General features: G+C 37.6%; 3 protein-coding genes across 4 annotated transcripts; 2 read left to right on the forward strand and 1 right to left on the reverse strand.

Moving 5' to 3' along the window:
• Positions 1-9,964: 9,964 nt before the first annotated feature.
• LOC134819309 (tetratricopeptide repeat protein 41-like) lies at positions 9,965-42,617 on the forward strand. 2 transcript variants are annotated; one of them, XM_063829202.1, is made up of 25 exons: positions 9,965-10,099; positions 10,307-10,432; positions 10,642-10,733; positions 15,243-15,392; positions 17,623-17,791; positions 24,512-24,594; positions 27,657-27,782; positions 30,045-30,188; positions 30,589-30,693; positions 31,061-31,282; positions 31,447-31,608; positions 31,847-31,921; positions 33,701-33,827; positions 33,976-34,142; positions 34,328-34,453; positions 34,722-34,796; positions 35,037-35,201; positions 35,364-35,438; positions 37,593-37,757; positions 37,972-38,197; positions 38,386-38,488; positions 38,632-38,794; positions 38,899-39,078; positions 40,330-40,439; positions 40,792-42,617. In XM_063829202.1, exons 1-25 carry the CDS (start codon positions 9,973-9,975, stop codon positions 41,060-41,062), a joined length of 3,534 nt encoding a protein of 1,177 aa, XP_063685272.1. In that variant the 5' UTR covers positions 9,965-9,972; the 3' UTR covers positions 41,063-42,617. The 2 variants fall into 2 exon arrangements, with proteins under 2 accessions (XP_063685272.1, XP_063685273.1); XM_063829203.1 differs by lacking the exon at positions 40,792-42,617 and adding an exon at positions 39,409-39,530 and having other exon boundaries at positions 40,330-40,421.
• Positions 32,267-33,233, reverse strand: LOC134819310 (uncharacterized). Its single transcript, XM_063829204.1, has 3 exons — positions 33,006-33,233; positions 32,601-32,722; positions 32,267-32,492 (listed from the first exon to the last, which is right to left on the reverse strand). The coding sequence occupies exons 1-3, from the start codon at positions 33,135-33,137 to the stop codon at positions 32,348-32,350; spliced, it is 399 nt and encodes a 132-aa protein (XP_063685274.1). The 5' UTR covers positions 33,138-33,233; the 3' UTR covers positions 32,267-32,347.
• Positions 42,618-62,879: 20,262 nt separating the features above from the next.
• LOC134819455 (uncharacterized) lies at positions 62,880-68,416 on the forward strand. The gene is made up of 4 exons (XM_063829411.1): positions 62,880-62,994; positions 65,048-65,533; positions 65,754-66,254; positions 67,330-68,416. The coding sequence occupies exons 1-4, from the start codon at positions 62,937-62,939 to the stop codon at positions 67,503-67,505; spliced, it is 1,221 nt and encodes a 406-aa protein (XP_063685481.1). The 5' UTR covers positions 62,880-62,936; the 3' UTR covers positions 67,506-68,416.
• Positions 68,417-72,089: the final 3,673 nt, after the last annotated feature.

Below are 72,089 nucleotides of genomic sequence, written 5' to 3' on the forward strand. Positions count from 1 at the left end.
AATTTAACACAATGACTATATAGGGATTTGTTCGTGTATTTGCGCTTAAATTGTTAATTATCAATAGCAACTGACAAACCTTTACAAAAAGTTCCGTTCTCATCTGAACCATCTATACAGTCTTCTTCACCGTTACATATGTACTTATCCTCGATACATTGTAGACCGCCCGGACATTTTACCATATATTCCATTTCCATACAGGTGAAATCTGTTTGGGTAATAGTTAATATAGTGATACTAATTTAACATTAAATGAAGGAATTAATTCGTGTATTGGCGCTTAAATTTTTAGCAGCTGATACTGTTAATAGCAACTGACAAACCTTTACAAAAAGCTCCGTTCTCATCTGAACCATCTATACAGTCTTCTTCACCGTTACATATGTAATTCTCCCAGATACATTGTAGACCGCCCGGACATTTTACTTGTCCTCCTTTACAGGTGTAGTCTGTTTGGATAATATAGTACAAGAAAAGAAGTTAAGAGACAGCACGTGTGCTGGGTACGTGTGTTCTTAGCACTATTATGTGGCAGGTGGCTGTGTTAGAATCATGAAACTCTGTCAGAATTGCTTCTGTGAATCAGTTCCAAAGTTTAAAACTGAAAAGGGTGTTTTTGCAAAAGTGGGGGTCTCGGCTTATACTTTGAGTTTACTTTCCGTTCACCTAAACGACTTCTCTAAGACGGTTTATATAATCGATGGTTTGTGACAATTCCTTGTGTTCCAAATGGACTACTGGTTTTGTTTCATGATCACGTTCCCTTTATGGAAAGCGCCTTAATGAACGAGATGGCAGTCTCTCTACTTGTTTTCCCAACCATAGCTATCTATATTATAGAGTGGTACTAATTTAACATTAAATAAGGGAATTTGTTCGTGTATTGGCGCTTAAATTGTTAGCAGCTGATACTTTTAATAGCAACTTACAAACCTTTACAAAAAGTTCCGTTCTCATCTGAACCATCTATACAGTCTTCTTTACCATTACAATAAATGTATTCCTCGTTGATACATCGTATAGCGCCCGGACATTTTACTTTTCCTCCTTCACAGGTGTAGTCTATTGGGGTAATAACTATCTATATTATAGTGGTATTAATTTAACACTACAAAGGAATTTGTTCGTGTATTGGCGCTTGAATTTGTAGCAACTGATTATGTTGATAGCTAATAACTGACAAACCTTTACAGAAAGATTCGTTCTCATCTGAACCATCGAAACAGTCTGCCTTACTGTTACACATTTTTCTCTCCTTGATACATTGTGGAATGCCCGGACATTTTCCATTCCCTCTCTACAGGTGTAGTCTGTTTGGGTAATAGTTATCAATATATTATAGTGGTCATAATTTAACACTATGACTATGAAGACATTTTTCGTGTATACTGTATTGGCGCTTAAATTTTAAGCAGCTGATACCATAAATAGTAAATGACAAACCTTTACAGAAAGATCCGTTTTCATCTGAACCATCTCGGCAGTCTTCTTCGCCATTACAGTACATGTAATCCTCCTTGATGCATTGTAGACCACCCGGACATTTTACTTTTCCTAATCTACATGTGTAGTCTGCAGTTTGGGTAATAGTTATCAATATATAGTGGTACTAATTTAACACTATGACTATGAAGAAATTTGTTCGTGTATTGGCGCTTAAATTGTTAACAGCTGATACTGTTAATAGAAACTTACAAACCTTTACAGAAAGCTCCGTTCTCATCTGAACCATCTCGGCAGTCTTCTTCACCGTTACATATGTAATTCTCCCAGATACATTGTAGACCACCCGGACATTTTACTTGTCCTCCTTTACAGGTGTAGTCTGTTTGGATAATATAGTAAGAAAAGAAGTTAAGAGACAGCACGTGTGCTGGGTACGTGTGTTCTTAGCACTATTATGTGGCAGGTGGCTGTGTTAGAATCATGAAACTCTGTCCAGAATTGCTTCTGTGAATCAGTTCCAAAGTTGTCCTTCTTCACAGGTGTAATCTTTTTAGGTAATAATTATCAGTATATACTATATAGTGGTACTAATTTAACAGAAGGAAGGAATTACTCAGTGGCGTTATTACGTTGCCTGCCCCCCCCCCCCCCCCCCCGCACAGCAGGGTCAGCGGGGCCCTTCGTTACGCTACTGCTGATACTGTTAATAGTAACTGAAAAACCTTTACAGAGAGCTCCGTTCTCATCTGAACCATCTGAACAGTCTTCTTTACCGTCACACATTATAGAATATTCGTTGAAATCCCACACACATTGTAGACCACCCGGACATTTTACTTTTCCTCCTTTACAGGTGTAGTCTGTTTGGGTAATAGTTATCAATATATAGTGGTACTAATTTAACACAAGGAAGGAATTACTCAGTGGCGTAATTACGTTGCCTGCTGCCCCCCCCCCCCCCCCCCCCCCCCCCGCTGAAAAAGTGCCCCCTGTAGCCCTGTTGGCGCCCTCCCCTTTTGGCGCCCCTCCCTATAATTGAACAAATTAGATGATCTTAGAGGATACGCCGATAAAATCTCTAAAAAAATGTGTTTCTAGATCAAAACGGGCAGTTTTGCTAGTACCGTAGTTAAGTTTTTCTAAATTGTCCCACATACAAACGACCATTTGGCGCCCCCCCCCCCCCCCCCCCCGCACAGCAGGGTGCGGGGGGGGGGGGGGGCGCCAACAGTTACGCCACTGCTGATACTGTTAATACTGCTGATACTGTTAATAATTTAATAATAATAGTAACTGAAAAACCTTTACAGAGAGCTCCGTTCTCATCTGAACCATCTCGGCAGTCTTCTTTACCGTCACACATTATAGAATATTTGTTGAAATCCCACATACATTGTAGACCACCCGGACATTTTACTTGTCCTTCTTTACAGGTGTAATCTTTTTGGATGATAGTTATCAATATATTATAGTGGTACTAATTTAACACTATGAAGGAATTTGTTTGTGTATTGGCGCTTAAAATGTTAGCAGCTGATACTGTTAATAGCAACTGACAAACCTTTACAGAAGGCTCCGTTCTCATCTGAACCATCTCGGCAGTCTTCTTCGCCGTTACACAACATGTATTCCTGGTCGATACATTGTAGACCGCTCGGACATTTTCCTCTTCCTCCTCTACATGTGTAGTCTGTTTGGGTAATAGTTATCAATATATTATAGTGGTACTAATTTAACACTATGACTATGAAGAAATTTGTTCGTGAATTGGCGCTTAAATTGTTAGCAGCTGATACTGTTAATAGAAACTTACAAACCTTTACAGAAAGCTCCGTTCTCATCTGAACCATCTCGGCAGTCTTCTTCGCCATTACAATACATGTAATCCTCCTTGATGCATTGAAGACCGCTCGGACATTTTACTTTTCCTAATCTACATGCGTAGTCTGTTTGGATGATAGTTATCAATATATAGTGGTACTAATTTAACACTTTGACTATGAAGAAATTTGTTCGTGTATTGGCGCTTAAATTGTTAACAGCTGATACTGTTAATAGAAACTTACAAACCTTTACAAAAAGCTCCGTTCTCATCTGAACCATCTCGGCAGTCTTCTTCGCCGTTACACAACATGTATTCCTGGTCGATACATTGTAGACCGCTCGGACATTTTCCTCTTCCTCCTCTACAGGTGCCTGTTTGGGTAATAGCTATCTATATAATCGTAATAATTTAACGATTCTGGGACAAAATTTGTAGTGTTCCCGTTTGTTGCGACAAGGAAACGGCTTTTACATACGTTTCAATGTAAAATTATTTATTGTATAGAAGAGTTGAAAGTATTAAAATATCTTCTTATGCTGATAAGAGCCTTTTCCTTGTCACAACAAACGGGATCACTACTTATATTGCCCCAAAATCATTACAACAATGCGACTAATAAATAATGTTCCGTTCCGGATATTACAGTTACACTAATTTAAAAACTTAATGAAGTAAGTTTCGGCTCTTTTCGAAGAAATCCGAAACTTTTCTAGTCTAAGTTTTATTTGGTCCGGAGTTTACAGGTGGCTCTTTTCGTAGAAATCCGAAACTTTTCTAATCTAAGTTTTATTTGGTCCGGAGTTTACAGGTGGCTCTTTTCGTAGAAATCCGAAACTTTTCTAATCTAAGTTTTATTTGGTCCGGAGTTTACAGGTCCGAAATTTATAAAAGCTGCACTTTCAAATTAACACAATCTAACATTTTACCTGGTTGCTGTAAAGATAGCTGGCAGATATTCAATAGAACCAGTAGAAGATGAATTATCATTATCATGACTGAATATGAATGTGTACAGATCAGCTGAGAGTCTCAAAGTATTGCATTATTTTTTTAATTCATTTTTTGATCTCGGTACTTCATTTCGTAAATCCGTCGATAAACGGATTAAACGGATTAAACGGATTAAACGATTCAAAAGTCAAATTACAATGGTAATGTCTGACCAGATATAAAAAATTAAATTTACCCAAAAGTCATAAAGAATACATATACAATGAACCCCGTAAATCTTAAGAGTGAGATTTAAAAATACTTAATAATTTAAATGAACTCATCTGAAAGTGTTCCGAGTCATAGATTATAATTTGGCAATATTGTTAGTGTTAGGAATTTGTTTGGAGGACGCTTTAGGGAATCTTCGTTCATGAGCTTTGGTAAGGAACCCTCCTAGGTCTCCGATGGTTGTAGGGTGTGCGAAGATCTGTCCAATGTCAGAGAAGAGTAATGTTTTACTTTGTTGGGACAAACAGTGGCGGAGATCTTCATAGAGAGGGCAAGTACGCAATACATGAAGTTCATCTTCGATGATTGGATCAGGGAAAGGAAGCTCTAGAAGAAGATCGAGTGACTCCACATCTGTAGTAGAACAGTGTTTGCATGCCCTATTCGAAAGTTTATGTCGATGCATGCCGTGTCTTTCAGTTTCGATGTTGTATTGATGCGAGCTTGTTCTGAGTTGCGCAAGTCTCCTAGTCGATAATGAAATTAACAATTCAGTGACACTGACTTGAAATCCAACTATTTTTGTATTTTTCGAAGTTGCTAAAAAAACTATTCTTACTTGATGAATTAAACTTCTGTTACTTACCAAAGTAAGTAACAGAAGTTTATTGTTTTTTATTATTGGCATATAGAAGGGCTCAAGTTAAATGCTCCCACTACACTACCACATACCAGTCCCACTATAAAAAAATCGCTCGCCCAAATCTTTAAAAATTCTTGTGAAAAGACCCTGAGGGTATGAAAGTAATCTGATCAGTGTATTTTTGGACGCTGATTCAAATCACCCCCCATAAAGTAGGATAAAAATGCTTCCCTGGAGAGTTATGGGCAAAAAACTTTGGTCACATGACGGGCTAGTGATACAATATTCTTTTTTGTTCTATTTTTAGGACATCAGAAAAAATGTAGGTGGGCATCAAAGAAATTAGCGACAGTGACAGTCATATGAGAGATAGAGGGTTGTCCCCCTTTCCCGCTTCCTACAATTACACTCACGAGCAGCCACATAAATTGATGGACGATTTGCACCCTTAACGGGTGATACTCGTCAAACATTTGTCCAAGACCGTCGACGAGTCCAACTCGGCGCGCGTCTTGGTAGGTTACAAACCTACAATTTGCACCCCAGAGAGCTTGTGTTATGGTACTAGTACTACTTCGAGATGGAGCAAGCACGATAGTATATTTCTGGGAAACTCTGTATATATATATACAAACGATAACCCACTATATTGTATATATATTAATAGTTTGATACTTATAGAGGTAAAACTAAATATAGCTCCTACCTTACAACTCGACGACAATAGTAAATAGCCCAGTATCTGAACGAATTGTCATCGACAACAAGAGCTGAGTAGTATGTGAGTGAATTGTGCAACATATCATTTGTGCAACAGATTGTGCAACATTTTATGGAGATATTTGCAATACTGCAATAGTATAACGTGCCGAACTAGAGTGCGTATCAAACTAAGGTACGTGTACCGTTTTAGTTATCCACTATAACAGAAGTTTATAAAGAGTTAAAAGGGCCGGGGGGTTATGTTGCAGTTTAGTCAATACAATTAAACATGATGATCATTATATATAAGTTGGTTATAAACTTAACAACCTCGATTGTCCAGACCAAATATCACAGCTTTGACACACTGTCACTAGTACTACTAAGCTAGTAGTAGTAGTGATATTATAGTAGTAGTACACAAAATCTTACATCACGTGGCCTTTTTAGTCCCTCGCCTGTTAAATGTCGCAATGGCAACAGAACTAGAAGATTATTGCATAAAAGCATGTCATAAATCTGGGCAAAATTCTGATCGCAAAAAACAATTAAGATCAAAAGACTATATAATAATAATTAATTATTAGTAAAGAAATTAGACGGAGCTGGTGTGGTAAATTAAGCTTATCGCTATAAGCATAACTATAAATATAATTTGTTATCATATCGTCATATCGCGATCGTGTGTTATGAACATCAAAATGAAAGTTGGTCAAGGCGTAAAATAAAATATCAATATCGCATATCAATAATCTGACCATCAGCTTATAGATATAGAAATGTTATTTTAATCAGGGCTATTTTTACCTGGGGACCCCAGGCTATAGCTATTAATATTATATTTATGTTCACAGTTCATAATCATTGTATCACGTTGCGACCCCCACGGTCGTTTCACTATGGTGAAACGTCCTGACGATACAGGGGGAGCCGCGCACTTCGTGCGCGGCGGGTCATACAACGTATGACAACATAATCATATGTCATAGAAATTAGGCGGAATGACATGTGACAGGCTGAGCGCCGCCCATGCAGTAATTGGTTATTTTCCTTAGTCAAACATATTTGTCATACGTTGTAAAGTATGACCCGCCGCGCACGATCGAGTGCGCGGCTCCCCCTGTATAGTATCGTAGAAACTCTACAGTGAAACGATAATAACACAATGGAATAAAAATCTAATAATAATAATAATAATAACAAAGTATTTATATCCCGCTCATATTAGCAACTAGTAACCAAAAATGGTACTAGCTACTAATGTCAGAGCGGCTGTCCAAAACAAAGATAAAACTTTAATGATTTAGAATTCTCAAACAAAAAATTCTCAATTTCCTTTAAACTGCTTATTAGTAACACTAACGTCTAAAAACTATATTATACGACAGACATCTAACATAAAATTAATTAAATTGTACTGAAGCATTTAATTTACCTGCACCTAGGGGGATCTTGTATCACGTGGTGACCCCCACGGTCGTTTCACTAATGTATCGTCTTCGACGATACAGGGGCGCCGCGCACTTCGTGCGGCACTTCGCGCGGCGGGTCATACAACGTATGACAACGTTTTGGTAGGTTATATTTACAATTTATAAACGTGCCTACAACGTAATAGGTTTTATTCGAAATCAGCGTAAAAATACATTGATACAGTTTACTTTCACAATCTCATAGCTTAATTTACGATGTCAATTCATAGCAGCTCGGCGCGGCACAGTAGCGCATTTCGCCGATCTAGCTGTGAGAAGCCTCATTGAGTGCGCGGCACGGCACAGTAACGCATCGCGCTACAATCTCATAGCTTACTCATATAATAATTAAAAAGTATACATGTATACTTGACCATTGTTAATGGTTTGGCCCGGCGCGCGCTACTTCGTAGCACTTTCCATCAAGAAGAAAGCGGCGCGCGCTACTTCGAAGAAATTTAGACGAGTAACATCCGTCAAATGTATACAGAACGGTCAAAATCTAATCGCGACCATGGTGGAACAAAATAGCAACGTGTGTCAAGTCGAAATCTAATCTCGACCTCATAAACTATGCATAAACATTTATTTAACTTTAGTGTTTGGAATTTTTGGCTGAATATTTAACAAATGAAAATGGTATAGTAAATAAAATAGGCTATAACATATAAATAAAAAATGAATCTGATTATTATTGTTTCTCAATTTTTGTAAGACATGGTTTAAAATTTAAGCGTATATGTTGTATGTCCGCTAAGATCTTAAAAATATATGTAATGTATTAGTGTTCATAGTTGATAGTGTTTTACAGTTTTATTTCAGCATCATACCACTAGTCTTGAGTGATTTTTGATCTTAACTACTGCGACCCTTTATACGTTTCCCATTTTATTGGCATTTTATTGTTAAGTGAAATATTGTTTCATATTTCTCATTTCTACCTTAAAATACAGTCACTGTAGTTTCAAATTCCGCACACTTATAAAACAATGTGCTTTTTTTTGCTGAGCTTAGATCTTAAGTTTACCATCATGTTTAAAATCAAAGGTAGCGATGGTCTGTTCTGTCTAACATACATAAACATTGCTCCCTTATCTAGATAATTGTGCACTCCCACATGGGACTTCTGAACTTTTGTGTGCTTGGATTTTGAAGCTGTGAGTATAGCTGTATAGTGAGGTCAGTTTTACACTGTTTCTCGGCCGTTGTAGCTCCATTGTCTATCAAAGTCTTTTAGACAAGTCTTCTTGAATCCTCAGCATTTTTTTCTTTCGAAATGGCGATTCATAGGAGTACATTTGATTTGTTAAAAGTCTGTGCTGCGCTTCATCCATGCCTAAGTTAGACACTGCCTGTTCGTTCATTTCATGACTTTTGCTTGTTGGCAACATTTTGTTTGTGGATGCGATGTAGTGAGATATGTTTATCATCTAAGAGGGGATAACGGCTTCCCTGGGATCTAACACATTCTGAAGCAGCCCAACACTATGTCCCAACACACTGGTGTCGGGACATGTCTGTTTAGATCTGTTTCTGGTGAAAGACCGAAACAGATCTAAAGAGACAATTAGCAGAATCGGAAAAATAGACTTGAATTTGTAGATATAATTTATGACGGGTGGCTCAGTTGGTAAATCGGCCTGGCATTTCTCGAGGTACCAGGTTCGAATTTCGACTCTGTCACTAGCCGTGGGGTGAGCTTCATCGACGCTCAGCTAAGGATCCTGAGTGGTCTATGCAGCCCCCGGTCCACTCAGCCGAATACCTGAGAAATCGGGTGTGACGGTTAAATGAGGAGCTGCCTATTGAGCTATTGCATCAAAGTCTCGGGCGAAGAAAGTATGGTACACACTACCTTAACCGTCACTGGCCTAATGTAATTGGCTGGTTGGAATGTCTGAGGTAAAATAAGTGTTAAGATAAAGCGTATGTTATTGCCCACTTAAAGGGGCCTGTTAATGATTAGTTAAATTATTAGTTTTTTTAGATTAAATAATAATCTTGGAAGCAACCGCTGGTTATAAACCATAAACGGCAAGGCTTTGCATTTACCCAAATTGCAGTGCACGCCGCCCGCACAGCAGGGTCAGCAGGGCCCTTCATTAGGCCACTGCCTCCCTTGCTAAAATTTTTGGTGCCCTCCTAATTTTACTGTGATGTTTTTGCTGTTGGACTCCTTTTTTGGTACCTTTTTGATGTTGCTGTTACCAAACAATGTTTGAACCACTAAATATTTTATTGCATCAAAATTTCTGCTAGATATGTAGTGAGCACTTTTTTCCACGTTTCATGTCACCCTGATCATTATGAGCCGAAAATATTTTATTCATGTTTTCATGTTTTCTATCCCGATTTCAAAGTCCCAACCTCACCCTCGATATATGATCTTGGAGTCGAGGCTCCCCTTTGTAATTTGATCTCAGAGGGCAGGCCTCCCCTATGCTTTGCAATACGAGTTCGGAAGCGGGGAGACTGCCTTTCCATGTACATATTGAGAATGCAGAATGACTCTGGCCAAAAACTTTTTGAGTCAAAAATTTTCCTGGAAACTACTTTTCTCCATAGTGCATGTCACCCTGATCATTATTAGCTGAAAACATTTTTCAGGACCTAGCCCTCGAGAATTTTTCCTGGAAATTAATGAAATTTCTGATTGATATTTTAGCTTCAATAATCAGCTTAATGAATTATTTGAACACTCCCCACAGTAGTTAAATGAAATGAACAGTCAGATTAAAGCCCCATGTTGCCCGTTTATCAGTTCCACATTCAGAGATTTCCAGGAAGAACGGGACTACCTTGTCAAACATATATTCCCTGAATTACAACAGATTTGCAAAGACAAATGTAAGTAGGACTGTTATCTTTATTACGGAATATTAAATGAGCTAAGTTTAACCTTCACTTTTTATTTTCAATTTATGCTTTGTCCTTAACAATATCCGAAACAAATTGCAAATGTCTTAGTTGTTAATTGTTTTGATTCAGAATTAACATTTATCATCAAATCGTTTTTCATCAATATTCAGTATGTTACGGATAATTTCCTTTCAGGTACATATTTTGCACCAATAGATTTACGATGGGGTATTAATAAAAATCAGTCACAAGAGGGCAGGGTGATATCTCTCTGCCTGGACTATATTCATGATGGTGCTCCTTATTTTATTTGTTTATTGGGTAAGCATTTTTATATTTTATTTCCAAATTCTGTTTTTCACGGAATTTGTGACATGTTGAATTACTTTTGTGCCTAAGTCAATTTCTCAAAGTCAAACGCCCATCTTCTATTCATAATTCTGGATATCTTTTTAAATTTAAATTAATTATCTATTAATGATTATAATTGAATTTGACTTGCTTCCTTAATATAACAATTGAATGTTCAGGGGACAGATACGGATATCACTATGATGAAGAGAGTTGCGATCCAGCCAGTAAAGAATGGTTCAATAAAAATCTCTTCGTTGCATCCAAAGAGGTGAGTTGCATATTTCCCACGAAATCACAACGTTTTTGAGAGCGATGGCTATTGCTTTGATACAATGCAATTTAAAATCACTATCATTGTGTTTTGTATAGGAGTTTAGTTGTATAATAACCTGCATTTACGTATCGTAATAAACAATCGATACTTTTAGACAATCCATGCGTGCGACAAAGACTGATGCGAGGTTCAATAGAAATTCAACTTTATGACGTAGTTTAAACAATTCATCAAATTAAAAGATGTGACGTTTACATTCCTCATAAATGCGCACAAGCTAACGTCATTACTTTTTGTTTCGTTCAGAAATGAGCCTCGGCTAGAGCTGTATTGTTTTCCCTTTCTATGGTTGCTAACCTTTATGTCAAAGACTGTTGATAGAGCTACAAAAATATGTCGTTTGATAAAAAGAGGATTTTAAGTCTATTTTTAGTGACAGCAGCCACAGAAATGCTGGTTTCTTATACAATGCAAGGATATAGCTGAATAAATGTTATACATAAAACGTTAATGTATGATAAGAATTTAAAATTTATGTTACCGTATTACAAGTAACAATATTATATGGGGATGTGGGAATATGGAAACATTATTACAAAAAAACACCAGAAATCTGAACTCTCTACATTCTTCACTGTCTTGATGGATAAATTACCATCAAGTTGTGATCTTGCTAAGTGATACTCACATTTACAACTGAACGATTAGATCCACTCTTGAAATACAAATAGTTTAAGTTCTTAACATTCCATGATGTCACAACCCAGGTAGACATTTAGGGTCTAAATCTACCGGCAGACCCTCAAGAGGCGTGTTCTCATAATACTTAACAATATGTACGGTTATTAATTAGACAGCCATATCCTGAATCGTATTGTCACTTTCAGCCTGCTGCTGGCGTCACAAAATTTTATTGTTTCCAGTGACGTAACTTTTATAGGAAGATCAGAGGCGGTTTACGTTCGAGGGTGCGGCTTGTTGTAAGTTCATCGGGAAAATTTGTTTTTCACGGCTGGAATGAAAGGTGAATATAGCTCGGTGGCCGACAGAATGGACGGCTAGTAATTTGAAATTATTACTTGATATCGGCTTATATATGTGTGAAGCCTTAAAAAGTACATACCATAAATTTAACTAAAGGTATTCTAAAATTCCACGAATCTTCACTGGCTTGGAAAAAAGAGGAGTTTTAAATATCTTGTACGACTTCGATGAGAGTTGATTTTTTCAGCTCCTCGCTCCTTAGGGTGATATATGATTTTTTAAAACCACTCAGCCGGCCGTTCATTTGAATCTCCTTTTTACACTGAAGCCCCTCTCAGGCCCTATGCAAAGTGCAAACATTATTAACAAATAATCATGATCTGTGTAGCTGTGCAGCTCTGCAATGTGCATTACCATTGTCCGACTCAGATCATTATTTCTCAGAGCTAAGGCGTGGTTTTTCGTTAGCCTTCTATTTTGTTGAGAGAAGGAAGGTAGCAAGACGTGAACGCAGGGCTATTATAGCTCATATCTCAAACGTGTCATGTGTGTGTCTGTGTACTGCTGTGTCCGGAATTTAAGTCCTGTTTTTCAACCTGGGCGTGGTTTTCCTCATAGAAAATTTACTGGAAGTAAACTTGTGCGTTGAAAAATATCACATTACATATATCAATATGGAGATCTACACGAGGGTTGACGTCAGTTCAGTGCAATAAGTTATTTACAGAATAAGACAGGTTTGAGCTGACATGTTCCAGGGTAAATATGATACTGAGTTTTTACTAAAAAATAACTTAAACCACGTACTTTTTAAATTTAATGAAATATTGTGCTGCAGCAGTACAAGTAAACTCTATTGAATTCTACAGAATTTCTATTAATTACAGCTAACTTGTATGATGTGGATAATGGATATCAGCAGTAAATGAACTTGATAGTAATAATAACATTTATTATATAATATAGTTGGCGAGCCTTTGACATATCTCTCTTTATGTCGGTCGGTCAAGGGCACTGCAGCCGCCTGACCAATGTTGTAAATTTGTCTATCATAATATGTATTAACCGTCCTTTATATCGAATTTTCTTTAAATTGTAAGATCGCCCTTCGTTTTGAGTTGTTCGGAATTTGGACACTGTGATATATTTATGAATTGGGTAACCTCTTTGGATAATTTTTTTAGTTTTGAAAAAGTATTCGTTACAAATTTTCCTATGGAAACTTAGTTGCCGGTAATAAAATATTATATAGCGAAATGAGCTTAATTTAAAAATGAAGTATTCAAGTCAAATGAAAACGTGACCTTTGACAAAATAAGGTAGTATAAAGGTGTTCTGAACCTGGTCGAACATCATCTGTAGATCAAGGCTATAGTTATACCACATTGTATTGAAATATGAAAGTTGCGTACGCTGATTTAAAATAAATTCCTAAAGGCAATCTTAAGTGCAACCAGCACCTCCCAAATATCCAATATCCAGGTCATAATAAATAATCCACATTACTCGATGATGACCTCTGACGACTGACATAGCAACAGTTTTGTGTTCGAGAAGATACGTGCACAGTGTAGACGTATCTTCTCGAACATTGCTTCTTTTTATGATCTTCTAAATATTGATATTTCGTCACGAGCAATTAACACTGCGAGTAAAACCAATAAGTCAGATACAACAGATTTAATTATTAATTAATAACAGATTTAATTATTCACTGAATTACACATTATATCCCTCCTTCCAGCTAATTAACCGTGTAATTTCGTCATCAAATTTGTAATTGCTTCCCACCGCTGGTTTACCAATTACCATTGCAACTGCTGACCATGACTAGTGTTTACCTGGCGCGGCGCGTGAACATTACAAATTGGGCTTGTTACTTAATGATAATATGAGGGAAGGTAGACAGTGAGACTGGGGTGGTCTAAAATCACACATTGTCACATTTTGTCCACCCTAAAGTCACCACCCTCAGGTGAATATGTGACAATTTCTGACACGTGACGTCACGTGACCAGCTTCACGGTTACTAATAGCACGTGAGATGACTGTGAATATTGTTAGGGTTAATTCGGTTATATAATAGAATTGTAGAAATGGAAAGCAAAAGTTGCAGACGAATATGCCCAGATTTGCCTCTCTCTGTTGTTTGACGCAATTATGTTGACCTAATTATGAATCTAACGAGTAAAAGTGTATCTCCTTCAGACTGACAAATTATGTGGCGAAACTTTTCAAGCCAGGACGGAAAATAAACCGGATTTATGCATCCATGTACAGTTGATGGCTGATGTCCAATACTGTAATTGAATTGTGTACAGTTAGGAGAATGCATCTGACATTTACTGCCTCCAAATTTTACACGCTTAAATGGCTGAAAATATATGAAAATGCGGCACCGAATATATAATTTTGCAGTAAATTCTACATTCTAATTAAGAGGAACATTCAAGAGAATTATGTTAGGATCATTGGCGACAAATGATTGGAGCCAAGGCAGTAAAAATCAGCTCAACATAATTACATACAGCCGACTTGTGGCCATTAGAAATGAGGTGCAGGCGCACGGCTAACTGAAACTGGACACTGGGTCAGGAGATAAGACTGTTTTCAAATTGTCCGGCCTGGCTGTCTGCTGTCTCTCACTTCCTGGAAACTTCCCAGTGCTACTCCACACTTCTTCACCCCTCATTATACACTAGATCTGACCCAAATCCAATGGGGTTCATACTATGGTCCCCTGATTACTGATAATGGTTGCGCCTTGTGCCCCTATCTGGGTGTGGTACTTTACTGACTTGTCTTGTGTAGGGGTGCACTAAATGTTATGTTCCCTCCCCCACCCCCTGTCCCTTACTAACCTCCCACTAAATGTTATGTTCCCTCCCCCACCCCCTGTCCCTTACTAACCTCCCACTAAATGTTATGTTCCCTCCCCCACCCCCTGTCCCTTACTAACCTCCCACTAAATGTTATGTTCCCTCCCCCACCACCTGTCCCTTACTAACCTCCCACTAAATGTTATGTTCCCTCCCCCACCCCCTGTCCCTTACTAACCTCCCACTAAATGTTATGTTCCCTCCCCCGCCCACCCCCTGTCCCTTACTAACCTCCCACTAAATGTTATGTTCCCTCCCCCACCCCCTGTCCCTTACTAACCTCCCACTAAATGTTATGTTCCCTCCCCCACCCCCTGTCCCTTACTAACCTCCCACTAAATGTTATGTTCCCTCCCCCACCCCCTGTCCCTTACTAACCTCCCACTAAATGTTATGTTCCCTCCCCCACCCCCTGTCCCTTACTAACCTCCCCCACCCCCTGTCCCTTACTAACCTCCCCCACCCCCTGTCCCTTACTAACCTCCCACACAAGCTGCTCCTTGACAACCCTCTTATCAGCTCATGGTTCGGGTCCCACGATCACACACTACTCCAATACTCTAGAATAATCTAAAATACTCCCACAAATACTAAAAATACTGCTAAAATCTCCAGCCACTAACCACATCACCTCCCTCAGGGTCACCCCTGGGTAACTGAGCACAAAGATAAGAGCATAACAGAGATGGAGATAATCGCCGCTCTCAAGTACGCCAATTGTACGCGAGCTTTTTTCTACTTCCGAGACACTAACTACATCAACAAGAAGTTCCCTGATGGCCCCACTGAGGTTCGTTTTTTTTGTTTTAAAAAAAATTAAAAACTGAGGTTCGTTTTACCAACACTTTGGCCTCTGTAAACTTTATTTTTAAACATTAGTCTTTCTACCAAGTCTCTGTAAACTCTATTTGTAAATTTTAGTTTTCTTTCACTAAATGTTGTTAATTTCATTCAATTATTTTGAAGTGTTTTATTAATGCTGCAGTTTTTGATTAGTGATGTTGTTTTTGTTCTTATGATTTGTTGGTGGGTGTATCTTTATTTATTAGTGCAGTGTGGAATAATATATCAATAAACCTTCCTATGATTCCTATATGATACTTTTGAAGTGTTTTCTGGCGGTTTCTTGTTAATCGTAGTGTTTTATATATACGTATATATATCAATAAATATATCAATATATCAATAAATCTTCCTATGATTACTATATAGTTATAATTAAAGTTTTTATTTTTTTTGAATAGATTTGTTTTTGAGATGAGTTAGTTGTTTGTTGCTGGATATTTTCACCTCACCCTTTAGAACCGCTCTGACATGGTTAGTACCTGACACTTGTGTCAGTCGCTAACCATATGGGCGGTATACAAGCACACTATTTCATTTCATTTAAAGCTTACTCTGGATATATAAATGTAGAGTTTAACAAGAGTACGCTAAACCTTGTTTTCGTATAAACAGCACACTAAAGATTACAATATTAGATTTCATTTCTAATTCCATAGCACAGAAATGCATTTATACTCAAGCCCGAAATAAAACATTCCGCTATCTACACAGTACATAACATAAGACTTGAATTATTTTTAGACATAGTCTTGAGACTTAATGATACGATGAGACGGCCTTTAGTCCTGGATATCCCCAAAAATTGGTCTTCCAAGGTCATTATAACAAAATCTAGCTTCCTTTCTATAATAATGGCCGGTATACTAGAATAATAAGGCTGCTAGACTGGCTCTACTATTCATATCCAGTTATTCATTACACCGACCTGACGAGAGCTACTGCGAGCTGCTGAGATGCTGAGAAACACGAACGGGTAGATCTCCGTAAAATGCTGTGTCCGTGTACCTCCCTCTATACTGCCTGTAAAATGCTGTGTCAGGATCCACGTTAGAGTCCGGCTGGCTCCACAGTTGTTCATCTACATAATATCTCTGTGTAACCATAATCTAAATTACGATGATTATTCAAATTTCAATAGCTGAATTTTGCAATTCACCATTGCCAATTTGCCTGCATAATTTAACTTTTACTGAATTAGCTTATGCTATCCTTAAGCCAGCACTTGGACAACCCTACAAGTTCCGTTTTCATAATAATATGTTGACAAGTGTTGAGCAGCCAGTTGACGGTAAGTCAGGCCAGTGTCACGCCGTCATGACAACACCGCCTAGTTACCAGTAGCGACACCAGGAAGTAGATGTCCGTGTACCTCCCTCTATACTGCCTGTATAACTCGCCCAGTACTTACTAACCTAGTTTTACAGGACCACCTCACAGACTGCTCATACCCATATAAGGGCATACATTTTCATGTTCTCATGAAAAGGGTGTTTGCCCTAATAATGCCGTGTTTTCCTGGGCAAGTGTGATTTGATACCACTTGTTTCTTGTAATTAACAGGGTTTGCCTGATCATGCTCCGTGGTTTAATGTGATGACCTAACACGGAAACTGTTTCTCCCTGGCACTTCCAAGATCGGGCCCGGGACAGTATGTACTTCCTAGTAGCGGGACCCATGTAATCCTAGCCGATCAATATTATTCTCTGTGATATGTTACTATTTTTAGAGGTTTGCAGATTGCACAGAGAGGGCTCTCACAGGAACACAAAATTGTTCAGATTATTGACATAAATTGTCCAACTGGTTTATATCGAATTAACTCGTACTTCAATCCAATTGGATCTTAATAAGAGTCTGTAGTCGATTATCGATATATCGATTAATCACATTATTGAACCCCCACTCCCTTGTAGTCCAAATGTGAAATCGGATTATAATGATAAGGGTAGTCAGAGGCTGAAGACCATGGGTCGTGTATTTTATCCAATATATTCAGAAGTTTAGAAGTATTTCCCTTTCTTCCCCTGCCACTGCCACTGCTGCTAATATAAAATAACTTAATTACACATATTATAAAAAAACTTAAATACACATATTATAACCATCGGTTATTAGATTATAATCCAATCACTTGAAAAACCCCCTGTCATTTATCTTTTATTGTTTACCTCAGGAACAACGACGGATTTACGGCACAGAAAATGAGAAATGTGCCCGAAAACTGAAACACTTGAAAGACCAGATAACCGCGTCAGAGCGGGTCGCCAACTTTGCATCCCCAAAAGAGTTGGGAGATCTTATCTTACAAGACATGAAGGCAGCTATCGAGGAGGATTATCGAGGTAGGGAATCTGCAAATTCTTTATTTACTTGGTTAAGAAAATTTTAGTAAAAGAGCTGAAACCAAGAACTTTCAAAGTATTTCAAGAATATTTTAGAATGTTCATTTTTTAAACATTTGCACGTACTGAACATGGCAGTGTGCAGTACTGCGAAGTATGTGCCACATATTTCCTAATACTAGGAAAATCATATCAATTAAATCACGAGGCTTTTCACCGACTAATTCTTGGAATTTTTCTACTTCACTGTTTACCTTCAAAATCAGGATATATAAAATGGCGGTATGATAATTTTCAACGATAATTTTTAATCACCTATTTTTAAGTTACAATACTGTACTGTGTTCACGGTTCACCTATAAACTGCCTCCCTGCCCGTAGCTAATGAAGCATAACAAAATAAGATCCTTTTAGGATACCGCTGCCGTACTCCACATATATATTATATCAAGTTTGATTCCAACAACTCTCATGTTGAATGCCAAAGAATTTGATACCCAAATATTTTAAGAAGGACGGAAATAAAATTCCCGATAAACAATGTAAAGAATGTTTGAGTTTTAGCTGTGGTCCCTCCCCGGGAAAGTGTATATACAAAGTACACATTGTACTGTTCCTACAGAATGTTGCACACACACCTAGCTGTAGTACATGCTGTAGTGCGTTCCTAGCTGTTTATTTGTTTTGAAAGTGCCTGGCTTACACGTTGAAAGTACACACCTATATATCTAGATTAAAACGGTCTTCTCTGCCAAAATTGACGAGTTATGAGTTTATAAATAGCGTTTTGTACGGACCTTCAAAGAGGGCAGTTAATTGTGAACCAGATGTGACGAGGTCTATGTACCATATTATTCAGGACCATTCATTAATAAGTATGAATAAACTCACATGTAATGGAGTTTTGTTATGGATCAGTGTTCAAGAGACCTGCAATTCTAACCAAACCACCACGTGACCGAGTTTTAGAATGTTGATCAGTAAACTGACATGTTATTTGCAGCACCTGCTAAAAATAGCTCTGGTACAGTTTACTAAACCACATTTAGGAGACTATTTTAAGTATAATCTAATTGTGGAATTCGGTAATTGGAGACCTCCGTCACATACTGAGCCATGAAATTAGTATAGATTGAAAGACAGACACATTTACCGCACCAGTCAAGTTTGCAACACGCACCAAAAGGGTAACTGAGGGCCCGAGGGGTGAGGGGTTGGATCAAACCTGGAGGGTGATCTAATGTACTGATTGTTCTGGATCAGCGTCACTGGGGTCTGGGGCCGGGGTCGGGTGTTGTCTCTCTTTGTCATCTAGGGGCCCTTTATGACTACTTCTTCTACTCCCCAAACCGGTATAATAACCGGTCTGGTCTCACAGAAGGAAGTAATGAAATAAAATAAAATGAAATACAGATAAGGAATACGGCCGACGGAGTACATTGTAACTACATTCCACATATTCCTGTAGTACGTGATTGTACTGTGCACTGTTGTGTACATAGTCTAATTGAACTACATCTGCGTTCTGAAATTTGATGGCTACAAATGATTAAGATGAGATGTTCGTTTAAATTTCATGATCAGCTTTTTTGAAACATGCTCTGCTGAAAGACATGCTCTGTCAGTAGAAAATGAAGTGCATTCCACTATGTTACCTGATGAAAGTACGTGCTCCATGGTTATCTTAGTTCCAAAAATTAGTGTGCCAAAAATTTGGGTGGGAGATTTGGACTTGATTATTTGCCATTTATCTAATTTGCCATATTAATTTAATTTATTTGCCATTAATTCGAATGCGAAAAATTTGGGCGAGAGGGCCAACCAAATCTTTGGTCGCTCTGAGTCTACCAACGTCCAACATGTGCAGTTTTGTGGGTCTACCAATATCTTCTGTAGTTTTATAAATTTACCAACAGTCTTTCTGCTGTTAAAAATTCGTCTTTGACTTAGTTAGTTGACTAAGTTATAACATGACTTGGGGTACAAAAATAGCCACAAAATTGTCAACATGTTTTTGACAAGGAAACGTCTCAAAGACATACATAAAGACATGTAACACATTTAGTTATCACAATATCTCATACTATTTTAAACATTAAAAACACACCGGTCTGGCAAATTTCAAGGGCGTCAGAGGATTCTGTCGGTCTGAAACAAATCGTTCTGGAAAAAACTTTGAATCGGATAAATTCCTAGCCAACATCAGACGGTTAAAATGTAATATATCCGGGACGGTTCTTTATACAGAACACATAATATTATTAGTGTTTTACATAATATTACTCTGTGCCCGTCGCGTGTATCACGTACAGCATTGGAGAGGAACACTCAGGCCATGCTGTTATCATTTTTGATTCAATCTCACCTCAACACGTCTATTCTTAGAGTTTTCTTGCACAAAATAATCACAACAAATAATGATCTGTGTAGTGTCCCTACACTAGCGCTGATGATGAACACTGACCTCTGTTATTATTACTTACTACAGTCTCGTGTAAAATACCGGCCTGTACGCGTTATTATAAACAGTTGTCTGGCTTCAGCGTGTAGACTTCCGCCGTGATTCATGCACGGATTGGACCCTTGTTGAACTGAAATACACTCTTTGCCCGTTTTACGACCAAGGGGACTACACTTTCTGGCAAATTTTAAACAAAATTAGGACCGAACCAAATGATGATTTAACTGTCCCCCACCCTTGGTACCTCCGAACCCTCGCACGAGGTCTGTTTGTCGGTAGACGCGTGCCTACTCGAGCCGGGCTGAACTTGCTCGTCAAGTTTGTTGTTTAGGATCTTGTGAGAAATGTTTGGATCGTGCGGAATGTGTCGGCTGGTGGTTGTTCAGGAACTTTGCACCGTTTTAAACGTCACATTCCCCGTTCGTTCCCACCACATATTATTACCAATTATCGCTTTCGGCTGTCAACAGTGAAAAAATACCTTTAAAAATGCGGTCATTCCGGAAGTTTTAGCGCTGATCTCCGTACATTTTGTGAAAGTTATAATTAGCTTAAGGACCCTCTATCTCTCCTCTCTCTTTCTCTCTTTCTCTAGCAAATACTAATTTTACAAGAAACATTACATCATGTGCTAGTGCAGATCTCCACTGAGGGGGTCCCTCGCTAGCAGCGCTGCGCTCGATTTATTGTGCATTACGTCAGATTTAAATCTGTTTTTCTCTCTTATATAGAGAGAGGGAGAAGGGCTGGCTGTTCAAATTAGTGGGATGTCTGGAGATTGTGGTGGTATGACCTAGTTGGTGGAGGGTTAAGACCTGTGGAGCTGATCCTCCCAGACAGCTAGCTCCACAAGGGTAATGAGCATTTTGGAGAGGTCAGGGCTGTTAGTTCTGATTGTAATCGAGAGAGGGCTGTATTGTGGTGGTGGAGCTGGAGTATTCTGACAAATGGTAATTGGGGACTGCTGACATGTGCTGCCATCTTGACGACCAACTTTCGTATTTTGTAATCTTATTCAGATTTCAGAGAGTATGGTCAGAGCGCACCATTGGTCATGGTGGAAGCACCGCATTGAAAATTCTAACCTAATCATGAAAATTACTATAATTTTGTTGCGCAGAGTAAAGTTTTCTAGTACCGTAAAATTAAGGGTGAGTGCAGTTCATTGCTCGTTCTCGGGCATGATGACACCCGTTCTTAATTTGCTCCAAATCTCGTCAGTTGGTACACCTGTACTTTCAGCCAATGACAAGCTCAGAACTAATGTCACGTGGGCGTGTTATCGTCACGTGACCCTAAGAACCAGTGTAATAGGGGACCTTGTTATACACTAACCGGAGCTGGGCGGGGGTCTTCTATCAATTGACAAATTGTAACTGAGTGACTTGTAGCGTCAGGATATTGCAGTGATTTAAACTTCTAGAAATTACTTTGGATAAGTGTAAATCTTATTATGGGTGTTAGTAAGTGTCGATAAGGGCGGAGTGTGTTACTTCTTGGATATTGACTCCTTCGTAAATTATTGTGCCTGGAGAATGAGAGCTGGAGGGTTGATAGAGTACAGGCAGCTGTCCTTCATTAGGTGTTTTATAGCGATTAATATGCTCGTGTATTTATAAAAGTGGAGTATGTGCCGTTTAGTTAGGCTCCTCCTCCAGTTACTAAACATTAAACAATAACGACAAACCCTGAAGCAGCGTTATTTTAGCGCCGAATCCTGACTATACTTCGTGTTTTATTCATATTGTGAATCCTTAGGTTGGAATTATCTAATTTGGTTGGTTTCTGTGCACCTCTTATTATTCAAAGAGTTGAGTCGAGAGCATTATGGGAAAGTTCTGCGTAAAAGCGCAACTTGGGTACAATTTGTCTTGGAAAGTAACATTTTTTAAATTAAATTTATATAGATTATTGCAACAGTTTCTTAGATGTCGTCTCGCATTAAAGTTATAAATAAACCCGTCGAATAATAAAGAAACTTCTAGAACATAGAAATTCTTAAAAACACTGTCAGTAGGTATGGAAACGCAAAAACAAAAACAAAAGTCAGATCATGATTAGTTTTGAAATTTCTATGTAGTGGTTCAGAAACATATGATCTCAGAGAACATCTTTTGTTCTCATATTATTAATATGTTCTACATCAAGGCCAAGGCTCATTTACTAACCCTACGCCTTGGTACAATAATTTGTCTTCCCGTTCTCCTTCGTAAAATGAAAGAGATCCTGTAAAATGTCTAAATTAGGACATCCTAGGTCATCTTTACCTCCTCGGAGTATTCTGACGGCTAATGAACTAAAGTCATTATATTTTAACCTATCTAATGAGGCTAATTTTTCTCGAATATGCAGTTTGCATCATAATTGAAAAGTGACTTTTTTCTCATGACTAAAAAGACTTTCTCCTCAAGTGATGATCTAACAGCATTTCCGAGATTAAGCCCTCCCACGCTGCAAAACATATCGCAGCTCTCAATCCACGAATTAGGCTCCAGCAACACTTCTTTTATTATGTACAGTATATTCTGTAACTGTAGTGCTGGAGCGATGACTTGTCTCACCACCGTAATGTGTTATTCTTTATTGATTGGCAAGCAAGCTGATCAAGAGTTAAAACTGTGGCGTTATTGTCACTCAAAATCTAGCTTGTATACGATGCAATATGATCACAGGAGGCATGGATTCGATAAGAAAGGATGCTTTTTAGCCGAAGGATCGTACATGTAAATGTGGATGAGTTTTATTGGCAACTAAACCCTGCAAAAAGTTCACTCGATTCCTTGAGGTCTCCTTGGATTGACTGGATCCGAGATTTAGACATTAAGTCTTGATTTTTGGCGAACAAATTTTTCGGGAACTAACTTCACGGCTGCAAATAATTACTTTCATTGAAAAACTCTGGGATAAACATTATGACTTAATCCAGGAACTGAGGAACTGGTCGACAACCCCCAGTTACAGTTACAAAAACCCTTTTCATTTGTCCAAAATGTAAATTGTAATGAGTTTTACTATGAAATCATCCGGGAATAAGTTCACTTGATTACTAAAGGTCTGTTTCGACAGGCTGGTGCTACGTCTTAGACTTAAAGTCTTTTAGATTACAGCCCTCCAGACTGTTGTAATGCCAAATATAAATTAAACGCCAAACAGCTACTGAAATACATGTCTGTTGAAGATAAGTCGTAAATCCAAGATTGTGTCAAATTCGAAAATTCTTAAAATCTATCAAAACTCATTCAATCAGTATTAAATCATAATGAGTTAAATTGTGAGGTAACCCTGTCACAACCCTGGAATAAGTTCACTTGATTCCCGAAGGTCTGTTTCGAGTGACTGGTTCTACGACTTAGACTTAAACTCATGTTTTTAGACTATAGTAACACTTTAAAATACAAATTTAACGCCTTGAACACTTGAACAGCAACTGCTTTTCCTGTCTATGAAATTATGACGACACTTGCCAGAATCTTTCTTACGGCTTTCGACTAGACGCCATGTCTATTTCAAATAGACACAATGTCTACAAAAATAACAAATATTGGTGATCATAGTAACATGTTGTGTTCCCCTCCCTGGCTTGGGTTGAGAAGAAATCTTGCTTACTGAATTATCCGCTCGATTCTCACCTCTCAGAAATACTGCTAAAATTTACTTTAAAGTATTGACGTACCCGGAGAACAAGGTCCCAAGTGAAAACAATAATTAATACAATTTATTACGTGGGTTAACCCAATGACGTAGAATCACTACGTAAATGGACATAATAATAGAAGTATTATCATCGAACTTTCGTCTGAGTGGAGAATGAAATTTATTGTTAGGGTCAGTCACTGATTAAATTTCTCAATTTCGATGTGATGACTTGATCCCCACATAGCTTACTCTACTGTAACCCGGGTCTGTATTTTTTGGTAACATCTGCGGACGAACTGTGGTTACCTCCAACTTTCGCTAAGTAATATCAGCTAAATTTGCTAAATTCTTATGTACATGTAAGTTCTTATGTACATGTCCATTGTTCATGAGTCGCTTTAGATGGCTTGAACTGAATCTTTAGATTTTGAGTTCTCTTTGGCTATAAACATGTAAAGCGATGTATAAATTTCTAGTTATATTATTATTAAATAATGCAACTACACGATTACAAATAAAATAATATCACCACCCCATCTTCAATCTCTCAATGCTAAATCCCTCCTCACTCCTATCTAACAAACTTATTAAATTACCATGCTAACTTCACACTCTTATTACAGACAGCGACGTGATGGTGCACCTGCCTCATCTACCACAAGCCCTGACCGAGCGAATACACAACCTCAAACCTGAGAAGAGAGAGGTGATAAGTGATAACTAGCTGTTATTCTCACCAACTTTTACATTTTTAAAGTTATTTATCTTTACCCCTTGCTACTTTTTGAGAAAAATATTTCTCTTTGATTATTATAAGTTATATTATGTAAAATATACACTGTGAAGGGAGTATAATATTATATTTATAATTTATATTGGGTAAAACTTGTAAGGATTCTTGTAAGGATTGCTTGTCTTAATACGGACTTGTGGTCGTCTTCACATTGTAAATATAGCACAATTCCGTTCTACTTCACAAAATACTAAGTTTCATGGTCCATCCGTCATTGGTGAAATATACTAAAAATAGACCTGCAAAAACTTAGGTCACTCGCCATAATAAGAAGAAGTTCCTTCACTGTCCCATCTTTCAAGAAAATTACAGATATGACACATATCCATGTAGAGTATCTTGGAGGATTCTAAAGATAGCTACATGTGTCGGTTGTGACGTGAAAAACACACGTTATCAAGACGTCTTTGAACGTAATAAACCGCTGATAATTAAGCTGATTAACGATTTAATCTCTAGTCTAGTTAGTATGATGTGCGTGACGTGAGTTGTTTGCTACTCAGCTTGCAAACTTTGTGGGACGATAATAATTGTGCTGACGAAACAGTAAACAGTAAGCAGAATAGTAAACAGTAAGCAGAATAGTAAACTTACGTGAACGTTTTTCACGGTGTTCACTTAAACTGCATGTGATGTGACGTGAGCTGATTAAACAGTTTATTTCCATAATATGGTGCTGCTATAAAGGGGGCTGTGACTCACATTTGTCTTGGCACATTGGCAAGTTGGAGCGAGTTATTCTTGTGTGAGATGTCAAAACAAATGGGCAATTCCACGGTAAGGTTCCACTTGGTGAAAATGAAAAATGTTAAGATAGGCACCTAAATTTGGTTAAAATATGTTCATTAGACTCTTAACCTTACAGGTCAACAAAAGTTTTTTGTTTCATATTGCATTAACTTTTGATTTTTCTCATTCAAAGGAACACTACTCGGAAATGAAAAAAATCATTCAAATTTTCAAAGGGCCATAGTTTGGGTATGCAGCAATATTTCTCTATGAAATTCCATACACTTAAGCATAGGCATAAGAATGAGAGCCATGCAAAGTTTCAAAACCGTTACTCAAATACTTTTTCTAAAAAATTTCCACAAAGATGGTGTCGCGTCTGTCACAAAATTAAGCAAAAAAGTTTTTTCAGAGCCACATAGTGCTATTTATATTCAAAAAACCACTGTAACCTATCTCTTCTGAAGGTAAGGGAGTACCGTAGAAATTATCAGGCTTGTATCTTTTAAGAAAAAAATTTTGGAAGGGGGGTCCCAACTTGTCGCGTCCGTCACATTTTTTTGAAAATGCTCCAAAAAATCTTTTAACAGACTTTAAATGCATTTTTGTTAAAGCTGAGACCGTTCTTAACAAAACGATGTTGTCAAATCGAAAATTGGACAGAAAATGACTGAGTTATGTATAATTTTGTATATATGCCCATATATGGGCGTACGGCTCACTTTTAGCCATTATTATCCATATTTCCATTATTTTGACTAAAACCAAGACAAATTGAAGTCAAATAAGGTTTGACTATGTTGACTAGACTATCAAATAACATCATATACAATTCAATAATTAAATTTACTGAGTTTTGCCATTTTATTTGCCTTAACCTTTTTCAGGGGTAAAAGGCACAAAAAATGGACTTTACCCTATTTTCGCATATTTTTGAAGTAAAAATTCAATATCTTCCACATTTTAAACACTAAAGTAATGAAACTTTTGGGAGATGGTCTCAACAGTGTGATGTGTTGAACAGAAATGAATGTTTTACCAGAGTTATAAATTTGTTCAAGTAGAGAAATAATTGCTGCCCCTAGATTGATACCCTCGCGTATGCCCAAAATGGACGATTTTGGCTATTGCAGACCTCGTGGAAGTACCAGCGGCCTAAAAATTTGCATAAATATAGAATGAAGGTCACTGAACAAGATAAAAGTGTCAAATAGAAGATTTGGAGAAATTGAAAAAAAAACGTGTGTCCGTCACAGTCACGTCTGTCACAATTTGAAAATGGCGCCACGCAAACAAAAATTGAGCAATCTCCAAAACAATGGTATCTCAGAAATCCCTAAACCTTTTTCTATCACTGCATGTCCAAATTAGAGATAATAGATAACGTTTTGAGATAGATTTGGGTACCTTCTGAGTAGACACCCACAAAAAGTGTCATATTTAAGTCGCGTCCGTCACAGGGGTGCTATCTCAGAAAGTAATAATGGTAGGGGTCTGAAATTTTCACACAACCTATAGAAAGGTTAAATGTGGACTAATAAATAGTTTAAGCTGATATAGAAGCAACATCCTGAGCACAACATTCGTTTGAACTTTTAAAAATGGCATAATCGTGGTGTCCGTCACGGTGGAATTGCCCAAATATCACATACGGATCGGTTTGGCAGGAATGTAAGTCCGATATATTTGTCGTGCAGTACTAATTATAGAGCCATCGGAATATAGCATATATTATCATGAACCCCCTCCAACAATCACACATTTATGTTTAAATATATTGAGCTGACATTTTCTTTGATTATTATTTATTATTGTACTGAAAATAAAGTAAACCGCACTATGAAATACATGGCAAATTAATCAGACTGATCACTATTGCATGGGATCTACAGATTATGTGAATTTATCCTGCATATTTAATGATAAACTAATTATAGCACTTTAAGTGTTCGGGAATTTTCTTAAGAACATGAACTGTTAAAATTGTGACCGTCCTAAGACGGTTTTGATTTAAGAAACCATGGGTTTAACTCATCTATAATAATAACCATCATTTTGATCATTACGCCATCTAGCACCCAATCTGTTAAAAGTGTTTTCTCTAGAATGTGTATTATTTAAATTATCTCCGGATATAATCTTATATAATGTGAACATCATTAGTGGGGTTAATTAATTAATTAGTGGGGTTAATTATATGAGAAACCGTGGGTATTATACAAGTCATTTAATAACCATTATTTCAGATGATTTTAGCGCACCATCTGTTCGAAGCCAGGAACGGAGATACAAGTCGGTTAGCTAACTTTGGGTCCGATCTGATCGTGGGTTTAAATCAGCACGCTGCGTCCATTGGTCAACCTAAACATAAGGTACGTTCAGTTGAAAACTCTTCTTAACGTTTTTAACTATTTTTATAGCTGTTGTACGTTTTTTGTATTTATTTACCATTTTACATGTATTTTTAGCTGTATTATTCTCCGTGAGTCGTGGCATAGATCAAAGTACTTGTATTATGACCAATAAATCAATTTTGTAAACATTGAAAGATGTTACGTACGATATTGGTTGCAGAGAGCTTGCGTGCTGTATATTATTATATAGTAATAATATGATATTTTTTTACTTTAACACTTTTTTACTTTTAATACTTTCAACACTACTAGTGGTATAGATATAACAAATAATTTGAGGAAACGATGTAACAGAGTCGATATATTTTAATGTTGCCATGGGGTCATCGTGGTCCGGTAGTTTCATTGCGTCCTAATATAGTGAATGAAAAGAGCTGCAGGAATCACTCTGTGTGTGTGTCACTTACTGTGTTATTTGTACCAATTGTAGTGTTTGGGGTTGCAGGATCCCGACTCCAATTGTCTTATTGTTTTGACTCCTTCTGCAGCGAAAAATATGAGATCATCTCGAGTACCCGCTCTTTGTACAAAATACCCCTAGAAACCACTCGTAGAACTAGACATCTACATTAAGGAGCATCAAACGAAACTTAAGGGATTAGGGATATCCCTTATATATAATATACTCCCTTATATATTTACTCTAGACTAATACTAATACTTGATGAATTTATTCAGTGAAACTCCATTTTCGGGTATGAAAGAAATGTAGCATCTCAATCAATTGTTATATCGTTATAATGTGTCGTGTCCCAGCTATCTCCCTTACTCCCTTATAATAGAATGTCGCAAAAAGATTGTTGAATCGGAGATAATATGTGCGATATTGTTTTCATCCCGCGTACTGATTTGCCAAATCTTCACCATCACTGCAGCTGCATTACTCAAAATCTGAAAATCAATTTCCAAGAAACAGAAGGTTAATCGATTTAAAATCTAAGTACATATCATATTATTATTATCTCAGATTATAGTACAGTGCGGGCGAAGATTATACCAGCATGGAAAAGTTAGCAACATTTAACGTTAACATGACATTTGTTTACATTTTTCATCGAGTAATCTCATCAGACCGCCATACCCTTCCTTTTAAAACACAATCATGTACTCGGTATTGTAATTTTACATAAATCTAATGGAAACCCTACAAAGGGTCATGTAATAACTCTGCACAACATTCTTTTCATACCAAAGCTACCAATCACGTAGCCGAACCAGTGGCACGGGTCACCGATCCACCTATCAGCTCTCAGTTTAGTACCTAGGCTGTGAAAAGGAAAACCGTGTCTATCATCTTACTTCGACCAAGGTGTATCGGAACTAGCTCTGCTCGGGCGTCAGTAAATTCTTTTAGTTGTGCTCTGGAATTTAATACGTTCTACTGTTACATGTTGAAGTTTGTGTATAATTTTATGCACATAGTGAATAATATGTGAGTGTATAGTTTACATATCGTATATTATATATACTTACAATATTATATACCAGTAGTTGCGTGGAACACAACTTTTCTTAAGCTAATGTAATGTTAATCATCCAACTTTACTAACAAATTCTGGGATGTATAGTAAGATGCACTGCATATTTCATGACATGAAAACTTGTTCAAAACACATTTGTATGCAGTGTACAGTATGATAAAGAAAATAGTCTGCAATATCAATTTTGTGTATTATACTACTATGTCAAAGTCTAATTGGAAGGCTTGGTTGCCGTCTATTACCTCTTGCACTTCACATACGGCATGGTCCGGGATGATAATGTCCACGTTTTGCCATTTCAAAAATAAAAGGGTCATTGTGTTATCTTGTCAATTCAATTAAAGGAGAACTTTCACTATGACCATTCAAATTTCTTCTTTCTTGTTCAGCTTTAATTAATTTCAGTGCCTGCCGAACTCCCACTTTTTAGAACGGGCGTGTGTTAAAAGATATATTGTTCTTCTGTTCTTTAGAACACTGTCTAGGTAGCAACTTACATGGATCAATTTTTGGGCGGAATTCAATTAATTATTTCTTTATCTGCTGCTTCTTAAGAATTTCTACTTTGCGTAACGCGCTAAAGCATAATCATACACCACCAACCACTACTAACAAAGCGCGCGCATTTTGTAAATCGTGCGCGCGCGCGTGGTTACGCCCGTTCGTTCGTACCGACAAAACATAAATAAACAAACGTGATCCCTTTGATCGAAACACTTTATTTACTCTTTATTTTCAGCCTATAATGCTGATAAGTGGTGAACAAGGGTGCGGCAAGTCGACCCTCCTGTCCAGATGGGCTCTGCAGTACGGCAACAATTCGGATATTCCTCTGATAACACACTACATCGGATGCAGCAACTACAGTCGTGATCTTTCTCATGTGCGTATCCAATGTGTCGCTTAGCAAATATTGTAAACAAACTCCTTTTCACCATCACGTAATTCTTTTATCAGCAGGAATGCATTTTCCTTGTTTTGGGTGTTTTACTTTAGGATAAGACAAATACGTAACACCAAGCTTTTGCGTCATCAAGTTTATACGTAATTTTTTTATTTACCGTTTCATTTGCATATGATTCCTTCCGCACAATGGTCATATATCACCAATTATCGCACAATCCATGATGCACGCACATCATACAAACAGAGTCCTGCTCCACGCTAGTGAACTAGTGATCTCTAGGATCTAATCGCTGCTGCACCTTAAACGTTTTATCAGATCATGACACAACATCTGTTGTTGGTCACTAATGACTTTCTATAACTGGTAATTTCTTCAGATGCTGGAGAACGTGCTACAAATTCTAGGCGTGGATATTGATGAGAGCGGTGGAGAAGATCAGCTGATGACCGAATGTACCAGGAAACAGTGGAGCTCGCTTCAGGTTTGCAGGATTGTGCCAATCATTAACTCAATTAAAGCCTTATGTTGCGTGCACGTATTTCAATTATAGCCATTTTGCGTCAGCCGTGACATTTTGTCATTAGTGTTTATGTAATTGCAGTGTCAGACACTTAGACAGGCCTTTTTTCGGCTGACATAGGAAGGAGTAAAGAACTTGTAGCGACATATCGTCATTGTACAGAACCTTTATCCTAATCACTTCCGTTAAAAAATCATTAACAAATGAAAAATGTCATCAGCTGTCATAGTTCATTCGTTAATGATTTGTTAACGGAAGTGCTACCAGACTATCATTCAAATTGGTAAAATGAAAACCTGCCACAAATTAATTCAAACCTCGTCACCAGGACAACATCGAGCTGTTTAACCGGGTAGTACAGGCCAAGGAACAGAAGTTCGTCCTGGCTATAGACTGTCTGGAGAGCCTGTCAGCTGACAGTGACCACGCCCACGTGTTGGAGGACTTCACGTGGTTACCAAACAACATTCCAGACACGTGCAGAATCATCATCACGTGTACAACTAACTCGCCGCAGTATCAGAACTTTACTGAGAACTACAACAGTAAGGTAAGGGTCTGAGACGGAATATTCCTTTGAACTGTGTTATTTTTTTAAAGAAATTCAAAAAATTCCCGTAGAAAACATTAGAAGATCAAAAAATCCACCTTGACATGACACAGACATTTTATTAACCTTCTCGACCCATTTCATTACGTCTTATTATAAACTAGGGAGAAAATAACCATGTCGAGTATCACATGGGCGGAATATCAGACGTGGAACAGAGGAAAATAGTGGTACAGAAACACCTGGAAACATATTGCAAACATCTGGATCCTCAACAGCTCAATACCATTTGTAACACCAGTCTCAGTCACAACCCTATGTATCTGGTACGAGAATATATTATTATAGCGCCAATTTTAAATGTTTTGTTGTATTCCCAATTCCAGACAGGTGGAATAATATTTGATTTTAGGAAATATTCTCCATCTTTATCTACCAAAATAATCAGCCCATCTGCTATCTAAAACGTGAATTTATAACAATTTCAATTTAATTTAAGTTGGATATATTTACGACACACCACATGTTTAAAAACAGGTGTGGTTATTTTATGTGGTATCCCAGGTCGCTGTGGCAAACGAACTCAGGGTATTCGGTATCTACGAAAAGGTAGATGCTCAGATAGAATCCATTGTGGAGGTAAGATATATTAATTTGTTGATAAAATCAAAATATTTACAATATTTACATGAATTCACACTATTTACATTATAAGTCTTTGGAATTGATACCATTATATTAATAGAATAGCTCGTATAGGACTCACGAAATTGTAAAAATTAGAGCCGACATTTTTCTCAGCTATTAATAGCATCTGTTGAGAGGTAACAAATTAGTAACACAACTAAAGAAAATCACATAAACACTAATAATTCTAAGCCATCTAATAGCGATTCGGGACGGCGACTTGCCTAAAAATAAAACGGAGTAAACTAACTGTTCAGAATGTGTCACTTTATGGCCGACTAACAATTATATCTATTTATAACTGTATATTATACATATATTAGGTCTATAATATATGTTAGGCCTAACTAAATATATATTAGGCCTAACCACGACCTGCTAATTGGTCCGGTCCATGTCTATGAAGATCATGAAAAGGAAGAAGTAAATAACGAAAGGTAGAGTAATGGTCAGGACTGTTAGACTGAGAATACTCTGAGATTTTGAGCTGTGACAATCCCTTATCTCTTTTATCCTTTGGAATCTGAAATATTTACTCGATAAAACATTAATATTCCTCGTATAATTTATGATCGCACCTTCCAACTAGCGGTTAAAGTTTGCCTCCCTACCGACAAAAAGAGTTCCTAACCTGAACTCGAGCTCCTTGATTCGTCTCGCAATCTTGTCGTTTCCATTTTCCAGTGTGAACTCCATGTCCTTGTACTCATCTTCTTCTTTCATTTCGTGGTGAACTATTTGTGCTAGGATCTTCTGTAGGAAATGAAACAACTTTAAGGAAACGTCCAAAACGAGAAAACAAGTGAGCTAGAATATTCTGAAAAAGCAAGAATTTTAATATTGGTTACTTCGCGATTATTCTGATAAGAAAGGTCTAACTAAGCGTATGATTGCCGATCTGTGATGACGTAATAGTCCGGCAGTCTCTCGGCACCACTAAGACGGGAAGCTAAAGATGGATTCTGACGCGGACTACCCATACCAAATGAAGCGGTCTATGACTGACCCTGAACAACAGTGACTTAGTGTGACTAACCTGCCTATCGGGCTCTAGAGAGTAGTACTGAGGCTGTTTCCTGATGTTGCGGTGAGTAATCAGGTTCATCATGGGAGCGGGAGGCGGTGCACCTCTCAACCGCATCGGAGCAGAACTGTGACTGCCCGGCATCGCTAAAGTTCCTGGTTTTAACTTGCCGTGTTTTAAGTTCCTGGTTGTGGTGATCTAAGTCTGTGTGACGTTTATAGAACAGAGAACAAAAGGATAGTGTTAGTAGTAAGTAGAGTCTTGTGAGCTAGCGGAAAAAGAGCAGACAAAGTGTGGAGTAGACAAAGTGTGGAGTAGACAAAGTGTGGAGCAGGCGGAGATCCAGTGTGCTCACTGCAGCTCCTGATACTAGAGAGCGGGAGGCAGTGTAACAATGCAGCGTCTTATTATTATTCATGCTCCGGTATAGTGCCCCGGTTTATATTCCTACATTATGAAGATGAGGCTGAAATTGGCCAGGATCCAAGTGCTAAAACTTCACAAACGTACAAATTGTCAAACTAAGGTTTATTAACATGACAAATGGAATAAATTATAGATCCTTCCTGTCACATTGATTGTAGGCACGAGATAAAACAAAATCTCTGTTTAAAACGAAACTTAAAAAATTAGCAAAACGATTCGCCTTAGTATTTAACTCTACATTTAATCTACATGAATCCCTTTCTCAATCCAACCCCTTTCAGGCTCCAACGCAAGAAACTCTGTGGTACAACATCTTCATCAGATGGTGCAGGGACTATGGTTGGGCTGACAACGTAAACAACAACTGGGTCCAGGATGCGCTCTGTTTCATCGCCATGAGTAGACGAGGTAAAGGCATAATATGTATTGAATCCATATGATAATCTCCAGACAATATAATTAACCTTACTGCACTGCACCCACTGCATGATACTTGAATTCAAAGTAGCAATATTGTCAAATATCATTAATCAATTAACTCACTCTTGTCTTGTAGGGTTGACGGAGCAGGAAATTCTGGGTGCTTTACAGATGAGTGGGTACAGGGATACAACTGAAGTGAAGACTGCCGACTGGGCTTCATTTTACAGAGCTGCTCAAGATTCTCTTATCAAGGAGCACACCGGAATATTTTCACTTGCTCACGGTTGTGTTCAAAAAGCGGTACGTTCACTTTGCAAGTATCTCAAATATTTTGGCTACTTCATGAAAGTGGCGTAGAACTGGCTTACAGTAGTAGCTTTGGCGATAGGAAATCAAATCAACAACCGATTAATAATTACTCGATTAACTGTCGGCAAGTTTCCAATTACTTATCAATAAGCAGGTGTTAAACATATTTTTCACAGGTGCTATGCTCCGTAATGGGCGGAACCCCCGAGGTTAAACTGGACGAAATCAACCAAAAATACTCCAACCACAAACTGAAACGGATGCCAAGCTTCTTCCGGAAAACCCACAATTGTTATCACACGGTACGAGCTTTGTATGTTTAATAAACACACAATAATAATATGATAAACGCACAAATTTGCTTCACTAACAATAAACAATATACAATTTATTGTTTGCTGTTAGTGAAGCAAATTTACTTGCCTTCGTGTCGAAGACCCCGTATATATTTTAACGTTACAACAAAATATGTAACGCTACAAACATCATCTGAACCGCCACACTTTACTTTTAAAAGCAAGATCAATCGAACCTGTCGAGTTTATCTAATTTAACTGTCACACATTTCAGAAACTTGCCAACTACTTCCAAACTCAGCCCATCAATTGGAGGACTTTAGAAGAGTTACCCTGGCACTGGTCTCAGGTTATTTAATATTTTATACTTTACTTTACTCTGACTAGAGCGGTTAACGATAAGAGTTAATATTAGACATTTTAATATGTATTGCTGAGGTAATTACTAATTAGGTTGATTAAAACTTATAGGAATCTTCTTACGTTAACCTCATGATTGTTTGCTGTTTCAAACAATCATCATGTTATATTTGAGGTTTGATATATCATCTTGATTCTTGATTAAACTTTTAATTGGATTGAATTTCAGGCCCTTCGATGGAAGAAACTGCACAAAATAGTGAGAACACCAGAATATTTTGAGTTGTTCCGCTCAAGTTCCGAGATCAACCAGTTCAACACATTTAATATAGATCTGTTTCGGTACTGGGATGAAATGAAGCAACATGCCCCTAATCTAGACGGTCCTGCCGAGGTGAGTTTCAAGATTTAAATGTATGATAACTTTGTATGGGAATTATTCTCTTGATGTCTTCATTAAAATAACTAACTAAATAATTGTGCAATGGTATTAAATAATTGATCGTTAATTAAAGTAACTAATTAAAGTAATTAATCGAAGTTATTATCCCATTAGACGTATAACAGGATGATGCAACATGAACTGACTCAGTCGCTCAGTGACGTCACATTCATGAACGATCAAAACGAGGTAAAAATCAATTATAAATATAATATAATAAATATAGACTTTTTAATTAGCTTTGCATAATATAACTCTCACATGTTATTTCATATTGATTTTTTTTCCCTACTCTTGCCGAAGGCAAAAAGATCGTAGGGAATAAGTAATCGGGTTTGGATATATGAGGTGGCCCGATGGACCTGCGATGATGACAAAAGTCTGCTCCTTTGAAATATAGACCACTCCCCTATAATTATGTGTATAGGAAGCGTCTGTTATGCTGCGCGCGACGCTAGCCATGTGTTAATTAATTACAGCGAAATTCCTCCTTCGCAAAGTTATTTTCCGCAATTTTCTGGATTCATTTATTGTTGATGCGCGGCGCTGCATTGTTCAAATAAATCGTCAATTTTTACCATGCACGAATCCCACTCATTTATAAACAACATAGTATGTAAATATGGTGCACTTTTTTCCAGTCACACTTTTCACACAAAAGAATTAATGGTACAAGTACATGGTAGGGAAAATTGATCGTGCGTGGTTTAACCGCGGCGAAATTCTTGTTAAAACTGGAGAAACTTTATAGAACAAGTAAGTAACAACGATTAAATTTTGCTGCACAGTCACTAATAATGTAAAATATAAAACTTACATCATGTCTCAAAATCACCATGGCTTGCAAGTAAGGCTTTCAGATAAACCCAATTTAATCATATTACTGGGTTTCTACCAAGCAAAAGCCGCTCTCAGCCAGCCGCTTTCACCATGATGCTTAATATAAGTATGACGTCACTATCCTATCAGACAGATTCCATAACCAGTCTGATAAATATCTATACTACTAAGCATTATTAGTTTTAGCAAAATATTTAAAATAATTAGTGATAAAAATCCAAAATTGATTTTAACCAGGCTACAGTATTCAGCAACTGCATAGTCCGAAAATGCAGGGCTTGTCCGTGTTGGGATGAAAAAACATTGTTAAAAACAGGAGTGAGTTGTCATGCTAAGTGTGCTTAATTAACTAATTAGCTAAGTGTGCCTAATTAGCTAATTATATAAGTGTACCTAATTAACTAATTAGCTAATTGTACCTAATTAGCTAATTAGCTAAGTGTACCTAATTAACTAATTAGATAAGTGTGACTAATTAACTAATAAGCTAAGTGTACCTAATTAGCTAAGTGTATCTAATTAACTAATTAGCTAAATGTGTCTAATTAACTAAGTGTACCTAATTAACTAATTAGCTAAGTGTACCTAATTAGCTAAGTTTTCCTAATTAACTAATTAGCTAAGTGTGACTTATTAACTAATAAGCTAAGTGTACCTAATTAGCTAAGTGTACCTAATTAACTAATTAGCTAAGTGTACCTAATTAACTAATTAGCTAAGTTTTCCTAATTAACTAATTAGCTAAGTGTGACTAATTAACTAATAAGCTAAGTGTACCTAATTAGCTAAGTGTACCTAATTAACTAATTAGCTAAGTGTACCTAATTAACTAAGTGTGCCTTATTAACCAATTAGCTAAGTGTGACTAATAAGCTAAGTGTGCCTAATTAACCAATTAGCTAAGTGTGACTAATTAGCTAAGTGTGTCCAATTCTGCTATCGCCTTTCTCGCTGCTGACGATCACTTCGTTACTTTTTGTTTTTTTGCGTTCTATTACTATACCCTTATACCTATTTATGGAGTTATTTACTGTCGCTATCCTCACATCTCTTTTTGTGGTCATATCAAGTTTTGTCTTTGATCACCTTTTACACTTTTACAGTCCATACTGCACAGTTCCTGTTAGTAACGAGAGGGGCCCCCGTTGCTACGTTTTTGTATTTTAAATAAATAATCCAGAAATTTAATAGATTAAATCTAAAAATTCTACATCATATCATGATCTAGATCATAACACTGCAGTCCCATTATTTTTCCTAATATAACCAATTATATTCTTTACTCAAAATTTGGTAGGCTAACAATTTCACAATTTCGACTAGTTTTTATGAATCATTTTTTGGAGATAATGGTAAATAGAATCAAGAAGTCAGTAAATCACTTACTCAAGAAGGTAGACACACCCAGACCTGTTTCGCGAAATAACCCTTGTACCATTCTACCGTACATGTTTCCAGAGCCCCAATCTTCTGATCTCCTTCTTGATGTTGCAAATATTTCAGACGGCAGAAGAAGACAATGAAGAACAAATGAAGACACTCGTTGAAAGAGCCACCAATCACGTAGCTGCTGAAGAGTCGATAAGGTTGTCCAAATGGGCGTGGCTGGCTGGTCAGTTTCTGGGAGAGATCTGTGATTACGAACCTGGAACCAAATTACTCCAATATGTTAGTACGATTATTTTATTTAATGTTAACTATATTGAGTACGATTTAATCCAGTGATAGCTCAAACATCTTCGATCACAGCTACAGCTAGAATATCAATAATGTAAAATCAACAAATGAATTTTTGGTTTGTAATTTTCTCTCTGTCTGTTTTATCAGCGTAGGTAACCACTGTCAAATTTATTATCAAACTGATATCAGAATTATTTTTCAGGCCAAACTGCTATGTCCATCTAAAAAATCCGACCTGCTGTACCAAATAAACTACTCCCTCGGTAAAGTTTACTACTACAAAATCGACTGGGAAAACGCACGGAGGAGTTTCCTGGAGGCCCGGAAAGAGCTGAAAAAATGCAGGAAGGACGGAAATGAGCAGTTGGAGGAGGAATGCGCTCTCCTCAACAACACTGTGTCTTGTATGTTGATCATGAAACGTCTTGGTGAGTGCCATCTTTAATCACTTTTCTGCTTTGAGTTTTATTTGCTGTGTGATAGTTCACTGCTTCTTCTGTCGAGTTCCAGGTTCAGCCAATATCTTTCGAACTGTCGCCCGCCCAGCAGGTGTTAACCTTGAGATGGCCGTGTCGAGAGAATAATTAAATAGATTAAATTAATGTCAATACTCCAGATGAAGCTGAACGGTTGCTGAAAGAGACTGGAGACAAATACCAGCTACTCAACAGATACGAACAATCTCCCGGATATTTCATGTACAGATTCAACAAATCAAGGTTAATATTCAGTTACATTATGTTGCTACAAGTTTTACTTTATCAATATCTATCAAAATCAAAGATGAGAGAACTCTCTTAGAAGTTGTGAAGGATTTAGTTTAAGAAATTGTGAATTTAAAATAAAGAACAAAAAAATGCAGGTTGATAGCAAAACGAGCCACCAAGATGACGGACCAGAAGAAACAGGAGGAGAGATCGACGCTATTTCGAGAGGCTTTAGCGATATTCGACGAGACGTTACAATTCAGGATGAAACACTACGGGTGGAGGCACCCGTTAGTTGCTCTTAACTGGCAAGAACAGGTTAGTTGCACACCATCGTGCTTAATAGTTTACCGAGAAATTTAGAAGAATTGTCCTGGTAAACAACTTTTCAGTTAACTTCAGTCCTGACTCCTCTTTTCCAGGGTTTCCTCTACCACTCTTGGGGAGACCGTATCGAAGGAGAGAAATGCTTCAAAAAAGCTCTGGAAATCTACGAGGAAGTTCTGAGTCAGGATCACGTGCTAATTGCAACCTGTAAATATCATCTGGGTATGATCTATCAGGAGATGAGAAAATGGCACCAAGCCCTCCAATGTTTCCAGGTAATAATTTCGTTTTTTCTAAGATTGAGTCCCAAAATTCTGTCAAATTTCGGTTTGTTATGACGTTATACGCCTAAATTCGCCAGTTTGATCAGTTTGTAAATTTCAGTGCTAAAAACCTGTTTATTTTACTAATTATACTTATATTATAATCATCAAACATTCATTCACACACCCTCATCTGTCTTTTCAGTGCATCACGCTAGTACAAGTTAACAAGTATTCCAATGAATTCTAAACTGTTTCACTTGATATGACGTCGCTATGACGTCTAGCTATAAAAGTAAAGTTCGCATAATAGCCTCGCCCTGAGTAGTAAGTGTATTTCAGGTTGCTCTTAAGATCCGACAGAAACGCTTCGACTTCAGTCGGAGACATTGGAAAGATATAGAACGGCGCATGAAGAGGTGTAGGGATCGAGTTAGAAGCGAGATGATGGGTGATTTGGATAGGTGATTCATGGAGTGTCTTGGTCACGTGTTGAGTGTCTTAGTCACGTGTTGTTGAACGATAATATCTCGTTATCATCGTTCGTGTTTATTATAATCGTGATCTTATCATTCGTGCTTTATCCTTTTTCTATCCATGTTGTACGAGTGATTAGCCTTAGAAGATAGCACAGTGTAGAACTGCTGCTTATCAGCGGCAACGAGGGTTGAGGACACATTCCTGTAGTTGAACCCTGTATTCTGAAATTGTTGTAAGTCTTACTCAGCAACTCAGCGCAGTTAGTGGTTGCAAAGTGGTTTAATGTTAGCGCTCCGTCGAAGTGTGGCACTCTATCCTTCAATTTGTGAGCATAGTTTGTTGAGTTTGAGCGTTAGAATGTTTATGTGTTAATAAAGATAGTTTGTTTGAGCGATCGAGGTCCGAGGAAGCAGTATTCTACGTACATGTTTCAGCATTCAAACTACTTGTGTTTTAATGTCAAAGTTTGAGAACGATATCAGATATCTCCGTAATTACCGGCGATCGTGGCCATGGGTGGATACTGGATCATCGGACGGATGAAGCTGGAACTCGGAGAAGTAAAAGAATTCTCTCCGAAGAACACCAAACTTCGCGTTATAAAAATATTATCGATCTGTGTAATTTCACCATTTCAGACTGATTCATATTCTCATATAAAAACATTCACCACTTTTTCCATCATCAACATTAACATCAATAAATTCTTGTTTATTCATTTTTCCAGTCACTTATTCTACCATTTGAGAGTAAATGTACAGCCCTTTTAACAGCACCTTTCAGATCGCCTTAAGGATAAGACAGAGCAAATTCACCCATGCTAGAAGATGGACAGACATCTCACGGAGGATCGTTATTTGTAACAAAAAAATTGATGAACTGAATGACCCCAGGTAAACACAAAACACAACTCACAAGGAAAATGCTGGCTCTGATGTCACTGAGGCTCAACTTGCATTAAAATCTATTTTTAGTGGAAAACCTCTTTATGATGTTCTTTTTATGTGTTATTTGTTAAATGTAATGCGTTTTGGCCTTTACTTTGGTGATTTATGTCAATGTTTAATATAGATAATGCCGATTTCCGTTTTACTGTCAATATTTAGCCCATGAAGCTGTCGCTGACTTGGTGCGACTTCAAATTCTATCAAAAAACCTTAGCAGTTCATATTTTTGTTGATTTTACTTCTAATTTTAATATATTTAACACGCTTCTTCTTGTTATCGCTAGATACTCAATTTCAGGTCTAGTTCCGCTCCTCCACCTAGAATAAACCCTCCCTCCACGGGGACCACCACCACTACAACCACCAACAGTTACCATAGCAACACCCGCTCCAGCCACCTTGACAACGGTGAAACCACCGCAACCACTAGGGAGACGAGCAATTCGAGGACAACCACAAGCTCCACAACAACAACCACAACCGTACAGCATAGACCGTATGATAGAATTGAAATAAGCTCACAGTTTCAGAGGTTGTCTCTTCATCTGGAGATGTCCACGACCATTTAGTAGTAAAACAGAAAATTTATTCATTAAGTTATTGGTATGTTTATATTATAAAATATGCACTTTAGTTGGCAGATCTTTGTCTGGCAAAATTGATTTGATGATGATGAACGGAGCTTTTTTTTCATAGGTTTGGAATCTTGATTTTTCATTAAATTTGAGATGTGAGGGTTTTCTTATGACGGAGAGATTTTGAAGCAGTATGAACTTTATGATATGAATCCTGCTTCCATACGTCCCATATGTCTACTTCAATTACTGAAAGGTTTTTAGTGTTTTGATGGGTATGCCTCTCCATTCTCTTCATTTTTTCCAGGGTTGAAATATTTTAATCCGTTCTTTTGAAACAACTTTCGATTTTTCTACTACGCCATAATATAATTGTTATTCATATTGAAGGGGTTGTCAACATATTTTGTTTTTATCTGTAATAACAAGCTTTGAGAGTTTTAAAAGAGATAGTCATAAGGAAATTATTTTTATTTGATAACTTTATTTATAATTACACAGTGAGTGCCGTGAAGTGCATTTTTTGCATTTTTGCGCTTCAGCATGGGTTATAATACCTGTCTTTTTTACTTGATAAGTTGATGCTGATAGTGATACTGATGCAGCCTGTCAGGCTTTCAGAATCAAAATTGTAAATTCTACGAAGATCGGCCAGATTTAATTTGTTTCAGAAAAAATGTTTGGCGAAATATTTTAATCGTGAGGTTGTGGAACGCACGAATCCGTCGATTTTATGCTTTTTTCAAATACTGGTCAATCATTGTACATAATTTTTAATCCATTTTTATCTCAGTATTATTAAATGTACCAATCTAAGTAAGTGAACTCTAAAATGATTTCTGTACGCTAACGAATTTAAGTTCTTATTGGTGTACTTGTATTCAAAAAGTTACTGATTAAAATTCAATTAGAATTAATAACGGATCATATGTGCGACAGCTATTAGAAAAGTAAAGATACTAACAGTATTGGTACTCTTCTACTGGTTACTATTACCGTCTGATATCGCCGATATTGTGTTACATCTATTATAAATACAGACCAAGAGTTTGTCAATCTAATTATTTGTTCCTCCTTTGGTTTAAAAGCTACCATTTTCATACCTAGCATACAAAAATGTAGTTCACAACAACATTCGTTGCATATCATAAACCGGTAATAGTCATATCAGCAGTGGCAACATTTTGGGGTCATCTTAAAGTTTCGTACGATTAGAGATATTACTATTAGCGATTAGTTTTACTCGATTTTTCTTAAGGGTTATTATATATCACTGAATTTGATCTCAATTTCATCGACAGTGATAACCATTTTGAGCCAAATAGTGATTAGTATTGGGTTACTGATCCTTGATTTTATCTTATCAATTGGTGAATGTACTCAAACTGGAACTGTTCTATTTATTGCAAGTTGACCTGCTTTATTCATAATATCTTTTGGCCCAAAATGAGGTTTGAGGTTTTCATCTCTATTTGCCAAAATGGTTTAAACTTGAAAGATTGATACAATTATGTTTATTGATTCAGATGTATCATACAATATTTCCATGAAAACTGGTTTTATTTCTTGTCGATGGTTAATTCTTGTTGCATCCGTAGATCGGCGAGGTGCACCACTGGGCCTCGCTGAGTTGGGAAGGATTGACATCGTGAATCAAATTCTAATTAAACAATGATAATATGTAAACAGATGTGATCCTTAATTTTTCAATTACCCACTTTTCCTGGTTGGCGATGCATTAAATCAAAACATTGAGTAAATCATGTAAAAAGATAAATTGCACATTAAAATACGATTTCTTGGTCAATATTTCATCCGTAATGTCTACGAAGCTCAGGAGTTATCAGGAGTACCGAAATAGCTATCTATGACTTTGTACTTGTGGAACGTGGGCCGTGGATCCTCAAGTTCCCTTGCTGTGACCTATAATTGTTTTAGTTAAGCTCACTGCAGAGACAAAAGGAAATCGCGGCATGTACGGAATCGTGATTTTTCCCATTATTTGTGACAAATTTTATGTATAGTTTAATGTATAGTCTGTTAAAATTCGCGGTATCGCGATTTTTGGCCAAAATAATCTTGAAATCCTTTTGTCCGGCCTGGCTCACTGGGAATGACTACAGCTACCTACTAGCTAAATGAGACTATACTAGAAACGCTTTTCTAATGCTTTTAGGGCGAAAATGAACCCACAGCATTTAACAGCTCCTTAACATCTTAAACCTACAGATTGAGTTCAGAACTAACTAACCTGTCTGAGAAGTTATTGTTTCTGGAACACATATAGAACAAGGTGCCAGCCTTTGTAAACTTGAGAACGTGACCAAAGTAGCTTGCTGGTACATATTGATATGGACAATTTTGTTCATTTTTTGCGATTATTTGAACACAGAATTCACAGTTACCTTATCGGACCTTATTTGGACGGACATTACATGAACGGACATAATTATGAACGGACATTAATATGAACGCTCGAAGGCATTCAAAACCATCAAAAATCCGAATTTTTTCAATTTTTTGACGTTTTTTTAATTTCAGCAAATGATTTTTAAATCCATTTTTTATACAGTATGTAAGAAAAGCAGTCATTAAGCAGTAAAAATGTTAAAATATGTGTACATGATCAGTGACTAAAAGTAATATCACATATCATCTTCATCAAATGGGTTTTCACTTTTCGTGCATGAAATAGTCCATGCTTAAACAAGGATCAGTGATTTCTAGCTTTATGGAAACCTTTTTTTATCAAACTAACCCGGTCCTGCATTTCAGTGTTAACTTTTACAAGCCATTCGGCGTGAAGTGTTTTTTATCTTAGACAACTTTAGGTTAACCTTAACATCACGTGGGGCTTTCCTTGCACTGTTTTATTACCTCCCCTGAGTAATATGAACTATAACAACGTCGGACAATGTCCTTGGCAACACGATTTACCGTAATATCTAGAGGCTGGAACAAGTTTTTCATGTTGGCGGGGACTAGCTCATGAACTATGTTGTTGAGTGCCATAATTTCGGTGACTTTTTCCGCCAAGTGACCCTTGAAAACATCATATACTAGTAGAACTAGTGTTATATTATTTAAGAGAATATTTTAATGGTGTACAGTGTAAGCATAGTTCAAAAATGTCTCTATTGCCAAATTGCTTTCAGGCGTTTTGCCCGAGCAAAATGTTAAAAAATGTTTGCTTTCGGCAAACTTTAACTGTACGGTACTACTACTATAGTATTGAAATTTATAAAACCTTTGACATTCTGACTGTGGCGTACAGAAAATCATTCCTACACCCCTGAATTATCTGCTATTACATGTGAACATTGCGAGGTATCTAGGGGTAGGACAGGAGGAATTATTTTAGTTTTACTTTTACGCCTACGGGAAATTGAATAAAAATTGAATCAAGTAATCAAGCTTTCTTGGAAACGCGTAGCTCCAGTATAGACATGGGTTTAAGTATAAGTATAACTTACAAGTCATTATCAGGGTACCAACTACCACATCACGTTTGAAAAATGTAATTATATCTCCCCACGAATTTTACCTGGGGACCTCGAGGCTTCTCTGTTCATAAACAGATTGAATATATATTGGAATGACAATTGAATCGCCGAGCGCCGCCCAGTAACAAGAATTTTGATAGTATTAATTTGTTTATGGACACGTTCATTTGAGTTTGAGGATATTGGTAAACAAAAATAATAGCGTTTTTGACGATAGTGGCTTAATTTTGACATCTATTAACTTAGCACGTTCAGAAGTTCTGAACATTAGCCACGTAACTCATACTCCCATATGCACCGCTCAGAAAGAAAATCTATTGTTGTTAGGCACTATAATGTTTCAAATGTCACATTTTGTGTGACTTAGTTAACTGCAGTTGTCTAATTATCATTCCTTGGTCTGAAATATAGTAAATTAGGTCAATCTAACAATTATGATACAACATTGTTAATGGGCACGGATCGAACGGTTACAAGGCAATATTTGGGTAACTTTGTCACACTCATGATACCATACCTCTATTCTACTGTGAGGTGTCCTAAAAACCCTTTCAACTCATTATTTGATGGTTGCTCTACCAATCATAGCCCTAAAATATGTTGTTTGGACTAGTTAGCTAATACAGGCACTTGGTTATTGGGAAATGAGGTTAATTCTGTCACAACATATGAAATTTTAAATTTTGGGCGAATTATTTATATCTGATTTTGGTTTGAAAGGTGGAAAAAATTTTATATGATGACAATGTAGTTGATGCAAGTTAAGATCAGTTGATGTTTACATTGTCACAAAAAATTATACGAAATCGTAAATAGATTAAAAACAATGATTATACAGGGTGGGCCAAAAGTCAGTACCCATACGTTGGCCTTAATAGCTCCGCCGTGTTTTATATTTGAGAGCTGTTGCTTTGCAAATGGCATACTGTACTTACTGGTTCGAGGATTCCGTCGTCAAAATTTGAAAATTCGAATATTTTAGACCACGCCCATTCAATATTAAAACACATATATTGTTTTCTCTGAACATGCTGAACGCCTAATTTTTTCAGAGACGGTAGATTATCAAATGTTGCATATGATCTGAAAACACCAGGCAAAACGGATTAGAAATGACGAAGTTATCAAGCATTTTCTGTATCTCGTTAACAATATTGACTGGGTGATTATGTGACACCGTGACACGACACCTTAATTGGGCACCCTTAAGAATTCCCATAATGTTTAACGGGGTAGTTAACGGGGGCACCTTATCACGTGATTAGGTAAACCAATCACCTGATCACACGTAATGAATAAACTCGTTATGCTTAATATCTCGGTCATCTGAGAAGCTACAGTTCTAATTCTTTCAGGACAAACGTAATTCGAATGGCCAAACACAATTCAATAAAATTTAGCTTGATCCGACTATCCAAACGATCAAATAAATGTGAAAATGAACCTCCATTTGAAAAAAATGAACGCGAATATTTTTCGAGTTGACAAATTCCTCGAACCAGTGGTGGTACTAAGTCATACCAGAAATAAGTATTTAAATTGGGCACTCAGTAACTGAGCTATAAAGGCCAACGTATGGGTACTGACTTTTGGCCCACCCTGTAGAATGAAATAGTCTCTTATAATAACTCTTATAATAACTGATGTGACAAAGTAAACATGTCTTGCCCCTATTTGGAAGATCTATATTCTATACCTTTATTAGAATATTGTCCAGAATATCAGAGCTTAAGTTAAACAATTTTAGGTTAGATTTGTCAAAGTCATTAAAAATGTGACAAAATTAACTTTTCATGCCCCAACAATTTCAAGATAGTGTGTAAAAATTAGCATAGGCTGCTTTATTACCTATATAAATCAACCCAAACTACAAAATAATATATGTTAATGTGATGATGATTACCTAACTCTTATAATAACTGATGTGACAAAGTAAACATGTCTTGCCCCTATTTTGAAGATCTATAACTCTATTAGAATTCAACATTCTTTCAGAAACGATTGGAAGAATTAAATATTGTCCAGAACATACATACATGCTACATGAAGAGGTCTCCTCCTAGTCGTTGGAGTGGCCTGCATCACACACATCTCTTCTACGGCGTAACATGTTCCTCCATTCCACTCGCTTTAGAGCCAACTGTTTTACTGCATCTCTGCTGATGTTATCAACACCTGTAAATTCAGCCGCATCCTCGAGTACACAGGCCATCCAGCCTTTGCGGGGTCGTCCTCTCAGTCTCTTTCCATAGTTTGGTTTCCAATCCAGTAAGAAATTGGGGAACCGCGTCTCTGGCATTCTGACAACATGTCCGTACCACCTTAGTCTAGCCGCACCGATGAAAGTTTCGATAGACTTAATTCCAGCACGCCTGAGAACTTCTTCATTGGAGACATGAAAGAACCACTTTATCTTCAAGATTCTTCTCAGGGAGGTCAGATGGAAGACCTCAAACCGTTTCATCTGCTTCTTTGTTGTGTTCCACACTTCAGCTCCATATAACAGAATAGTAATAACAGCAGCCTTGTAGATACGGATCTTGGTGGGCGTTCTTATAGTTCGACTGTTCCATATCTTCCAAAGCTGATGGAACGCACCATTAGCACGCTGGATCCTGATGTCAAGATCTCGGTCAATGGTACCATCCCCACTGATGTTGGCACCAAGATAAACAAAGTTGCTGACCTGTTCAACAGGTTCTCCCTCCACTGTTAGCTTTATACTGTCTCTTTCGGTGTAAGGTCGCTGGGACGCACACTTGCTGATCGCCATGCATTGTGTCTTTTTAGCGTTGATCTTTAACCCAGCATAAGAGGTGTAATAAGCTATAAGATCAGTGGACTCTTGCAGCCCTTCTTCAGTATTGTCCATCACTGCCAGATCATCAGCGTAGTCACTATCCATGATAACTTTTTCATCTGCACCCTTTAATTCCTTTTGCAGTACAGCACCATGACTGGTTGCCTTGTGATTGTGAACCTCGGCCAAAAAGATTTCAAAGTTCAGACAAAAATTAAATACAGGGGGGCCCTGGATATCACCCTGTCCAGTGCCCGAATTAACAGAGAACCAATCAGACATTTCACCATTAACCCTGACAGCACTCATGGTTCCGTTGAAGAATGCCTGAAAGATTCTAACATATTTCTCAGGAAGTCCATAGTGTCTCATGCTTGACCAAATAAACTCTCTTCTGATGGAATCAAACGCTGCCTTAAAATCAATGAAATTAACATAAAGTGGAATGTTAAACTCAATGCAGTTGTGAATAATGGTGCGGATGGAATAAATCTGATCAATACATGAGCGGTTCCGTCTGAACCCACACTGATTTTCCCTAAGAAGACACTCCATTCCAACATCCAGCCTCTTAAGAAGAACCATTTGAAGAACCTTAGAAGACGTTGCCCTAAGAGTTATACCCCTATTATTGCAGCAGTATGAGGTGTCTCCCTTCTTTCCGATAACCACCATAACACCTTTAAGCCAATCCTCAGGGATCACCTCTTCCTCCCATACCTTTTTAAACAGTAGCTCTGTAGTCCAGAACATAAGAGCTCAATTTTAAAAATTTAGATTAATTTTTCAAAGACATTAAAATGTGACAAAATTAACTTTCCCTGCCCCAACAGTATCAAGATAGTGTGTTAAAATTGGCATAGGATGCTTTATTACAGGTATATTAAAGTATTAATCGATCCAAACTACGAAAAATATCTTTTAATCTGATGACAATTACCTAACTCTTATAATAACTGATGTGACAAAGTAAACATGTCTTGCCCCTATTTTGAAGAACTATACCTCTATTAGAATACTATGTAACTTTATCATCAACAAAATTTCGATAAACTAGTTATTTTGCCAGCAAGGAGCTAACAGAGTTATAATAATTTTTTGTGACGAAATTACCCTATTTTTGACCATGTAGCGGTAGTTTAATTGTGACACTGTTAACATATTACCACCTGATAATGATTTATGTGACTGGTGCATGGTACTATCAGTGTTGTTTGATCCATAGTACGTATTACGTAATATAAGGGGTTTAAGCTGGTATATCATTATTTGTTCAATTTCACACATGTTCAGATATCATCAAGATTATGTGACAAAGTAAACTTGGTTGTGCCTTCTGTGTTTTAATTCCTTACGACTATATGATATAATAATTTGACCAAAACCCATAATCATGGGTAGAGTGTACCGCTGCCAGTGTCTCTCTTTTCCAAACAAAAGGAAATGATATTAATTTGAATAACCGTCCGCAAATGCAAATTGATACCGAGAATGAAATCGGTCGCTCGCTTTTTCTAATCAATAAGCTTTATTACCAATTACAATTCGTAAGCCGTGATCGAATGGAAAAAGCGAGCGACCGATTTCATTCTCGGTATCAATTTGCATTTGCGGACGGTTATTCAAATTAATATCATTTCCTTTTGTTTGGAAAAGAGAGACACTGGCAGCGGTACACTCTACCCATGATTATGGGTTTTGGTCAAATATCATCTCTTTTTGATTATAATGTCAGGATAATTTACAAAGCTGAAATGTAAACTCATAACTTCATTAATATTTATATTAATAATTAGGAGGTAATTTCATCGATTTCGAAATTTTACCTGACTGAATATGGCACTTTTTACTCATTCAAGTTGGCATTAAATTCATATATAATCCCATTTAAATATCGCGGGAAAGCAGAATTTATTCGAAATCACGAATGAGCAAAATTCTCACCTTTCGCACGTGCAAACTTTGAGCGGACGTTGCGTGCGCATACAATATTGAATCACCGTAAATTTTTGCATAGCAGTATTTTATATATAATTTAATAAGCATGCAAAGTTTCAGGAGATTTCATATAGAACTTGGATCACAACGGGACTCCAAAGTTGATAAAAATGGTGAAAACAGCAATTTTCAGTAATTTTAGCAATTTTCTATCAATTTGGGCGTGTCCCCACGTGTGCAACTTTTCGATTTTCAACTTTAAAACTATCCTATAACACAATTTAGACCTTTAGGAAGCACAATCGAGCTCCACAACCCAAGGGATGGCCCAACACCAGAGAATACTAATTCACAACTTTTGTATTTTTATAAAATTATTCTTCAAAAAAGCACTAACTTCAATAGCGAATATCTTTATGAAGGAGCAAGATAGGAAAACTTTCCGGTAGATTTTCAGAATGCTTGAACAATTATCTAATATGAAAATGTCCTCAGATTTTGAATAAAATTACTCCTTAATGGTTTAAAATCGATTTGAAAAGTTGTTATTTTGTTAAAAACCAAGTTTTAAAAACACTTAACTTGATGACGTCATCAAGTGATGATGATGACGTTAAATTATTTTTTGATATAATGGAAACTGGAGTGTAAACGATTATCTTCAAGACCTGTGGTTCGAAATGACTGTATCTTTTATACTTTTGAATCTACGGACACTTAAATGTAGGCTATAATTGACTGCAAAAGCGTCTATCACAGTGCTGGCAAGCACGAGCGGTGTCATTATTGGGGGTATACTATGTACCCCCTTTACTATTGTACCCCTTTAATATTATACCCCCTTTACTATTATACCCCCTTTACTTTTATACCCCCTTTGGTACACCTTACAAGCCTCTTTTGTGCACGCGAAGCGTGCACTCTGGCCGAAGGCGGCGGCCGAAGGCCGCCGCCTCCGGCAGGAGTTTTTCAGGCATTAACACTCATCGGAAGTCGTTCAGCAGATTTATTTTTAGTTCAAAACATTCTAATTTGATGTCAAAGATGACAGGAATAAAAAATAGTTATGTTGAGATTTTTAAGAAATTTGCATAAAATACTCGCCAGCACTGTTATACGAAATTCGGTAAAATACCCAAAATCGCCATATTCAGGTGCCTTAAAAACCATATTAAAATTGAGTTAGAGAACTGAAATTTTTCAGGGCGTCTAGACGTTGACCAAATCGACTGCAAAATAAGTTTCAGGTTTCAGGAGCATCGGGAAATGGGTTTTCTAGAACCCCTGTTTTACGATAGATTGTCGTGATATCACAGTGCTGGCAAGCACGAGCGGTGTCTTTATTGGGGGTATACTATGTACCCCCTTTACTATTGTACCCCCTTTACTATTATACCCCCTTTACACCCCCTTTGGTACACGTCGGAAGCCTCTTTCGTGCACGCGAAGCGTGCACTCCGGCCGGAGGCGGCGGCCGAAGGCCGCCGCCTCCGACAGGAGTTTTTCAGGCATTAAGACTCATCGGAAGTCGCTCAGCAGATATATTTTTAGTTCAAAACATTCTAATTCGATGTCAAAGATGGCAGGAATAAAAAATAGTTATGCTGAGATTTTTAAGAAATTTGCATAAAATACTCGCCAGCACTGTTATACAAAATTCGGTAAAAAACCCAAAATCGCCATATTCAGGTGCCTTAAAAACCATGTTAAAATTGAGTTAGAGATCTGAAATTTTTTAGGGAGTCTAGACGTTGACCAAATCGACTGCAAAAAAAGTTTCAAGTTTCAGGAGCATCGGAAAATGGGTTTTCTAGAACCCCTGTTTTACGACAGATTGTCGTGATCACAATGCTGGCAAGCATTACCGTCGCCCTTATATTCACAATCACAACACTATTTACCCCCTATACGATTATATCCCCTTTATTGTTTTCCAGGCATTAAGACTCATCGAAAGTAGTTCAGCAGGTACATTTAAGTTCAAAACATTCTAATTCAATGTTGAAGATGACAGGAATAAGAAATAGTTGTATGGAGGTTTTTAAGAAATTTGCGCAAAATACGCGCCAGCATGTTATACGAAATTAGGTAAAAAACCCAAAATCGCCATATTCAGGTGCCTTAAAAACCATGTTAAAATTGAGTTAGAGATCTGAAACTTTGCAGGGCGTCTAGACCTTGTCCAAATCGACTGTAAAAAAAATTTCATGTTTCAGGAGTATCGGGAAGTGGGTTTTCTGGAACCCCTGTTTTACAACAGATTGTCGTGAAGATATATATATATGTATAGACGCTTTTTGCAGTCAATTGTAGCCTACATTTAAGTGTCCGTAGATTCAAAAGTATAAACGATACAGTCATCTCGAACCACAGGTTTTAAAGATAATTGTTTAAGCTTTAGTTTACATTGTATTGAAAAATAATTTAACGTCATCATCATCACTTGATGACGTCATCAAGTTAAGTGTTTTTAAAACTTGACTTTTGACAAAGTAACAACTTTTTAAATCGATTTTACACTATTAAGGAGTAATTTTATTCAAAATCTGAGGACATTCTCACCTTAGATAATTGTTCAAGCATTCCGAAAATCTACCGGAATAGTTTCCTACCTTGCTCCTTCATAAAGATATTTGCTATTGAAGTTAGTGCTTTTTTGAAGAATAATTTTATAAAAACACAAAAGTTGTGAATTAGTATTCTCTGGTGTTGGGCCATCCCTTGGGTTGTGGAGCTCAATTTTGCTTCTTAAAGGTGTAAATTGTGTTATAGGCTAGTTTTAAAGTTAAAAATCGAAAAGTTGCACACGTGGGGACACGCCCAAATTCATTTAAAATAGCTAAAATCGCTAAAAATTTTGATTTTCACGATTTTTATCAACTTTGGAGTCCCGTTGTGATCCAAGCTCTTTTTGAAATCTTCTGAAACTTTGCATGCTTATCAAACTATATATTAAATATATGCAAAAACACAATGCAAAAATTTACGGTGATTCAATATTGTATGCGCACGCGACGTCCGCTCAAAGTTTGCACGTGCGAAAGGTGAGAAATTTGCTCATTCGTGATTTCGAATATATTCTGCTTTCCACGATATTTAAATGGCATTATATATGAATTTAATGCCAACTTGAATGAGTAAAAAGTGTCATATTCAGTCGGTTATCGACAGAAATACCTAACTAAACACAAGGAAACGTTTTCAAAGGCAGAATTTCGAAATCGTCGAAATTACCTCCTTGTTAATGAAGTTTCGACTAGCTGTGTAAATTATCCTGACATTATAATCAAAAAGAGATGATATTTGACCAAAACCCATAATCATGGGTAGAGTGTACCGCTGCCAGTGTCTCTCTTTTCCAAACAAAAGGAAATGATATTAATTTGAGGAACAGTCCGCTAATGCAAATTGATACCGAGAATGAAATCGGTCGCTCGCTTTTTCCATTCGATCACGGCTTACGAATTGTAATAAAGCTTATTGATTTGAAAAAGCGAGCGACCGATTTCATTCTCGGTATCAATTTGCATTAGCGGACTGTTCCTCAAATTAATATCATTTCCTTTTGTTTGGAAAAGAGAGACACTGGCAGCGGTACACTCTACCCATGATTATGGGTTTTGGTCAAATATATACATACATATATACATATATATATATATTCAGGGATAGACGCTTTGCCAGTGAATTATAGCCTGTATTTAAGTGTCCGTAAATTCTGAAGTATAAAAGATACAGCCATTTCGGACCACAGGTCTTGAAGATAATTGTTTAGACTTCAGTTTAGATTATGTTAGAAAGTAATTCAACGTCATCATCACCACTTGATGACGTCATCAAGTTAACCATTTTTAAAACTTGATTTTTCACAAAGTAGTCATTTTTCAAATCGATTTTACGCCATTGAGGAGTAATTTTATTCAAAATTTGAGGAAATTTTCATCCTAGATAATTGTTTAAGCATTCTCAAAATCTACCGGAAAGTGTTTCTAGCTTGCTCCTTCATAAAGATATTCGCTATTGAAGTTAGTGCTTTTTTAAAGAATAATTTTATAAAAACGCTAATTTTACGTTCTAGTATTCTCTGGTGTTACACCATCCCTTGGGTTGTGGAGCTCAATTTTGCTTCCTAAAGGTCTAAATTGTGTCATAGGCTAGTTTTAAAGTTGAAAATCGAAAAGTTGCACACGTGGGGCCACGCCCAAATTGATAGAAAATTGCTAAAATCACTGAAAATTGCTGTTTTCACCAATTTCTGTCAACTTTGGAGTGCCGTTGTGATAACAGTTCTTCTTGAAATACTTTGAAACTTTTCATGCTTATCAAACTATATATAAAACACCATCACGCAAAAATTGACGGTGATTCAATATTAGATGCGGACGCAACGTCCGCTCAAGGTTTGCACGTGCGAAAGGTTAAAATTTTGCTCATTCGTGATTTTGAACAAATTCTGCTTTGCCACGACAGTTTAATGTCATTATATATATATATATATTATTACATTATATATATATATATAAACATTTTCAGATCATAGACTTGTCATTGCTCGCATCAATTTCAGCAACATTCATCTTTGTTTCAAACCTAAACAACGTCGTGTTCCTTCTTATAATATATCAGAACTTGTAAGCAACAAAGATATGCAACATAAATATCACTTGGCCCTTGAAGGCAAGTTCTCAAATTTTGTGACCAGCAACGATCCAAATGCCGACCTTCAAAATCTTATGTCTCATGTTCGTGATGCTGCCAATGTTTCCATCGGCCCAAAACCTAAAGCTCGCTTGAAACATCACAGCAGTGATGACACTCTCAAAGAGCTTGTTGAAAAGCGTCACGATCTCCGACAGCTACTTAACAATAATCAATCTCTTGATCGAACTACATTGAGGTCATCCATCAACCACCTCACTAATAGTATCCAGAAAAGATTAGTTGAAGTGAGGTCTGCTCAAGCTGATCAGACCTATAGTGATATTACTAACACAAACGATTCAAGGAAAATGTTTGAAGCAGTAAGACATCTTCAGAAAAGTAAACCACCTAATAACTCGATTGGTGTTCATGATGAAAATGGCTGTTTGATTGCATCTGACGACATGAAAGCTTCTGTTGTTAGAGACTATCTCGAAAAACAGCTGACTCGCAATGAGCAACCTCTCGAGCCTTTTGAGGGACTACCACGTGCTCTCAATGTCCCTTTTACTGGAGTTGAAATACATGCAGCCACCTCTAGCTTGAAAAATGGGAGGGCAAATGGTCCCGATGGAATACCCAACGAGCTAATTAAGTACTCTAATAGTACAGTCCATGAACATTATGCTGGAATCATCAACAGTTGTTTCGAGACACATACTTTCCCCATTTCCATTGGAGAGGCTACTATAACACCCTTACAGAAGCCAAAAAAACCTATTGGTCCTCTGAAGAATTTACGTCCACTCACCTTGTCCAATGCAGCCAGAAAAATTCTGTCTATGGCTACTCTTAAAAGGATAGAAGAAAAAGTAAACGCCTTCACTGGTCCATGGCAGTGCGCATATAAACGCGCTCGTTCTTGTGCTGATATTGTTTGGTGTCAGCGAGTTCTACTGTCAGTTGTCCAAAGAAAGAAATGGGAGTATCATCGCATGGGCATTGATATGTCTAGTGCATTTGACACGATCAGACGCACTACGATTCTTGAACTCCTGAAACTGTGTGGCTGTACTGAGGATGAGCTGAGGATTGTCCGGTTGTTGTTGTCCAACACAAAGCTACGGGTGAAGGTAAATGGAGTTCTTTCAGCCGAGTTTTTAAGTCTCCTTGGAGCTTTCCAAGGTGACTGTCTATCCGGCTGTCTGTTCACCCTTGTCTTGGCTGGTGCTTTGAATGAACTTAGATGGACTATAACAATCAGTTTAGATAGGCCGATCCCCCCGATTACTATTGCTGGCCTTCCACTTGACACTGAATATGCTGATGATGTTGACTTCAATGATGAAGAGGAAGACAACTTGAGAGCTATTTTGCCCCAGGCAACAGCTATACTCGAGAAATGGAACCTCTTTGTCAATGAAGACAAAACGGACTTCACTCATGTTTATTTAGCTAGTACGGGTGAAGTCGACAGTGATGGAAAATTAGTGTCGGGGAATGAAGCATGGAGGAAAAGTATCACTCTAGGGTCCGTCTTGTGTAGCAAAGCTGATATTCAGCGTCGCATAAACCTGGGATATGCTGCCTTTAACAATTACAAGAAGGCCTGGAGTGATAAACTGCCCCTAAACAAACGTCTAATACTGTATAATGCTTTAGTCGTATCAGTTCTTATGTACAACTCATCCTGTTGGGCCGTCCCCAAAATATTCCTTGAAAAACTAGATGTTGTTCACCGCAGACATCTTCGCACTATTTTGAATATAAAGTACCCAGGAGTCATCTCCAACAAAAACTTGTATAAACGCTGCAATGCTGAACCATTGTCAGAAAAAGTGGCCCGTAGTCGGTGGAGAATGTTAGGACATGTTTTGCGGGGTCCTATTGACGGACCAGCGTTTTCTTCCCTCATTTTTGCCATCAATACACTGGACTTACCAGGGAGAAGAGGAAGACCCCAAAGCAATCTATTCTCGCTGATTGTGCATGATTTATGTAAAAGAAATCTTTATTTAAATAATATCTTTGACCTGCATTATCTCCGTAATTTGAGTTATGACAAGAGATATTGGCGGAAATTGCAATGAAGTTCTTAATTTTTAGTATTTGTTTTAGGGAAAGATTAGACTCGGGCGTTGTTTTTTAAACTATCCCTTGTTTAGAACTTTGATTTAATAATGATTTAATAATATATGAATTTAATGCCAACTTGAATGAGTATAAAGTGGCATATTCAGTCAGTGATCCGATCGACCGATATGCTTACCTAAACACAAGGAAATGTTATGAGTTTACATTTCAGCTTTGTAAATTATCCTGACATTATAATCAAAAAGAGATGATATTTGACCAAAACCCATATTCATGGGTAGAGTGGAGCGCTGCCAGTGTCTCTCTTTCCCGAACAAAAGGCAATGATATCAATTTGAATGACCGTTATCAAATGCAAAATTATACCGAGAATGAAATCGGTCGCTCGCTTTTCCCATTCATTTACAATTGAAATAGATTACATGTTATAAATCGAAACTTATTACAATTCGTAAGCCATGAATGAGTGGGAAAAGCGAGCGACCGATTTCATTCTCGGTATAATTTTGCATTTGATAACGGTCATTCAAATTGATATCATTGCCTTTTGTTCGGGAAAGAGAGACACTGGCAGCGCTCCACTCTACCCATGATTATGGGTTTTGGTCAAATATACATATATATATATCAGGGATAGACGCTTTGCCAGTCAATTGTAACCTGTATTTAAGTGTCCATAGATTCAAAAGTATAAAAGATACAGCCATTTCCGACCACAGGTGTTGCAAATAATTGTTTACACTTAAGTTTACATTGTATAAAAAAATTATTTGACGTCATAAACACCCCTTGATGACGTCATCAAGTTTACCGTTTTTAAAACTTGATTTTTGACAAAGTAATAACTTTTAAAATTAATTTTAACCCATTAAGAAGTAATTTTATTCAAAATCTGAGGAAATTTTCATCTTAGATAATTGTTCAAGCATTCTGAAAATCTACCGGAAAGTTTTTCTAGCTTGCTCCTTCATAAAGATATTCGTCATTGAAGTTTGTGCTTTTTTGAAGAATTATTTTATAAAAACGTCAATTTTGCGATTTAGTATTCTCTGGTGTTGGGCCATACCTTGGGTTGTGGAGCTCAGTTCTGCTTCCTATAGGTATAAATTGTGCATTAGGCTAGTTTTAAAGTTGAAAATCGAAAAGTTGCACACGTGGGGACACGCCCAAATTGATAGAAAATTGCTAAAATCACTGAAAATTGCTGTTTTCGTCATTTTCTGTCAACTTTAGAGTGCCGTTGTGATTACAGTTCTTCTTGAAATACTTTGAAACTTTGCATGCTTATCAAGCTATATATAAAACAATTACATGCAAAAATTTACGGCGATTCAATATTGAATGCGCACGCAACGTCCGCTCAAAGTTTGCACGTGCGAAAGGTGAGAATTTTGCTCATTCGTGATTTCCAACAAATTCTGCTTTGCCACGACAGTTTAATGTCATTATATATGAATTTAATGCCAACTTGAATGAGTATTAAGTGGCATATTCAGTCAGTGATCGACCGATATGCTTACCTAAACACAAGGAAATGTTTTTAAAGGAAAAATTTCGAAATTGTTGAAACTTCCTCCTTATTAATGAAGATATCAATTTATATTTCGACTTTATAAAGTACCCTGACATTATAATCAAAAAGAGATGATATTTTACCAAAACCCATAATCATGGGTAGAGTGGACCGCTGCCAGTGTCTCTCTTTCCCAAACAAAAGGAAATGATATTAATTTGATTGACCGTTCTCAAATGCAAAATGATACCGAGAATGAAATCGGTCGCTCGCTTTTCCCATTCATTTACAATTGTAATAGATTAAGAAGAACTGCCCAAAGGCAGCTGTACTCGGCAATAAAGATTCAATAAACTTCAGTTTATTCAATAAGTTATAACTACCACCCTTGTCCCTTACCCCGAAATACTAGGTATCGACCCGAACGCAACCCAAAGAGATTTGTACAGCATCTGATTGATGTAATCAATCGAAACTAATTACAATTCGTAAGCCGTGAATGAATGGGAAAAGCGAGCGACCGATTTCATTCTCGGTATCATTTTGCATTTGAGAACGGTCAATCAAATTAATATCATTTCCTTTTGTTTGGGAAAGAGAGACACTGGCAGCGGTCCACTCTACCCATGATTATGGGTTTTGGTAAAATACATACATATATATATAGTATATATACTTCACGACAATCTGTTGTAAAACAGGGGTTCCAGAAAACCCACTTCCCGATACTCCTGAAACATGAAATTTTTTTACAGTCGATTTGGACAAGGTCTAGACGCCCTGCAAAGTTTCATATCTCTAACTCAATTTTAACATGGTTTTTAAGGCACCTGAATATGGCGATTTTGGGTTTTTTACCTAATTTCGTATTACATGCTGGCGCGTATTTTGCGCAAATTTCTTAAAAACCTCCTCATAACTATTTCTTATTCCTGTCATCTTTAACATTGAATTAGAATGTTTTGAACTTAAATATGCCTGCTGAACTACTTTCGATGAGTCTTAATGCCTGGAAAACAATAAAGGGGATATACTAGTATAGGGGGTAAATAGTATTGTGAATATAAGGGCGACGGTAATGCTTGCCAGCATTGTGACAATTCCCAGCACTTCCAGGCTATCAAATTAACTTACACTACTCAGCATTGCTTATCAGGGTGCCATAAACATTCATCACATATTTTCTTTAATGTGTGACAGAGTAAACCTGAATGCACCATCTAACGAAAAAAGTCGTCAAATATGTAGGTAATGGTCATATGTACCCATCCAATTAACTGGAAACTAAAAAATTTGGTCAAAAACGGCAGCAAGGGGTCCATATTTACTCCGTCACATGTTTATAGTGTGACAATGTAACCATTTCCGTGCCGGCCGTATTTAAGCGATATCTTATCACCTGATTAAGATATCTTTATGTGACAAAGTTAGCCTAGAGGATGAGACGATTATCCTAACCATCAAGGGTTTAAGTAATTTCATAGTGTGACAAAGTCAACTACACTGTGCCTTCTAATAGGGTCACTTATATTTACCAATATCCTCAAACTCAAATGAACGTGTCCTTATAATTATATGCTCTCTCGTACCACAATTAGAACGTCTATTATTTTACTCTTAGTTCCCAAAAATTATTTCGACAAAAATTTTGGCGGCCCTCTCGTAAATTAATGGCACATATAAAATATAAATGTTTGCATTGCATTGACACTTTTATTTGTCACTAGGACACTATACAATATACATGTACTTGTAGTTAAACTTGAATTATTTCACGTTCAATTCCATTGGAAATAGTTTTCAACCAAAACCCAAAATTGGGTAATAATATAAAGTGCATGGAACGTAACAAAAGTTTCCTTTTTCCAAATAAAAGGAAATGATATCAATTTAAATTACCGTTTCTGTACTAAACGCGAAATGTTGCCGAGAATGAAATCGGCCGTGAATGAATCAGAATTAGAAAAGCGAACGACCAATATAAACTGAAGTGTTTTTTCACATTATCTGGCATCCTGAGGATAGAAATAGCCGCAGAGATATATGTTTATCTTAGAAACATAGTATGTCCGCAGGCTAGGTTATCGTCAAGGGAAGCATTACCTTACCGCAGATGTTTACTTAACGGCTAGGAAAGATTCATAGATTCTTCTACTGGGTTAACTTCCGGTTACCTGATTAAGATTTGTATATGAAGTCTTGACCCCCATACCATTGTCGTGACCCCCATACCATCATGTCGTGACCCCCATACCATTGTCGGTCCACTTAGTGTCGGGTGCAAACGTGAGGTAAAGTAAGATCATTTCCAGAAATTTCAGAAATCCTCCAGAAATTTCAGAATGTTTAAGGGCTGTTCCACACCAATTATACAGTCTTAAAATATTTATTGATTCGTTGAATCAGTCAGTCGGCTAAGCTAATTTATCATTCGATCCCACCGCCAGCTCATTTCCGGACTTGTGTCTTATTTTCAATTTTCAATTTTCTTTGTCCATCAAATTTTCCTGAACGTCACGTATTATATTATTGACTTTTTCCGCCAAGTGACCCTTGAAAACATCATATACTAGTAGAGTTTTCTGTGCCTCCAGCAGACCAAGGAGAACCTTTCCGTCGTTAACTTACGGCACAATAAAGTTCTCATAGTTGTCATATTCTGGAGAAAAAGTTCGAAATGCACAAATTTTTGAAAAAATTTCAACGGACTTTAACTTGGACGGACATTAATTGAACGGACATTAAAATGAACGCTAGGGCCTCCAGCGTTCAAGTAATGTCCGTCCAAATAAGGTCCGATAAGGTAGGTAGATACTGAGCTGATAATCATACAGAAGGTGTAGTATAACTATAGGCTTACCTTCCATATAAAGTTGGTTTCATTCAAAAATATTGATATTTGACCATTAATTTATGGGCCAAAATCGATCAAATTTGGTGTGTATGCCCAAATATGGTCATATGGTTTTTGGCTCATAACTCAGTCATCGATTCCCGATGTGGTGGCTCAGTCTGTTTATAAACAAGAAAGGTGGAAGGCTGACGTAGTCTGTATTTAAACAAGACTTAGACTTAAAGTGTAATGTACTATTACTAAATAAAACGCTCTCGTAACGATCGAAAACTAATAATCCAAATCCCGACGAATACTCGGTGACAATTTTAGAAGTCCTTATCTCCCAAAAACCTTATTTCATAAAAAAGGGCTCGTAAAATCTAATAAATATAGAAAAGGCCGAAGAACTAAAGATAAAAAGGTAAAGGTTCGAATATAAAATAGATGCGTGAGATAATATTAAAATTAAGAAGTGGCAAAAAACCGGTGAATAAAATTAAAGCCTAGCAACATCTACTTAACTACACCAGTTTTGCCAAGGACATTGTCCGACGTTGTTATCAGGCACGTAGCCAGGATTTTTGTTTGGGCCTGGGGGGGGCCTCGGCGAGCGCTGCGGCAGGGGTCTGGTGGTGCAGCCCCCATGGCGGGGTCCAGGGGCGGAGCCCCTTGGCCTTTGCTGGGGGCTAGGGGGCGCAGCCCCCCCAGATAAATTTTGAGAAATGGGTGTTTTAGACGACATTCGGCATTAAATAAATTTTTTGGACAGCAATAAACTGGAACTGAAAAGAATCAAGTACTCACGTAAATTTGGTAACACAACAGCAATCTGCATTCTCCAATCAGAATTTACGATTTACTCAGGCCTCATTCTCTCATTTTCTTAAGCTTTTGACATTTCCTACGGTCTAGGGGACAAGGATGATGGAATAAGTACATGTATAGTGGGATTTGGGAAAACAGTACCGACTGCAGTCATAAACACAGCCCAGTTACCAGGCGACCATGGGGATTAGGGGGCTTATTTTTTTTTCTGGGGTTCAATTTTTTCTGGGGGAGGGCTGCAGTTCCCCTGGAAAAACCCCTCCCCCCTCGGGCCCCGGCTGATTAAGTAATATGTGAACGATCCCTAAGTTCATTGCTGCATAATTCTGTATTATTTGATGGAAGTTTCAAATCAATTCATTTCCTTTGCTGGCTGCCTTAAGAATGGTTTTAGAAAACAGAAATTTGACTGTAAAATAGTACTTTAAGACCCCAATATTATTATTAATAAGGATTAAGGCAAGATAAATTAATATTATTTTCTACTGTTTTTTCATCATGCCTGATCAGGTTCCTGTTATATGGAACGTATGTTACCCTAAATCTAATATTAAGCTTCTGAAAGACTTGCTTTTTTACTAGTAGTAGTACTAGTAGAGACAAATATTTATCATGTAAATAAAAAATGCGAAGAATCTAGAAGTAATTCATCTGGTGGGTCAGCATGGTCTATTCTCATTCAATCTAGAAGTAAATGTTATCAAAAAATGCGAGGAATCTAGGAGTAGATGTTATCAAAAAATGCGAGGAATCTAGAAGTATAAGAGTATAGGGGTAGATCAGATCAGAGCGCAGTAAATGGAGGGATCATGATTAGGTGGAATTGAATCAATAAGTCCCTAGCTTCCTGGACAGAGGGGCTTATAAGTGTCGGTTCCCGGAAATATAAATAAAGATATAATCGTAATCTGATTCAGATGTCTAGGTTGGGAATTTAACTGGATCAGTGGATGTCACTGAGTCTAAAAAACGTGCAAACAAGTTAGAAACAGAGGGGTGAAGTGTCTTTGACTTGATCGCTGAGGACGGATTCCGCTCATTTTTTAAATTTTTCGCATATTTTCTCTTGCTGAAAACCATACCCATTGTATTTATATATCATTTAGTCGCCCATTATTTTTTATTGTAGCGCTGTTTTCGTTTTACTAACTGCTCCTTTTATAATGCTGTATCAAATAAGGTTTATCATACGCAATATATATCCTGAAATGAACAAATAGTGAAATAGTGAATTACATCACTTTCATTATTTCATTTATGTATTTCTATTTTAACGGGTGATACTCGTAAAATATCTGTTCCATATATTTGATATTGTCCAACTCGGCGCGCGTCCTGGTAGGTTGTAAACCTACAATTTCTATTATATGTCGCTATAAGGTATTGTCTTTTTAAAATTTTCAAATATGATTGTTACTGTGCAGTAAATAAACATGAATTGTCCTGTAGGAAACTTTATTATTGAGGCCAGAATGATTGTAATTGAGCATCCATGGATGTCCAGGCACCTGGCACAGGCTCACTTATCAGCTGAGTGACAAATGTGTTGAAGCTAGTGTCATCTTGACCTGATTTTTCTTCAGCAGTGCCATCATCCTTTTATTATGATCCAATTTGTGTTACTGTATCTTTAATTACTTTAAGTATGCTCACTGTTCTACTTTTAGATAGGAGACAAACAAAAAAAGAAAACAAACCCCCTCTAAGAAAAAGTGGAAATGATTCATTTAGTGGCAGTGATGCTAATTCTTGCATCCTTGGACCAAGCAAAATCAGGTAACGAATTTATTCATTTAGTCAGCTTATGGGCCTATCTTAAATAAAATCAATTAAAGTTTATATTTCTGTTTCTTATAAACTTAAAAATGTAGTTCTAAGGAGCAATGCTCCTGGCTCCAAAATTTCACTGTTCAGGGTCTCGTTTCCCCATCTCCCCATCTCCCCCATCTTCCCGTCTTCCCGTCTTCCCGTCTTCCCGTCTTCCCGTCTTCCCGTCTTCCCGTCTTCCCGTCTTCCCGTCTTCCCGTCTTCCCGTCTTCCCGTCTTCCCGTCTTCCCGTCTTCCCGTCTTCCCGTCTTCCCGTCTTCCCGTCTTCCCGTCTTCCCGTCTTCCCGTCTTCCCGTCTTCCGTCTTCCGTCTTCCCGTATTCCCGTCTTCCCGTCTTCCCGTCCTCCCGTCTTCCTGTCTTCCCGTCTTCCTGTCTTCCCGTCTTCCAGTCTTCCCGTCTTCCCGTCTTCCCGTCTTCCCGTATTTCCGTATTCCCGTATTCCCGTCTTCTCGTATTCCCGTATTCCCGTCTTCCGTCTTCCCGTCTTCCCGTCTTCCCGTCTTCCCGTCTTCCCGTCTTCCCGTCTTCCCGTCTTCCCGTCTTCCCGTCTTCCCGTCTTCCCGTCTTCCCGTCTTCCCGTCTTCCCGTCTTTCCGTATTCCCGTATTCCCGTCTTCTCGTATTCCCGTATTCCCGTCTTCCGTCTTCCGTCTTCCCGTATTCCCGTCTTCCCGTCTTCCCGTCCTCCCGTCTTCCTGTCTTCCCGTCTTCCTGTCTTCCCGTCTTCCAGTCTTCCCGTCTTCCCGTCTTCCCGTCTTCCCGTATTTCCGTATTCCCGTATTCCCGTCTTCTCGTATTCCCGTATTCCCGTCTTCCGTCTTCCGTCTTCCCGTCTTCCCGTCTTCCCGTTTTCCCGTCTTCCCGTCTTCCCGTCTTCCCGTCTTCCCGTCTTCCCGTCTTCCTGTCTTCCCGTCTTCTTGACCATTGTTAATGATCTGGCCCGGCGCGCGCTACTTCGTAGCACTTGCCGTTGACCATTGTTAATGATCTGGCCTGGCGCGCGCTACTTCGTAGCACTTGCCATTTCGAGAAGAAAGAGGCGCGCGCTACTTCGAAGAAATTTAGACGAGTAACATCCGTCAACACTTGCCGTTGAGAAGAAAGCGACGCACGCTACTTCGAAGAAATTTAGACGAGTAACATCCGTCAACACTTGCCGTCGAGAAGAAAGCGACGCACGCTACTTCGAAGAAATTTAGACGAGTAACATCCGTCAACCTGTCTTCCCATTTCTTCCCAGAAATCCTTACTGGCTAGCGATATTACTACAGGGTGATCGCCTTTTCACAGCATGTTGAACTCCGCGCGCGCTCGCTAGTTCATTGCATTTGCACGCTTCAAATATTCCAAGAATGCAATTGTACCGCGTACCACGTGATACGATTCAGCCAATCAGAGAACAACAATCTGCAAAGTTAAAGCTACGCAGTTTTATAAGGCCTAAAATATGACTTTTCGCGATAATTCAAAATCTACGTTGTTTTCAATTTTCCCCCTGGGGGGGGGGGGGGAAATGTTATTTTTGCGAAACGAACATTTTGCAAAAAACCGGAAGACGCTATCTCTTTTACTTTCAAAGTTAGGCTCCAGCCAGTAAGGTTTCTTGGGTTGTCTTCCCGTCTTCCCGTCTTCCCGTCTTCCCGTCTTCCCGTCTTCCCGTCTTCCCGTCTTCCCGTCTTCCCGTCTTCCCGTCTTCCCGTCTTCCCGTCTTCCCGTCTTCCCGTCTTCCCGTCTTCCCGTCTTCTCGTCTTCCCGTCTTCCCGTTTTCCCGTCTTCCGTCTTCCCGTCTTCCCGTCTTCCCGTCTTCCCGTCTTCCCGTCTTCCCTACAGGGTGTACCGTATAAAGTGTGACTTTTTTCCACTTTAATAGTTTTTGACAGAATTAAACTTCACGGTTATATCTAACTAAATTTTGTATTACTAAAATAAATTCAAACACTACGTATAAGTTAAATTTAATGGACCAATTATCAATTCATTCATGAAAACAACTCCCCATCAGATCCCAAGGTGAGCGGCTGGGATGACGAAGACTGGTTAGATCCAACTATACAAACCACCAATTACGGCGATGGTACATATTATAATCAAAGTGCAAGCATACTAGATAGTACGGAAGTACAATTCAAAACTGATTCTCTTTTGGGGAGCAATGATCTTATCTACATTGTATTCGCCAATGAGAGATGGGAAATGACCGGAAAGCTCATTTTAAAATTTGAGGAAAGGATGGTAATCAACCCTTACGACTGCGTGGCTAACCCAGAATTCTCCGCCACCTTACCGAGTGAAAACGAAAAGATCTGGACCGTTTCTTTTAACGACGAACTAAGGCTAACAATAGATGTCAATGGGGTCATCGTTTACAACTTTTTGATGTCAGAATGTACAGTATCGTATTGGAATGAAGTGTGGAAAAAAGGCTCAGTATCCATAGATATTGACACAGACGATTCCAAGGATATAATACTGGACGGTTACAGGGCAAGTACGTCTACCGGTCTCCCCTCTCCCTGTCTCTCCGTCTTCCCGTCTCCCCGTCTTCCCATTTCTTGTCTTCCCTTGTCTTATTTCCATTTATATCTTGCTAATCTTTAAGTTTAGGCCATATAAGCATATCATAGAACCAAAATAATTTCGAACATTACGCATAAATTAAATTTAATGGACCAATTATCAATTCATTTATGAAAACAACTCCCCATCAGAACCCAAGGTGAGCGGTTGGGATGACGAAGACTGGATAGCTGCAGACACAATCACCAAAAATGACGGAAGTGGTGATTATTATAATCAAACTGGAAATGTAGATAGTGCGGGAATACAATTTAAAACTGATAGCGTTTTGGGGAGCGAAGATCACATATCTGTTATTTTTCTGAACAAGGATGATGAAGAAACCGGAATGTTCTATATTCAATTTAAAGATGCGATGATCATACATCCAAACGGCTGCCTGGCTACAGGCACAGCAAAATTGTCCGCAGCCATACCGAGTGAAAATGAAAAGATCTGGACTGTTTCTTTTAACGACGAACTAAGGCTAACAATAGATGTCAATGGGGTCATTCTTTACAACTTTTTGATGTCAGAATGTACATCACAGTCGTGGGCAAATAATTGGAAAAAGGGCACAGTATCCATAGATATTGGATCAAGAGATTCCGAGGATATAGTACTGGACGGTTACAGGGCTTTCCAAAAAGATGGTAAGTCTAACTTAAACTATATCATGTATATATGATATGAATTACTATACCTTATCAGACCTTATTTGGACGGACATTAAATGAACAGACATAATTATGAACGGACATTAATATGAACGCTAGAAGGCATTCAAAACCTAACCATCAAAAATCCTCATTTTTTTTATTTTATTAAAAGTTTTTTATTTCAGCAAATGATTTTAAATCCATTTTTATACAGTAAGTAAGAAAAAAAGTCGTTAAGCAGCAAAAACGTTAAAATATGTGTACATGATCAATGTCTTATATCACATATCATCTTCATTAAATGGGGTTTCGTGCATGAAATAGTCCATGCTTAAAGCATCAGTGATTTTTAGTTTTATGGAAACCTTTTTTATCAAACTACCCCGGTCCTGCATTTCAGTGTTAACTTTTACAAGCCATTCGGTGTGAAGTGGTTTTATCCTAGAAACCTTTAGGTTAACCTTAACATCACAAGGAGCTTTCCTAGCACTGTTTCATTACCTCCCCTGAGTAATATGAACTATAACAACGTCGGACAATTTCCATGTCAATTGTCAACACGATTTACCGTAATATCTAGAGGCTGGAACAAGTTTGTCATGTTGGCGGGGACTAGCTCATGAACTATGTTGTTGAGTGCCATTAAATAATAATTTCGTTGACTTTTTCCGCCAAGTGACCCTTGAAAACATCATATAGTACTAGTGAATTTTTCTGTGCCTCCGGCAGACCAAGGAGAACCCTTCCTCATAGTCATATTCTGGACAAAAAGTTGGAAGTGCAAAAATGTTTGAAAAAAATCAACGGACTTTAACTTGGACGGACCTTAAATGAACGGACTTTATTTGAACGGACATTAAGATGAACGTTAGGGGCTCCAGCGTTCATTTAATGTCCGTCCAAATAAAGTTCGATAAGGTAGACTTTAAAGTGTAGACGGTTAGTTATAACAGCGGAAACAATTCAAACGACAATTTGGCACCAACCACCCCCACCCACCCCCATTAAGTTGCCTGAAAGATGTTTATGAATTTAGTTGTTTTTCTAGAATGACGGTAATCTCCTTCAGATCCCAAGGACGATGGAAGTGGCAAAGAAATTGACGAAGATGATACAAATAGCGAGGATGACGATACGATGACCAATAATGAAGATAATCACAACTTTTCAGATGCTGGATATAGCATGACGATCAGTACAATTCTATTTGGTACTTTGCTATTTGCAATAAACATGATTTACTAAAAGTCACGTTGAAAATGTTTGAACACCGTAATTATAAAACAAATAAAGATGAATATGGATGAATATGGACGGATATGGATTATGGCCAAAATGCATGCATGCTGCATGATCCAATCTATCATTATATAATTATAGCCATACTAGAGCTCTAGATTTAAACATTAAATGTGTAGCTTTCAGTTTCCTAATAAAACTGTATTGGAAAATTTATGGAATTTAAAATATCAATAATTTTAAACGAAAAACATTTTATTTTAAATGTTTTTAAGATCCATACCACATCTTATTGTGGCTTAATATTTGGTACATTTGTATTCTACAGTATATATGGGTATTGGGCATATACTACTACAGTATATATGAATTAATTATACTTATAGCGTTTCTGTTCATGTTTACTGCCCAGCTATTTTTTTACAATTAAATAAGACATTAGTGCGACACCAGAAGCTACAATTACAGGTATTTCACCCAAAGCTTTGTTTTCAGCATGATTTGTGCTTGGGCCTGGGTAGATCGTGTTATTTTAGTTATTTTTTATATCATATCATCTTTAGTAGCCATTTTCCTTACGTGTTCACATGTCATAATCATGTATTTTAGTGACTATAATATTTTCTAACACGCATTAACAATCTACTTTCAGCATCTTTTCACCTCACAAGCATAATCATTGTCACCTAGATTGCACTGCACTTTTAATTAGTCCTTTCACGTGCCACATCACAACTGCAAAACATCCAATCATTTAATAAGCTTCATACCTCATATTTGTAATTTATTTGTCACGTGCCTTTACATTTATATAGCTATATAGGAAAGTTTAGAATCACCTGGCAGTTCATTTTTAATCCTTCTCTTTTAAGTTATCGAGTATACAATTCCTTTCTCGTAAATACTCTATTTCTCTTATTCCAAAGAGTTTCAATTCTAAGAAGTTCCCTAAAACATGAACAGTTCGAAAATTTCTGGCGCGACCCTATCACATACCCCTTTAGGTTTAATGGTTATCAATTAATTGACGATTGTAAGGAACCTCGAAATTCTATATTAATTTCAACCTTCCTTTAAAGATAGTTAAATGACTTAGGCTTATAGTTAATAACCATTTCCATAGAAGATAGTAAATTTGTTAACGATAGAAGTATACCAGAAATGGAATATACGTTGACGTTTAATTAACAAAAGGACACTTTCTGTGAGAAAACTAACAAATAATTCGACACACTTGATGAGTTACCACGGACTTATGGAGGGGTTAATGAGGAGCACCAGACCAGCATATCACAAGACGAAGCGTGACGAGGAATGATTAGCAGTGGAGTTTAAACAATGAGGAGCAATCTCGATCTTGATGAACAATTCCATTCCATTTATCTTAGATAAATTATCCTTCATATATATCGTTCTGCCATCTTAAATCCTCTAAAGAGTAATTTGCACGATTCTTTGATTATTTTCTATCCAAGGTTTCCGGGTAGAAGTAAGCTAACGACGATAAGATTCCCGATCTCCCTCTCACTTGAAGGACCATTATACGGATTGAAGTTGTTCTCGAGGTAAAATCCTTTTCCATTAGTTTTTACATAAGTAGGTTTAAGAATAAAGTTGGTAATCGTAGTTCCGTGCTCTCAAAATTATATACTTTGTACAAAATTACGTTTCCGTTCCCAGGTAGAGAGACACGAACATTCCTGCTCATACCGTGCTGCCTTTGCATACACTAGACCAGAAATAGCTGAATAATAATATATTGTCATCTTTATTACTGATTATACATTTAAATAATAATTTCAAGTTTTTTTTAACGCGCCTTTGTGCGAATGGTTCGCTCAACCTGAGTTGTTATTTATGAAGGAATAATTCCGTATTATTATATAAGGAGGGGCGCACTAGAAGACAGTCACATTATTCAACATTCAACCACAAAAACTAAGTTGTTCTTGTCGAGGATCGACTAATCTTTAGGTTCGGTTTTTGTAATGACAATGGTTGATGTTTTTTCCATTTCAAAACGGTCAACCACAGCTCGGGGTTTACCCGAATTTTTAACAAGTTAATATTCACTTAAGGACTTTTCGGGGGAGTTCTAATAGTGTCCACAAACATTTTTACTGTGACACTAAGAATTGTTTAATTTCAAATCAATCTGTTATTTTTTGAGTCGACAAATATCGCAACTAGTCGCAACTATCTACTTATAGGAATAATGACCCAATCTACTGCAGACAGAATGTTTAAATTTGTGGTTTGTCTCACTGTGCTCTCCGCTCTGTTGCTCAGTACAATTGTGCTGGAAGTGATTGCGAAGTAGGAACAGCAGCTGTAACTGGAACATGTTCACTGTTCAGTTGCATCTGCAGCTGCTGGTCTTCTTGGCGTATTATTCTGTGTTGGTACTCTTGGTGCGGGATGCGCAGCTTTAGCAGCGGGGGGCCGGCGCTGTCGCTGGCCTTTGTGGCGCTATTACGGGTGAAGTTGACTGCGGCGGCGGTGGCCTGGACCCAGGTCAGCCCAATTATAAATTAAAACAGATATATCGCAATTCGAAACGAAGGGAAACACACAATGTTAGGCTCGAATCCTTCGTAAATAAACTACATCTTTAGAGCTTGTAAAACATTTTAGAAAAGCACTCTATCAAGAAAAATTCAAATAATCATCTTGTAGCGCGATGCGTTACTGTGCTGCGCCGAGCTGCCATGAATTGACATCGTCAATTAAATAATCATCATAATTTATTAACTTAAACAGATATATTTAATTGATATATTTTAATTTAACTGACAGTTTTTTCCAGTTTTCTTGCTTCTACTGTCACTGATAAAGAGCAGTTTCTTGGTTTCTACAATCTTAATTATAATTCGAAAGATTATCTTTGTCTGTCTGTCTGTACTCTGTATATATATAGTTATACGACCGCCCACGTGTAAAGTTGATGAGAAAGAGGAAGTTACATAGTAACCATGGTAACTACGGTAACTTGTGACGGACATTTTTTGATGCGATAAAAACTGACTACCAACGAATACTATTACCTTCCTCCCAGGGGCTTTCTAGTATCACCTTAATAACACCAGAATGTGTGTGTGTGTGTGTGTCTGTCTGTCTGTCTGTCTGTCTGTCCGTGTGTAATTTCCGGTCGGTTATACAAAAAAAACGGTAAGAGTTACGGGACTGATTTTTTCGGTATAGTGTCGACAAAACTCTGATGAAGCCCATAGGAAATTTTTTTAAAAATCGGCCGATGGTAAGTGGTTTAATTGATGGTTTTGTACCACAAATGTTACATAAAATTGCGTGAGCAGAACGGCAAGAGTTACGGGGATTGCTCTCTCTCTCTCATTACTGTGTAATATGTTATAGCTGCATTTAAGTAGCGTCATAATTGGATTAGCCCGGAAGTTTCGCTGTAATGTTATACCTTAAGCTTATTAGGGGAGGGGGGACTGTTAGTGTTTGGGGTCTGTTTGGACTGCAGAGAGAGAGAGAGAGAGAGATATATATAATCAAGTATCTGACTGAAAAGCCGCACAATGTTTTGAGTATACGAGGTTAGTGATGTTATTTGGGTTTATTGGGGTCTATAGATCAAAAAAAATTTGGGTAGACAAAAAGTTATGTGTCCACCAGGTCTGTGGCCACGCCCTTTTATATGATCGTGGGAAAATCTTACCTTTTCCTAATATAAATTCATATTTGCTCAATCAAAGCAAGTAGGGTATCAAACCTAATGTTTTTTGACCCAAGAAATCGATTGGTGACATCTATTTGACTTTCAGACCATTCCCAGATAAGATAACCACGCCCATATTTACAATTGAGCGTCAAAATTCCCAAAAATGTAAGCAATTTTTTTGGGCAAGTTGGGTGTTGAGACCTATGTTTTTTGACCCAAGAAATCGATTGGTGACATCTATTTGACTTTCAGACCACTCCCAGATAAGATAACCACGCCCATATTTACAATCGAGCGCCAAGAATTCCCAAATACTCATGGATCTGAAGACATTCCCGTCTATATAACTTCCGCCCCGGGGTTTGATGTTAATGATGATATTATATAATAAAGTACATCATTATTCATTAAATACCATACTAACATAACTTAATCCATTCTAGGAAAATGATGTGATCTTGGAGGATATTCGTCTACCCGACGTTGGTGGTTGCTCTACGGTGGACCAGTGCTACTAGCCACGCCAGTTGCAGTTGTATGTTGGTGGACTTGTGTTAGGAGTCGTGTTCTTCGGTGTGACAAGTGTGTACTATCGGTGAGAAGATAGATTACAGTTTCAGTGTACGGTCGGTGTGACCAGTGTGTGTACTATCGGTGAAAAGATAGATTACAGTGTACGGTCGGTGTGACCAGTGTGGACTATCGGTGAATATAAGTCAATTGGATTGTACTTAAGATAGATTCCAGAACGAAGAACTTCAGAGAAGAACTCCACAGATCTCAACAGAAGACAAGTGATAGTGTCGGTGTATTGTAGAGATCTCAACAGAAGACAAGTAATAGTGTCGGTGTATTGTAGTAGAGAAGTTACATTGATTGATAGTGTTTTGGGTACTTTATATAAT

The sequence above is a fragment of the Bolinopsis microptera genome, chromosome 8, assembly GCF_026151205.1.
Source record: "Bolinopsis microptera isolate Bmic1 chromosome 8, MBARI_Bmic_1.0, whole genome shotgun sequence".
Classification (NCBI taxonomy): Eukaryota; Metazoa; Ctenophora; class Tentaculata; order Lobata; family Bolinopsidae; genus Bolinopsis; species Bolinopsis microptera.

What these genes read in the sequence shown, in the direction of transcription:
- LOC134819310 (XM_063829204.1), bottom strand. Translation starts at nt 33,137, where the DNA reads ATGCCGGGCAGTCACAGTTCTGCTCCGATGCGGTTGAGAGGTGCACCG. An exon ending in CTCTAGAGCCCGATAGGCAG is followed by an intron (nt 32,723 to 33,005) that starts GTTAGTCACACT and finishes CATTTCCTACAG; the next exon opens with AAGATCCTAGCACAAATAGT. An exon ending in ATCAAGGAGCTCGAGTTCAG is followed by an intron (nt 32,493 to 32,600) that starts GTTAGGAACTCT and finishes TAAATATTTCAG; the next exon opens with ATTCCAAAGGATAAAAGAGA.
- LOC134819455 (XM_063829411.1), top strand. Translation starts at nt 62,937, where the DNA reads ATGATTCATTTAGTGGCAGTGATGCTAATTCTTGCATCCTTGGACCAA. An exon ending in CTTGGACCAAGCAAAATCAG is followed by an intron (nt 62,995 to 65,047) that starts GTAACGAATTTA and finishes ACTCCCCATCAG; the next exon opens with ATCCCAAGGTGAGCGGCTGG. An exon ending in CAGGGCTTTCCAAAAAGATG is followed by an intron (nt 66,255 to 67,329) that starts GTAAGTCTAACT and finishes AATCTCCTTCAG; the next exon opens with ATCCCAAGGACGATGGAAGT.
- LOC134819309 (XM_063829202.1), top strand. Translation starts at nt 9,973, where the DNA reads ATGAACAGTCAGATTAAAGCCCCATGTTGCCCGTTTATCAGTTCCACA. An exon ending in CTGAGAACTACAACAGTAAG is followed by an intron (nt 31,283 to 31,446) that starts GTAAGGGTCTGA and finishes ATTATAAACTAG; the next exon opens with GGAGAAAATAACCATGTCGA. An exon ending in GAACCAAATTACTCCAATAT is followed by an intron (nt 37,758 to 37,971) that starts GTTAGTACGATT and finishes ATTATTTTTCAG; the next exon opens with GCCAAACTGCTATGTCCATC.